The sequence below is a fragment of the Eschrichtius robustus genome, chromosome 1, assembly GCF_028021215.1.
Source record: "Eschrichtius robustus isolate mEscRob2 chromosome 1, mEscRob2.pri, whole genome shotgun sequence".
NCBI classification, from domain to species: Eukaryota; Metazoa; Chordata; class Mammalia; order Artiodactyla; family Eschrichtiidae; genus Eschrichtius; species Eschrichtius robustus.
The window spans coordinates 46,207,324-46,262,714 of NC_090824.1; the positions used below are offsets into that span (position 1 = coordinate 46,207,324).

A 55,391-nucleotide genomic window follows, 5' to 3' on the forward strand; every position below is an offset into this window, starting at 1 on the left:
ACCTCACTTGATCATGGTGTATGATCCTTTTAATGTGCTGTTGGATTCTGTTTGCTACTATTTGGTTGAGGATTTTTGCATCTATGTTCATCAGTGATATTGGCCTGTAATTTTCTTTCTTTGTGACATCTTTGTCTCGTTTTGGTATCAGGGTGATTGTGGTCTTGTAGAATGAGTTTGGGAGTGTTCCTCCCTCTGCTATATTTTGGAAGAGTTTGAGAAGGATAGGGGTTAGCTCTTCTCTAAATGTTTGATAGAATTCACCTGTGAAGCCATCTGGTCCTGGGCTTTTGTTTGTTGGAAGATTTTTAATCACAGTCTCAATTTCAGTGCTTGTGATTGGTCTCTTTATATTTTCTATTTCTTCCTGGTTCAGTCTCGGAAGGTTGTGCTTTTCTAAGAATTTGTCCATTCCTTCCAGGTTGTCCATTTTATTGGCATATAGTTGCTTGTAGTAATCTCTCATGATCCTTTGTATTTCTGCAGTGTCAGTTGTTACTTCTCCTTTCTCATTTCTAACTCTATTGATTTGAGTCTTCTCCCTTTTTTTCCTGATGAGCCTGGCTAATGGTTTATCAATTTTGTTTATCTTCTCAAAGAACCAGCTTTTAGTTTTATTGATATTTGCTATCATTTCCTTCATTTCTTTTTCATTTATTTCTGATCTGATCTTTATGATTTCTTTCCTCCTGCTAACTTTGGGGTTTTTTTGTTCTTCTTTCTCTAATTGCTTTAGGTGTAAGGTTAGGTTGTTTATTTGAGATGTTTCTTGTTTCTTGAGGTAGGATTGCATTGCTATAAACTTCCCTCTTAGAACTGCTTTGGCTGCATCCCATAGGTTTTGGGTCGTCGTGTTTTCATTGTCATTTGTTTCTAGGTATTTTTTGATTTCCTCTTTGATTTCTTCAGTGATCTCTTGGTTATTTAATAGTGTATTGTTTAACCTCCATGTGTTTGTATTTTTTACAGTTTTTTTCCTGTAATTGATATCTAGTCTCATAGCATTGTGGTCAGAAAAGATACCTGATATGATTTCAATTTTCTTAAATTTACCAAGGCTTGACTTGTGACCCAAGATATCTTCTATCCTGGAGAATGTTCCATGAGCCCTTGAGAAGAAAGTGTATTCTGTTGCTTTTGGATGGAATGTAGTATAAATATCTATTAAGTCCATCTTGTTTAATGTATCATTTAAAGCGTTTGTCCTTATTTATATTCATTTTGGTTGATCTGCCCATTGGTGAAAGTGGGGTGTTAAAGTCCCCTACTATGATTGTGTTACTGTCGATTTCCCCTTTTATGGCTGTTAGCATTTGCCTTATGTATTGAGGTTCTCCTATGTTGGGTGCATAAATATTTACAATTCTTGTATCTTCTTCTTGGATTGATCCCTTGATCATTATGTAGTGTCTTTCTTTGTCTCTTGTAATAGTCTTTAAGTTAAAGTCTATTTTGTCTGATATGAGAATTGCTACTCCAGCTTTCTTTTGATCTCCATTTGCAGGAAATGTGTTTTTCCATTCCCTCACTTTCAGTCTGTATGTGTCCCTAGGTCTGAAGTGGGTCTCTTGTAGACAGCATATATATGGGTCTTGTTTTTGTATCCATTCAGCCAGTCAATGTCTTTTGGTTGAAGCATTTAATCCATTTACATTTAAGGTAACTATTGATATGTATGTTCCTATTACCATTTACTTAATTGCTCTGGGTTTGTTATTGTAAGTCTTTTCCTTCTCTTGTGTTTCCTGCCTAAAGAAATTCCTTTAGCATTTGTTGTAAAGCTGGTTTGGTGGTGCTGAATTCTCTTAGCTTTTGCTTGTCTGTAAAGCTTTTGATTTCTCCGTGGAATCTGAATGAGATCCTTGCTGGGTAGAGTAATCTTGGTTGTAGGTTTTTCCCTTTCATCACTTTAAATATGTCCTGTCACTCCCTTCTGGCTTGCAGTGTTTCTGCTGAAAGATCAGCTGTTAACCTTATGGGGATTCCCTGGTATGTTATTTGTTGTTTTTCCATTGGTGCTTTTAATATTTTTTCTTTGTATTTAATTTTTGATAGTTTGATATGTGTCTTGGTGTGTTTCTCCTTGGATTTATCCTGTATGGGACTCTCTGTGCTTCCTGGACTAGATTGACTATTTCCTTTCCTATATTAGGGAAGTTTTCAACTATAATCTCTTCAAATATTTTCTCAGTCACTTTCTGTTTCTCTTCTTCTTCTGGGACCCCTATAAGTTGAATGTTGGTGCATTTAATGTTGTCCCAGAGGTCTCTGAGACTGTCCTCAATTCTTTTCATTCTTTTTTCTTTATTGTGCTCTGCGGTAGTTATTTCCACTATTTTATCCTCCAGGTCACTTATCCATTCTTCTACCTCAGTTATTCTGCTATTGATTCCTTCTAGAGAATTTTTAATTTTCATATATTGTGTTGTTCATCATTGTTTGTTTGCTCTTTAGTTCTTCTAGGTCCAAGATTTTGGATCATCTTTATGATCATTACTCTGAATTCCTTTTCAGGTAGACTGCCTATTTCCTCTTCATTTGTTTGGTCTGCTGGGTTTTTACTTTGCTCCTTCATCTGCTGTGTGTTTCTCTGTCTTCTCATTTTGATTTACTTACTGTGTTTGGGGTCTCCTTTTCACAGGCTGCAGGTTCGTAGTTCCCGTTGTTTTTGTTGCCTGCCCCCAGTGGCTAAGGTTGGTTCATTGGGTTGTGTAGGCTTCCTGGTGGAGGGGACTGGTGCCTGTGTTCTGGTGGGCAGGACCGTGTCTGGTGGTGTGTTTTGGAGTGTCTGTGACCTTATTATGATTTCAGGCAGCCTCTCTGCTAATGGGTGGGGTTGTGTTCCTGTCTTGCTAGTTGTTTGGCATAGGGTGTCCAGCACTGTAGCTTGCTGGTCGTTGAGTGGAGCTGGGTCTTAGTGTTGAGATGGAGATCTCTGGGAGAGCTTTTGCCATTTGATATTACATGGAGCCAGGAGGTCTCTGGTTGACCAATGTCCTGAACTCGGCTGTCCCACCTCAGAGGCACAGGCTGACACCTGGCTGAGCAGCAAGACCCTGTCAGCCACACGGCTTAGAAGAAAAGGGAGAAAAAATAATAATAATAAATAAATAAATAAATAAATAAATAAATAAATAAATAAAGTAAAATAACATAAAAGTTACTATAATAAAAAATAATTACTAAAAATTTAAAAAATTAAAAAGAAAGAAGGAAAGAAAAAAGCGAGCAACCAAACCAAAAAACAAATCCACCAATGGTAACAGGTGCTAAAAACTATACTAAAACAAACAAACAAACAAAAAAACGAACAGACAGAACCCTACGACAAATTCACACAAAGAAGCATACACATACACACTCACAAAAAGAGAAAAAGGAAAAAAATATATTTATCTATATATATAAAAAAAAAAGGAGGAAGAGAGCAACCAAATACATAAACAAATCTACCAATGATAATAAACTGTAAATAGTAAACTAAGATAAACATAAAGCCCGTAACAAATTAGATGCAGAAAGCAAACCCCAAGTCTACAGTTGCTCCCAAAGTCCATTGCCTCAATTTTGGGAAGATTTGTTGTCTATTCAGGTATTCCACAGTTGCAGCATACATCAAGTTGACTGTGGAGACTTAATCCGCTGCTCCTGAGGCTGCTGGGAGAGATTTCCCTTTCTCTTCTTTGTTCGCACAGCTCCTGGGGTTCAGCTTTGGATTTGGCCCCGCCTCTGTGTGTAGGTCGCCTGAGGGCGTCTGTTCCCCGCCCAGACAGGACTGGGTTAAAGGAGCAGCTGATTCTGGGGCTCTGGCTCACTCAGGCCAGGGGGAGGGAGGGGTATGGAATGCGGGGCGAGCCTGCGGCGGCAGAGGCCGGCGTGACATTGCAGCAGCCTGAGGCGCACTGTGTGTTCTCCTGGGGAAGTTGTCCCTGGATCACAGGACCCTGGCAGTGGCGGGCTGCACAGGCTCCCGGGAGGGGAGGTGTGGAAAGTGACCTATGCTTGCACACAGGCTTCTTGGTGGCTGCAGCAGCAGCCTTAGCATTTCATGCCTGTCTCTGGTGTCCGTGCTGATAGCCATGGCTTGCGTCGGTCTCTGGAGCTCGTTTAGGCAGTGCTCTGAATCCCCTCTCCTCGCGCACCCCGAAAGAATGGTCTCTGGCCTCCTAGGCAGGTCCAGACCTTTTCCCGGACTCCCTCCCGGCTAGCTGTGGCGCACTAGCCCCCTTCGGGCTGTGTTCACGCAACCAACCCCAGTCCTCTCCCTGGAATCTGACCTCTGAAGCCGGAGCCTCGGCTCCCAGCCCCCTCCCATCCCGGCGGGTGAGCAGACAAGCCTCTCTGGCTGGTGAGTGCTGCTCGGCGCCGAGCCTCTGTGCGGGAATCTCTCCGCTTTGCCCTCCACACCCCTGTGGCTGCGCTCTCCTCCGTGGCTCTGAAGCTTCCCCCCTCTGCCACCCGCAGTCTCTGCCCACGAAGGGGCTTCCTAGTGTGTGGAAACCTTTCCTCCTTCACAGCTCTCTCCCCGAGGTGCAGGTCCTGTCCCTATTCTTTTGTCTCCGTTTCTTCTTTTTTCTTTCATCCTACCCAAGTACGTGGGGAGTTTCTTGCCTTTTGGGAAGTCTGAGGTCTTCTGCCAGAGTTCAGTGTGTTCTGTAGGAGTTGTTCCACATGTAGATGTATTTCTGATGTATTTGTGGGGAGGAAGGTGATCTCCACGTCTTACTCCTCTGCCATCTTGAAGGTCTCCCTGTGCCCAGGCTTTTGACAAGGCTTGTTTCCTCAACCCTCAGGACTCAGCTCAATTGTAGGCTCTTCAGAGAGACCTCCACAGACACTGTCCTATCTAGTTACCTGCTAACTTGCTTTTCTTCTTCAGAGTATGCAGCATAAACAGTATCATCTTATTTTTTTAATTTACTGTTTATTGTTAGTCTTCTCCACTCATCCAAGTGAGTTCCACGAGCGCAAAGATCTCACATGCCTTGTTCATCCTCTACCTCTAGCACCAAGCACAGCAGCTGATCCACATAAGACCTTCTAAGTATTTGTTGAATGAATGGATGGTGTTCTGGGGGTACAAACATGAATAAGACAGAGTCTTACCAGTTTTCCTGACTCACTTTACCCAAGCCAGACGCCTAACAGCTATCCTGGACTCCTCCCCTCCATGATCCAATTTGATGAAGTCCTTTGGTCCTTATTGTTTCTCAGTTGGATTACTGTAATAGTATCTTGATCCTGATTTTTCCACATTTAGTCTTCCCCACATTTCAAACTCCAGACCATCTTCCAAACTTATATATTTATTTATAAGTGATTGGCATTTTCTCCAGCTAATCCAAGATTAGTAAAATGTGATTTCTCATGCAGATAAAAATAAACATGAGTTCCAATATTTCCCCCACATTCCACTTTGTAGACTGCTACATTCAAAGCACCTCCAATACTGACATTTCCAAAATGCATATCTGATTATATTGCTCTGTTTTAAATTACTGCAGCAATTCTTCAGTACATTTAAGATTTGATCATATGAATTTTATCCTTTGTTTTGTTAATATGGTGTAGCACATTGATAGATGTACATCTGTTGAACCATCCTTGCATCCCTGGAAAAATTCCACTTGATCGTGGTGTATGATTCTTTTAATGTATTGTTGAATTTGGTTTGCTAATATTTTGTTGAGGATTTCCACATGTAAAAGAATGAAGTTGAACCCCCTTCCTCACACCATATACAACATTTAACTCAAAATTGACTATAGACCTAAATGATAAAACTCTTAGAAAAAACATAAGAGTAAATCTTTGTGACCTTGAGTTAGGCAAAGCCTTCTTACGCGTGACAACAAAAGTGCAGTAACCAAAGAAAAAATAGGTAAGTTGGACTTCATCAATATTAAAAACTTTTATGCTTCAAAGGGCACCACCAAGAAAGTGAAAAGACAGCCCGCAGCATGGGAGCAAATATTTGTAAATCATATATCTGCTAAAGGCTTTGTATCTAGAATACAAACACTTACAAATCAATAACAAAAAGTCAACTCAATTTTAAAATGGGTCAAAGATCTGAATAAATATACAAATGGCTAATAAGCACATGACAAGATGTTCAACATCATTAGCCATTAGGCAAGTGCAAATTAAAACCACAGTTACACTGTAGAATGGTAGTTGCCAGGGACTGGAGTGAGGGGGAAATAGGGAGTTGTTATTGAATGAGAGTAGAGTTTCAGTTTTGCAAGTTGAAAAATTCTGGAGATCTACTGTGCGACAATGTGATGTACTTAACACTACTAAACTATACATTTTTAAAGGGTTAGGATGGTAAATTTTATGATATGTATTTTTTACCCAGTTAAAAAATTTTGATACCACTTCACACCCACTAGGATGGCAATAATAAAAAAGATAATAACAAGTGTTGGTGAGGATGTGGGAAAACTGGAACACTATACATTGCTGGTAAGAATGTAAAATGGTGCAGCTGCTTTGAAAACAGTTGGGAAGTTCCTCAAAATGTTCATTGTAGAATTTTGATATGAACCAGCACTTCCACTTGTAGGTATATACCCAAGATTAATGAAAACATATGTCCACATAAAAACTTGTAGCCAATGTCCACAGCAGCATTTTTCATAATAGCCAAAAAGTGAAACAAATCTAAATGTCCATAAACTGATGAATGGATAAACACAGTGTGGTATATCTATGCAATGGAATATTATTTGGCAATAAGAAGAAATAAAATACTGATTTATGCTATAACATGGATGAACCTTAAAAACATTATGCTAAGTAATATTCTGTGGCCAGTCACAAAAGGCCACATATTGTGTGTGATTCCGTTTGTGATTCTACATGTGATTCCATTCCATGCAATGTCCAGGACAGGCAAATCTATACTATAAAGAAAGTAAATCGGTGGTTGCATAGGGTTGGGGAAACATGGCAGGGATTGGGAGTGATGGCTAATGCACACAGGGTTTTTTGTGTGGGTAATCAAAATGTTCTAAAATTGACTGTAGGGGTGGTTGGAAAACTTTCTGAGTACATTAAACCCTTGAATGGGGGAATTGTATTGATATGATATTTAAACTATATCTCTATTAAACTGTTAAAAAGAAAAAAAAGGCAAAAACAAAAAAGGTCATGCAGCTTTTGCCTTGTTCACTAAAAACACTTACTCTTGGAATCCTGAGCCCCCATTTAAGAAATGACTATCCTAAGGCCAGCTGGCTGTGACAAAGTCCAGGCCACACGGAGAGGCCACAAGTGTCCTAGCTTGGCCCGGCTTTCAAGTCATCACAGCCCAGGCACCAAATATATAAATGAAGAGCCTTCAGATGATTTTAGTCCTCTGGACTTTGAGTCACTTTAGTCATTTGGATCTTCTCAACTAAGGTCCCAGACAGGCCCATCCCTGCCATATCCTGTCCCAATACCTGACTACACAATCTGTGAGCATAATAAAATGGTGATGGTTTTATACAACTCCATTTTGGGATGGTCTGTAAAGCCCACGCTTCTGGTTTTCCTCCTACCTCACTATCTACTTCTCAGTGTACTTGTTCCTCCCAATCTCCGTGAATGCTGGAGTATCCCCTCAGTCCATGGACCACTTCTATTCCTGTGCTCACGTCGTCAGTGATCTCATGCAGACTCATGGCTTTAAATGCCATGCTGATGACATGGCATCAAGAAAAGAGGAAATCTATCAGCCAGATCCTTCCCCTGAACTTCAGAGTACTATATTCACCTGCTTATTTGAGATCCCTACTTGGATTTCCAATTGGCATCCAAAATGGAACAAAAACAAAATTGCTCTTTTCCTCCAAACCTACCTTTTCCCAATTGTTTCCATCTCAGTAAACTGCACCTCTCAGCCTTGCAGTGGTTAAGATGTCTTTGTCTAGATATACATAGCTCACTTCCTGGTCTTCTACAGGTCTCTATTATCCTGGTGAGGCCTTCCTTGACCATCGTATTTGAAGTAGATTCCTCACTTCCATCCTTCACATTCCCGACTCATTCATCCCAGCTTTGATTTTCTCCATAGCACTTAATCTCCACCTGATATATGATATTGCTAATTTGTCTCTCTCTCTACTAGAATGTAAGGCCTATGAAGGCACGGGTTTTTGCCTATTTTTTTTTTTTTACTGCCGTATTCTCATGCCCACACAACGTGTAATGTCTTTGGCCCTCGGTAATTATTCAATTACTGAATGATTAAATGAGTTTAGGGAGCAAACAGAGATGAGACCAATAACACAAGCAGTGTTGGCCTCAGAAGTATCAATATATATAATATACCTCCTCTTTTGAGGAAGAGAGAAAAGAATGTCTACTGGCTTTGAATATCTAAACAAAATAGTAACAGTAATACCTGTCACACATAGAGCTTACTATATGCTATGCCCAGGTCTAAGCACTTCACATATATTAACTGGTATAAAACTCTCAACAGCCTATAGTTAGGTTCTATTATCACTATTTTTATAGATGAGGAAACTGATCAGAGTGAGTGAGGTTAAATAATTTGTCCAAGGGACAAGTGGCAGAGCTGGGAAAAAGCCCAAGATATATGACTTTGGGGGTCTATCATCTTAACCTACCTTTTGAAGCTTCTTTTCTGAAAGTGAGACAGCAGTGGTGGGGTACAAAACTTGACAAGAGTGGAAGAGAAATAGCTATTGGGAGTTCGGTAGGGGGTCCATTAGGAAAACAATAAAAGGATTGTTGAGCAGCAGTGACGACCTGGAAGCAACTAAGCAGAGAGGCTTCATGGTGGGCTCCATAAATTGGTTAGACCACTTGACCTTCTGTGGTAACAGCAGGAAAGAAACATAGTTGAGGTAAGCCAAGTGTGTGGGTTGCTGGGGCAGGTAGAGTGGAGAGGCCAAGAGAGCAAGCCAACATGGTAACACATTTGAAACAGTTGAGCCAGCAACCCAGGAGCAAGTTCATGAATTATTAGAATAGACTCAGGGACCCAGGAACTAGAGGTCATGATGACAAGAGAGAAACGATTCAGGAGAAATATAATATAGGGAGATATGAAAAGAGAGGGGAATTCAGTGTTCAAAATCTAGGTAATGGAGTTAGGGAATTACCTAGTGGAATAGGGGCCATCTGAGGCAGGATTGAGTAGAAGAGGCTGAAATCACCTCCACCCACCCTTCCTAAACCCCAGATTACCTATATTGATGCTACAAATTCCCACAAGCCAAGACAAAATTTCATTCCACAATTAACGAGAAGGCTTAAAAAATACAATAGACCCAGTGGGAGACAATTCATGATTATCTGTGCTGTGATGAGATGATTTGTGTTGTGTCCTTAAGCAAGTTTTTAAGTTCCTTCCCTAGAGCTGGTTTCGACATTAAGAACCCTCATAGGTACCAAGTTGGGAAGAAAGGGTCACTGAAGGAGGAGGTGGCTACTCACCTATCAGGTCTGCTTAATGTATCCCTGGTTGAGATTTTTGGAAAGTACCAACTACTCTACATAAAGCAAATGTTTTATCTAATGATCCATAAGATAAATTAAATAAAATGCTTTTGTAGATGTTTTCACAAGATGTCCCTTATTCACTGCTATTGGCCAATTCTGCCATAAGCCTCTAAGAGACACTGTACTTGTTTTTACTTGATTACTTACCAAATTCCTCATATTTATTACTACTGAGGTCAGGAAAAACAATTCCTTTAGTTGCAGCAAGGGGAGCTAAGGGCAAATCATCTTTAAGAGTTATGAAAAAGAATGGGTGAATGGATAAACAAAATGTGGTATATACATATAATGGAATATTATTCAGCCTTAAAAAGGCAGGAAATTCTGATACATGCTGCAACACAGAGGAACCTTGAAACCATTATACTCAATGAAATAAGCCAGACACAAAAGGACAAATATTGTATGATTCCATGTATATGAAGTACCTAGAATAGTCAAATTCATAGAGACAGAAAGTAGAATGGTGGTTGCCCAGGGGCTGAAGGGAGGGGTAATGGGGAGTTACTGTTTGATGGGTATAGAGTTTCAGTCTGGGATGATGGAAAAATTCTGAAGACGGATACTGGTGGTGGTCACATAACAATGTGAAAGTACTTAATGCCACCAAATTGTATACTTAAGAATGGTTAAAATGGTAAATTTTATGTTATGTATATTTTACTACAATAAAAAAAGTTATGAAAAATGGAATAAGATTGCAGGTGGAATCTATCTCAGATGAGAAAGCAACCATGTATCTAGGACAGTTTAGGTACAAACAGATCTGTAAAGGGAAGCTGGATGGATAGGATGGGCAAAATGATCCCTGAGTATTCCCCCAACTGACCTACAAAGTGAATTTCCCAGATGAACTGCTATACAGCTAGCCAACTGCAGCAGGGACTGTAGCTTTTGACCGCCCTGCTTCCAGGGATAGAATTAGAACAGGGCCTTAGGAATTACTAAGATAGGGATGTACTTCTAATAAGCCATCAATGCTTCTGTTAGGGACAGATACTTTGAGGTCAGGAGCCTTGTCTGATTCTTTGTAGCCCAGACTCCCAAAAGGTATCTGGCCCCTCGAAGGTATTTATTACATAGCTATTGAACATAGATGAAATTTGATTTGGTTTATAAAATGGAGAATAGGTAATGTCTTTTTGAAAGTGCTATATTTGATGGGAATGAAATAATATTACATAAACACACTGATACAAAGATAAGGCATTATTCTTTTTTTTTTTAATTTTTATGTATTTATTTATTTGTTTATGGCTGTGTGAGGTCTTCGTTTCTGTGCGAGGGCTTTCTCTTAATTGTGGCAAGCGGGGGCCACTCTTCATCGCGGTGCACGGGCCTCTCACTATCGCGGCCTCTCTTGTTGCGGAGCACAGGCTCCAGACGCGCAGGCTCAGTAATTGTGGCTCACGGGCCCAGCTGCTCCGCGGCATGTGGGATCTTCCCAGACCCGGGCTTGAACCCGTGTCCCCTGCATCGGCAGGCAGACTCTCAACCACTGCGCCACCAGGGAAGCCCCAAAGCATTATTCTTAATACAAACAGGACAAATGAGGCTTGGAAATCTCCCTGCATGTCACAGTTTATTTGCCATGATCTAATTTCTTAGTGAGTTAAAGGTAATTTCCACTGAAGAAACAGGAAGCTCTGATTTACTTTTTTCTTCTTAGTCATCTTGGGAAAAGTGGGGAATGGGGCTTTTTTGACTATCAGGTTACTCAACTCTTAAGAGGATGTGACAAGGGATGAACAAAGTGATTTACTATTCAGAAGGACACGGGGTTTACTTAGAATAAAAAACACCCTAGAAAAAAAGTCACTTGTTTCTTTTAGTGATTTTTCTGGCTCTAAACCCCTTCAGTTTTGGATGGGTTCGTGTGCAGGAGGAACTCTAAGGTAAGGCATTGAGAGCCTCGCAGATCTTCCCTCGTAGGTCACATCCAGCTACTCTAATCATATTGGACAATACATTTAATTATCCAATAAATTTTATTATCCATGTTTTGTATATCTGCTTCCTATAAATGAGTATCATTTAAGTCTATGATACACTGAGAACAGTCAAGAATTGTTTCTTGCATTTATGATTTAAGAAGCTATATTTAAAAATTAAGACTTGTGTTTATGTGACTATAATTATAAGGAAAATTAGAAACCGAACAGCTGGATATTTATAAAAACGGATATTTCAGGAAAGGATTTAAAGTTAGAAGCCCTTTCCAACTCTTTTGTAAACCAGGGAACATACAATTATTTTAAGAAGGATTTCATTTTTACCCAACTGCATTCTAGATTTTGTCAAAGGAAAAACATTCAGAAATCTTAAGACTTTTACTTCCTCGAATTTTAGATGGATTGCTTTTCAGAATTTTTCTAATCAACATTACGTGAAATCCTCTAGCTGATAAAAGGCCAAATGTTTACATTCTTCTCAAGAGGTTGAATGAATTTTTATGCATTGACCCAGAATGGGATTCCAGTATTTGCCATACTGAACAGCAAGGAATAATTAATTTTCACCATCCATGTACCATACAAATATGAAGTTAAAATAGAATTTTCACTGACGGTTAACACTGTAGATTCCATGTCATGATTAATTCCAAGAAAACAAGAACACTGCATCTTCAGTGGGAAGTGTACTTCTCAGTTGTAACAATATCCTCAGAGACTTTTCAGTTTGTCTTTACCTTGCTCTTTTTGACTGCAAAGTGCAAAAGATTCCCGAACAAATTGCCTGCACATTGGGCACTGCTGAAAATACTTAACACAGCCATCACACAAGCACGTGTGTCTACATGGCAAGAGCACCCAGTTCACAGTCCCATTCTGGCAAACCACGCAGTCCTTGCTATTCTCTTCTGGAGGCTCCACTTCACTTTCAGATAGTCCAGCCTTTTCCAGCAAACTTTGGTCTGTGTTTTTTTCCTCTGGAGAGGAACTGCTGGAGGGAGTGGAATTATTATTTGCCGACATGAAAAGTTGCTGAAAATCAAAGAAACAAATGTAAAGATATTACAAATGACAATTACGCTTCAAATCCGGGGGTCATAAGACGTGCTAAAAATTTATGAGCTAGCAAATCCAATAACAAATAATAGCTAACTTCTATGATAACTAATTGAAAAATATTATCTCTTTATAGATAGTCATTCTTTGAAACTCTGCAAACAAAAAAGACACAGGATAAAGACTAGAGGGTACAACTTACCTTAAGATCATGAAATTGACCTTGAGCCAGGAGTAAATATTGATATAATATTCTACAGGAGAGTTTATAAGTCTTATCAGGAATATGAATTACTGACACCATGGAAATCTAAGATAAAAATTGAACAACAGTCAGTACATACCTCCTTACATTATTTCACAGATATGTGAAAAATACTTCTCAAATAAAAATAAAAGTTTGATAAATTAGAAAACTTACAATAAGTTCCTTAAATCACAGTCACAAAAGAGGACCCAGTTACATATTTTTGCCAGAATTATTTTATTTATACTCAAATTTACAAATTCAATGTCATCTCAACAAAAATAGCAATTAGTTTTTATACAGCTGTATAAGTTGACTAAAATTTTCATATGGAAAAATAAAACATAAGAACAGCTAGGAAAGGGGCTTCCCTGGTGGTGCAGTGGTTAAGAATCCTCCTGCTAATGTGGGGGACATGGGTTCGAGCCCTGGTCCAGGAAGATCCCACATGCCACAGAGCAGCTAAGTCCGTGCGCCACAATTACTGAGCCCACAAGCCACAACTACTGAGCCTGCGCTCTAGAGCCCACGAGCCACAACTACTGAGCCCGCACACCACAACTACTGCAGCCCACGTGCCTAGAGACTGTGCTATGCAACAAGAGAATCCACTTCAATGAGAAGCCCGCGCACCACAACGAAGAGTAGCCCCCCCTCGTTTCAACTAGAGAAAGCCCACGTGCAGCAACGAAGACCCGATGCAGCCAAAAATGAATAAATAAAATAAATTAATTTAAAAAAACAAGAATAGCTAGGGAAATATTGAAAAGAAAGCTATGAGAGGGACTAAACTCAGTCAGATATTAAAGCATACTACAAAGCCTCTAAAATTAAAACAGTGTGGTACTGGCACATGAATAGACAGATGGATGGAACAGAATAAACAGTCCAGAAACAGACATAACTATATATACAAATATGACAAAGGTAGCATCTCAAATCACTAAACAAAGAGAGCCTTCTTAATAATAAAAAGTATTGGGGCAACTGGATAGCTGTTTGGAAAAATATAAAATTAGATGCATTCCTCATTCCATACATAAGAATAAACTCCAAAAGCATAAGAGATCTAATTGTGAAAAATAAAACTATACAAGTACTAGGAAAAACATGTGAATTTCTTTTTAGTTTTAGTGTAGAAAAAGACTTTCAAACTATGACCCAAACCCAGAGGCAGATAAATTTGACAAACCTAACTACATAAAAATGTAAAATTTGCATGACAAAAAGCACTAAAAGTAAAGCCAAAAGACATATGACAAGCTGAAATATATATTCACAATGTATATCACAGACTAGGGGTTAATATCTCTAATTTATAAAGAACTTTTAAAAATTGAAGAAAAAGTGAATAAAAATCCTATAGAGAAATGGGCAAAAGACATGAACAGATAATATACAAAAAGATAAAAACATGGTCTTTAGCCATATTAAAAGATGTTCAATTTCACTCACAATATGATAAATGCAAATTAAAACTTGACTGAGATATAATTTCTTTCCCATCAGGTTAACAAAAATTGAAAAGCTTGTCAGTACACTCTATGGAGAAATCATCACTCTCATATACTGCTGGTGGAAATGTGTTAAAAAAAAAAAATACAGCTCCAAAGGTACAATTCCAATGGAGGGGAATTTGGCAGTATATAACAGAAAGAAATGTATTTACTTAGCCTTCAACCACATAACCTCAACAACGTTAAAATACGGACACACAGGTTATTCAGTGCAAGATTATCTGTTATTGCAGAATACTGGAAACTACCTGAATGTCCAACCACAGGAGATTGGCTGAATAACTGTCATACATGGATACCCTACATACAATAAAGTGCTAGGCAGCTGTAAGTGAAAAAAGCAAGAACATGTATAGTATATATAGGGTGCTACCTTTTGTGTAAGAAAGAAGGAAAAATAAGAAGAAATAGAAAGATATCTGTATTTTCTTATCATTACAATAACAAACATAGGAAGGATAAACCAGAAAACAATGAACTTGATTATTTGTACAAGAATTGGGGTGTATGAGAATGGGGGTAAGGGATGAAAGAAACATCTGAGTATACCACTTTATATAGTTTTTTGACTTTTGAGAGAACTAATCTGAGTAATTTATGGACACAGTTTTTGACTATAAATCCTCAGTTTGGGGCAGGAAATAAGGAAAGGGCAGTTTGAGGACCAAAATAATCATATTCAGTAATGAATTATAAACCACTGGGGGAAAAAGGAATTCATGAGGCCATGAGGATAACAAATAGATAAACAAAGAGGTAAATCGGAGGACTCTTGCTTGTAATAGAATGCTGAGGGCTGACTGGAGGGCTGGAGTTGGAAAAATAATCATTTTGCAACCATCATGGTAAAGATGAAATCTGGTAAGAATCATTAATGGATATTAAATCCAGGGGGAAATTTTACTAAAGAACAGGATATTTGTATGGTCTTAAAGTGCCTCCCCACACACTGCTTATTACTTGCAAGGGAGGGAAAAAAAGGCAACAGTGGAAAATTGGATAACACCTTGACTGAGAAATCAAAATTTACATCACCAATGAGGGTAAAGAACCTCCCATTCTTCTATAGGCGATGCCCTGAAACGCACACATAATCACCTGCGTTGTACACTGGCTGAGAATGCTCAACTCCAATCTAATCGTGATGAAACATCAGACAAAATGAGAAATGCTCTACTTTACAAAAACAGTGTGTGCATGTGACTCTATTCTTCAAAAATGCTAATGTCATAAAAGACAAGAGAAAGGCTATGGAAATGTCTCAGATTAAAGGAGGTTAAAGATACATGACATATACAACATCTGACTCTAGACTAGAATCTGTACTGGAGGGGAAAACAGGTTGTAAAGAATACTGTTAGACAGACTGACAAATTGGAATATATATTATAATAGATTAGATAAAATATTATACCAATGTTAGATTTATAAAGTAGATAACCATATTGTAGTTACACAAGAGAATATCCCTATTATTAGGAAATACACACTGAAGTGCTTGGGTGTAAAGAATCATCATGTATACAACTTATTCTCAATTCATTAAAAAATATATATACACATACACCCATAAATATATATGTGGGCAAATAGTGAAAATGGTGCAAATGTTAACAATTAACAATAGGAGATCAGGGTAAAGGGTATATGGATGTTCTTCTACTTTTTTATTTTTGCAAATTTTTGAAATTATGTCCATAAAGAAAGTTAAAAAAAAAACAACAACCCTATTATGGCTGTAAACATACAATATCCTTTACAGCCTCATAAGGATTTATTAATTTGGCAGTGACTACAGAGGCTTTTAATACTAAATCAAAACGACAGGATTGGTAAAAGATAGTAATGTTATCACCTACTACTAACAATCCTGCCATTTAATTTAACATTAAAAGCCTCTGAAGCTACTATCATGCTAGTTATGAATATATATATAGTTGTAGATTTACATTTGATATGGAAAAGATGTTTAAAACATACTATTAAATGAAAGCAGATCCCAAAATAGTATGGACAATTTGATCCTATTTTTGTTTCAAAATTACATACATAGAGGTCTAGAAAGATACAAATATTCACAGTGGTTATCTTTGGATGATAGAATACAGGTGATTTTCCTTTTTTCCCTTTTGGCTTATCTAGATTTTCTACTTCTATTTCCTGCCACAAACATGTATCATTTGAGTAGTACAGAAAACAAACTAGTATAATTTAGTAAAAATGAAAAAAAATTTAACTCAAGATCTTGCAGTGACAATCCCTACTTTCCTTATCTACCTAAAATGACAAACTGGTTCCTAACTACACAATCTGAATGTAATTTATTACTGTTACGATAGGAGTGAGAGAGTTAAAAAATTTCTTTTTTAGATTTAGAATTTCTGACCCCAGATAAAATACTGAAAAACCAAATGCCCAATTTGCTTTTAAAATTAAGAACAGAGAACATTCACACAAAATATACTAATATGCTTTAGTGCCAATGTTAGGCCCCACCTGAGAGATAAGAGAGCGAGAAGCAAGGATTAACAGGAAAAAAAGAAGGGAACCTACTGATAAGAACAGAAGATACAGAGAAGGACCCAGGCAGGGAGGTGTATACAAAGGACCTGAGAACCAGGTACTTTGTCCGCCCTGTGGGAATAAGCCTCCCCCAACCACAGCTGGGCCAGTAGACTTCATTCCAGTTGCATCAGGGACCTGAGAGCAAATCTTTCCCTGTTTAGAATGCCACTGAACTGTACACTGAAAAGTGGTTAAAATGGTCAACTTTATGTATTTTACACCCCCCAACACCAAACACACACACACACACACACACACACACACACACACTCACACTCCTCCTCTGTTTAGACTGAGGAGGAAAGTTAGAAAATAAGGAAGAGTCTGAGTACTCAAGTTGACAAAGAGCACCAGCAGCGAGAGGGAAAGGAACCACAGGAGAAGCTGAGAGGAAGGTGACAGATCTGACCCTTTCTGTCTCGAATGAAAGGAAAGAAGTAGGGGAGCTTAGAAGAGATGGGGGACACAGTGGTGAGAGAAGGGCTATCTTGCCCAGGTAGGCAGAGTGAAGGACAGAAAGGCTGGACATATCAAACACCAACTTAATAGGTCTTATTTATCTTCAGCTGAAAAGAGTGGGAGGGCCAAAGGGAGGGAGAAGGGAGACAGCCAGAAGAGCTCTCCTATGGACTATTCAGGAGCTTGGCTGTGAGGCTCAATGTGGCTCACTAACATTGCTTGGTATGACTTTTTTTTTCACCTATCAAATTTACTGAGCACCTATTGTGTTTCAGGCACTCTGTTAGGTTCTGGAAATACACTGCTGTTAGTATGACTTTTATTTGGAAAAAACAAACTGACTTCAGCTCAATGGAACTTCAATTTGATAAAATTAACCCTGCTCCCCAAAAAACTACAGAGGCATAACTTATTGAGCAGGGTCTAGATCTCCCAATCAGGGTGTGCACCTTCCAAAGCTCAGTGTGTGCTGGTTTTGGTGAGATACTCCTGTTAAAAACAAAGCATACTGCCACAGGACTACAAAGGCTCAGAATCGAGCCCTGGTTCCATCTCTTATTTCCTGAATGCCTGGGAGTTTTCTTTAGTCTCTTTCAGTGTTTATAAGACAGATGCCCTAACACACAAAGTTGTTGGAAGGAATAAATATGTTAATGGTAGCGAATGTACTTTGTATATTACAAAGTGTCATAAAAATGTTACCATATCTTTATGCATCAACATATCTATTTCATGCACTTCAGAAAAGTAGTAAATTGTATATAAAGCCATTCTTATCATGATAGGATTTCACCAAAAGTTTATTTCACGTACAAGCTTCTACCATACTTATAGGAATGTCAGGCTCAGGGCCTTGTAGATCTCTAACATGCTTTTATCTTCCTAATTGGGATAAACTACCAGACTAAAGAAATAATTAGCACATAATGAGAAAAGGAGATTACAATAATTACTGAAAATATAGGGACCAAACATATATAAGATGTAGGTGCAGCAGGGGCTATGATAGAAACAAGATGACTGCAAGCATGCAAAGAAAAGAGTGGATACTGTCTTAAAATCAAGCCCTTCAGATCATTACAATGCTTATTTATTCAGTGCTAAAAATGCTAGGAATAAACATGCTTCCTAACAGACCTTTTTCTATGTGGCAAAAATGACAGAATATAGGATGATGAAATTAATGTAATTCAACTCTATCTTTCATTTTCTAAATAAAATCATATTCTTGCAATCCATATGGAAAAAAACAAGTCATGCTCTGAAGGAGCATTACACATATAAAACGCATACAGGTGTACTTCCCATGTATTCATTTTCCAAAAAAAAAAATGTGTCCAGGCCAAATGTATATCCTCAGAAATTAAAATAAACCTTTTTCTATTTCACCAAATAATTAAGACCCATCATCCAAATCACTTAAAAGTAATGTTTCCAGAATTTTAAAATTACTTACAATATCATAAATTTCTCGGTTATCTTCATCAGCTAGGGTCAACAGCGCTACCAATGGATAGTGAGATCTGGGCAGTGTACCAAAGTCTTCAATTTTAGTATCTTTTGGTAACTGGCAATATAATTCTTCTTTGCTGTCCTTTTTAATACTTTTTGAAGATGTAAAGATAAATTGCCACTATAAGCAAAAATACAACAATATACGAAAGGGGATAAATAATAACTTAGCAACACTATTTTATCCATAAAAAGTCTAATGTCTAAAATTTTCATGTGCTAAAGGATATATCAGATAAAAGGATACAAATACTGCTCTTGATAGAGATATTCACTATACAGAGCATCTTCTAATGCTTGAGGAGTGCTTATTCGGAAGCAATAAAAGTGCTTTTGCAGAGCTTCATATAATTTTTGAACACTGCACCCCCAGTAGCAAGTAAGGAGGCTATCTTCAAGGCAATCTGTTGTCAAAGTTATGCCAGCTGTGGAAAACAAACGAGACAAAGAGAAGAAAATTACCTAGTGCTATTTCTACTACCATTATACATAGCCAGTAACAAAAGCTTCCTTTTGGATGCTGGCCAGGCTGACGGCAGTTAAAGGAACTCATTAAAGGATATGTGCCTATAAATGAAGGAAATGGTCTCTAAAGCAAAAGATATAAAAACTTCAATGTCTACACAATTTTGAAGCGCTGTCAGTAAACTCTAATTTACATTATTTTATATTTATTCTTGGAAGTTATAAAGATTTTTTTTTGATGACTTCAAGACTCTTCCCACATAAATTTAAAAAACTGAAATACAGTTCACTATTGATAACCTACCACTCTAACAGTGTATATAATCCTAACTACAAGAAGTAATAGAGCTGTCTCTAAAAGTGGATGCATACAACCCATGCGGTCCAGAAGATGATCAGTGGAGTAGGAAAAATATTAAAAAGAAATTGAGCCTTACTAACATTAACATACTCATTGACAACACTGATATACTCTTGTCACACAGTTAATGTCCCATGTAATATGCAAAATATCCTAAGGAAAGAGTGGAGATTCCAAAACATGGAGGGTTTAATAGTGATGCCCTCATTCATTTGTTTGCTTTCAGCATAATAAAATATATTACAATTTAAGTAAACCTGATTAAGTGGATATATAAGTTATAAGCGGACATTCAAATTATCTTATATAGTTTTGCCTATTTACCTAACACTTACATAAGACTTACTATGTGCCACCTATATGATTTTTTCCCTTGCTCATTGCAGTTGTAGCAATGTTAAGTTCAAGGGCAACAGCATCCAATGTCTCATACCGCTGGCAGTGCAAGCTGCAACATCTAGTGCTCAGTGGCCACGGCATACTTACCAGAGCAAAAGGGCATGATTTTGGTCATTGTTCCTGGCTGAACAGCCTTGGTCTCTGATTCTGGCTCTCCAAACCTACTGGCAATTCTGTAAGCTACTCAATGTCCTTGGAGTGATTTCTGTTGTTTGCAAATAGGAATTTTTATTGATACATTATGTATTTTTTAAAAGTTGATCAAGAGTATGAGTTGGAAGGAGATACACAAACACAAGCAGATGCTCTACAGCAGGGGTCCCCAACCCCGGGCCGCGGACCGCTACCAGTCCGCCGTAGCCTGTTAGGAACCGGGCCGCACAGCCGGAGATGAGCAGCAGGCGAGAGACAGAAGCTTCATCTGCCGCTCCCCATCGCTCGCATTACCGCCTGAACCATCCCCCCCGACCCCCGCTTCCGTGGAAAAACTGTCTTCCATGAAACAGGTCCCTGGTGCCAAAAAGGCTGGGGACCGCTGTTCTATAGGACACCAAAAATTGAGCTTTGCACTTTTCTTCTCACTATTCAGTAGTATGTACACAGAGTCTCAGATTCCGAACATGTACAGTAGCAGCAACATAGAGCAATTTCTAATCATTGTTAAGCAAAAATCTTAATTGGCAGGAATTCCACATAGGTAATGGGAACAGAATTTGATTTCAAATTTTTAAATAATGCCCAACATCAGGTATTAATTCAAGAATGGAAAATTCAGTTAGCTATTTTTCTTGATTAACTATTGAATAGCTGAAGAACACTCTATTAATACAAATTATATATATATATGTATATGTATACATATATATTAAAATCACACAAACTTTCCTCTATGTCACTAAAGAACCACAAAACATGAGGCAAGGAAAAAAAGTTGGAAGTAGATAGGACAGGAAAAAATATAAAAGGCATATAAAAAAAAGGAACCCAGAAAATGATTTAATATTATTGCATTACTGGCAAAAATGCAAAAAAATGTGAAAAGATGTATGTTTAGAGCACTAGTTATATCAAAATGCTGGAACCCACCCAAATATCTATCAATAAGGGATTAAATGAATAAAATATGGAACACTTTATTTTTTTTTAACATCTTTATTGGAGGATAACTGCTTTACAATGGTGTGTTAGTTTCTGCTTTACAACAAAGTGAATCAGCTATACATATACATATATCCCCATATATCCTCCCTCTTGCGTCTCCCTCCCACCCTCCCTCTCCCACCCCTCTAGGTGGTCACAAAGCACTGAGCTGATCTCCCTGTGCTATGCGGCTGCTTCCCACTAGCTATCTATTTTACATCTGGTAGTGTATATCTGTCCATGCCACTCTCTCACTTCGTCCCAGCTTACCCTTCCCCCTCCCCATGTCCTCAAGTCCATTCTCTATGTCTGTGTCTTTATTCCTGTCCTGCTCCTAGGTTCTTCAGAACCATTTTTTTTTTAGATTCCGTATATATGTGTTAGCATACGGTATTTGTTTTTCTCTTTCTGACTTACTTCACTCTGTATGACAGTCTCTAGGTCCATCTACCTCACTACAAATAACTCAATTTCATTTCTTTTTATGGCTGAGCAGTATTCCATTGTATATATGTGCCACATCTTCTTTATCCATTCATCTGTCGATGGACACTTAGGTTGCTTCCATGTCCTGGCTACTGTAAATAGTGCTGCAATGAACATTGTGGTACATGACTCTTTTTGAATTATGGTTTTCTCAGGGTATATGCCCAGTAGTGGGATTGCTGCGTCGTATGATAGTTCTATTTTCAGTTTTTTAAGGAACCTCTGTACTGTTCTCCATAGTGGCTGTATCAATTTACATTCCCACCAACAGTGCAAGAGGGTTCCCTTTTCTCCACACCCTCTCCAGCATTTACTGTTTGTAGATTTTTTGATGATGGCCATTCTGGAATACTTTATAATGAAGTACTGTAACTCTTAAAAAAGAATTGAGCCATATCAAAATATCTGCATGTACTATTGTGGAACAATCTTCAGAATATATTGTTAAATGAAAAAAGCAAGGTGGAGGGAAGTATATATAGTATGTTACTGTTTATCTCAAAGGAGAGAATATCTATATATATGGGTTTACTTACACTAAAAAAAGAACAATGGAAGGATAAACGTTAAAAAAAAAAATAAAAAAACTCAACTTACAGAACATAGAAACCTACCCAGTGTGTTTGCTTTGTAAAAAGACTCAGAGTTCCAGGGATTCAGAGCTGCATACAAGACTTGTGTACAGACTTTGTACATCTGACTACAATAGGGAGTGTCAGAGTCTACTCACCACTGGATATTACTCATACTTTAACATAATATGTCTCTGAAATTAATAAGTTAACAAAAAGAACTACAGAATCTATAAAATTCTACTCCCTACAATCTTTCATAAACTTTTCCATTAATAGACTGACAAGAGAATGTCTCCCTTTAGTTCTTCCCACTTCTTTGCAAATAGAATTCCCATTCTTACATTTTCTTAATCTTCTATAATTCAGTGTGAACACAATGGCATCTTAGATCTATTGATCTAACAGATCAATAACAGATCATTAACAAAACTGGGACACAGCCATAAACCAGAAAATTCAGAAGGCAAATTAAGCGAGGCAGCATGGATGTGATTTCTCTCAACCTGCCCTTACGTGCCTAGCTGTAACAGCCAAGTAAAGCACAGCACAAGAGACAGCCTTGCAAAAAACTGGAAAAAAAAAGGACTACAGTCAAATGAGTTGAGCCATTAAAAAAGGAGAAACCCTAGGGCAGAAAAGCCACAAACCTTGAAGAAGCCCTGAGAAAGAAGAACTATATACAAGGAGATCATGCATGAGGATAATAAAACTGGAGGGAGTACTGGGAGCTGAAAATTTTAGGTTGTAGGGAAGAGAGGTTCACAAATTCCTCCAAAAATGCTATGTGTGTCATCGTGCACAAGGCAGTTGCTTACAAAAGGACAGCAGAATTCCTGAACCACCACGGTTCTGCACATTTTAATCAGGAATGTATTCTAAACAAGTTAGTTTTCTCTGTCCTATCTTGAAATTTGTTCTTCCTAAGTGCAAAATGTCACAATGAACCCCTTATCCACCACTGGGGGAAAAAAAGGTCCTTAGTTCCCTTTAAGTCAATTCAACTTAACTAATATATCCTGAGTACTTACTTTTTATTTTTTATGAATTTATTTATTTTATTTATTTATTTGGCCATGTGGGGGTCTTCGTTGCTGTGCACAGGCTTTCTCTAGTTGCGGTGAGCGGGGGCTAGTCTTTCTTCATTGCGGTGCGCGGGCTTACTGCGGTAGCTTCTCTTGTTGCAGAGCACGGGCTCTAGGCGCGCAGGCTTCAGTAGTTGTGGCACATGGGTTCAGTAGTTGTGGCTCGTGGGCTCTAAAGCACAGGCTCAGTAGTTGTGGCGCACGGGCTTAGCTGTTCCGCACCATCTTCCCAGACCAGGGCTCGAACCCGTGTCCCCTGCATTGGCAGGCAGATTCTTTTTTTTGTTGTTGTTGTTGTTTTGTTTTTTGTTTTTCAGCAGTTTTATTATGATGTGCTTATAATGATTTTCTTTGTATTTATTCTGCTTGGGGTTTGTAGTGTTTCTGGAGTCTGTGGCATCAGATCCTTTATCTGTTTTGGAAAATTCTTGGTTATTGTATTTTAAAGTATTACTGTTACAACATTCTCTCTCAACTTCCCTTCTGGAACTAATGGTGTGTGTGTGTGTGTGTGTGTGTGTGTGTGTGTGTGTGTAATGCTCTTTTTTATCATTATCCCTAAAGTATAGTTCTTCAGAAATCCCTAACAAAAATCATCTGATACTTGTCAAATTCTCTATTCTTTGGAAGAATGGGACTCAGTATTTTGGTTCCACCTGTCCTAAGAAATTTCAAAAGCTCTGTTTAACTTCTCAGCCTCTCAGTCACTGTTTCCTGCTCAGCTTCTCAGTCTCTTAATTACTCAATTATAGACAAAGAAAAATACCAAGTGTCAGGCTAATGGCAGGCGGACTCTTAACCACTGAGCCAACAGGAAAGTCCCTGAGTACTTACTTTTAATGTCATTAAAGCTTCTACCCTGGGGACATGGAAGCATCATAAACCCACATACATTAAATAACAACAAAGCAATCCCAACAACCCACGCCTAGTAAATAGAGCTAAACAACTAAGATTAAAACTGATTCTCTGCTTTATTTTCAAGTAAATCAGGTCTCCAGATGTTCACCCTTCCTCCTCTATGTGCCAGGCATCTTAGGTACGCAGTGAAAATAAAGACTTGCATTTTTAAACTACCTATCTACACATCAAATGAAATAACCTTTTACAATCTCACAATTATTGCTCAGAATATTATTTCAATGTTATGGTTAGACACCTTTAATGACATCCACCATTCCACAGTTTAAACAAATGAATTTTATTCTACTGAGTACAATTCCCAGCAAAACGTTCTTCTTATTTCCCCATAGAAAATAGATAAAGAATGACATGCAGAGAGCCTCCCATCAAGCCTCTTAGATAGCCTCAACCACCAGAGGGCAGACAGCAGAAGCAAGAAAAACTACAATCCTGCAGCCTGTGGACCAAAAACCACAGTTACAGAAAGATAGACAAGATGAAAAGGCAGAGGGCTATGTACCAGATGAAGGAACAAGAAAAAACCCCAGAAAAACAACTAAATGAAGTGGAGATAGGCAACCTTCCAGAGAAAGAATTCCGAATAATGATAGTGAAGATGATCCAGGACCTCGGAATAAGAATGGAGGCAAAGATTGAGAAGATGCAAGAAATGATTAACAAAGACCTAGAAGAATTAAAGAACAAACAAACAGAGATGACCAATACAATAACTGAAATGAAAAACTACACTAGAAGGAATCAATAGCAGAATAACTGAGGCAGAAGAACGGATAAGTGACCTGGAAGACAGAATGGTGGAATTCACTGCTGCGGAACAGACTAAAGAAAAAAGAATGAAAAGAAATGAAGACAGCCTAAGACACCTCTGGGACAACATTAAACGCAACAACATTCGCATTATAGGGGTCCCAGAAGGAGAAGAGAGAGAGAAAGGACCAGAGAAAATATTTGAAGAGATTATAGTCGAAAACTTCCCTAACATGGGAAAGGAAATAGCCACCCAAGTCCAGGAAGCGCAGAGAGTCCCATACAGGATAAACCCAAGGAGAAACACGCCGAGACACATAGTAATCAAAGTGGCAAAAATTAAAGACAAAGAAAAATTATTGAAAGCAGCAAGGGAAAAACGACAAATAACATACAAGGGAACTCCCATAAGGTTAACAGCTGATTTCTCAGCAGAAACTCTGCAAGCCAGAAGGGAGTGGCATGATATACTTAAAGTGATGACAGGGAAGAACCTACAACCAAGATTACTCTACCCGGCAAGGATCTCATTTAGATTTGATGGAGAAATCAAAAGCTTTACAGACAAGCAAAAGCTAAGAGAATTCAGCACCACCAAACCAGCTCTACAACAAATGCTAAAGGAACTTCTCTAAGTGGGAAACACAAGAGAAGAAAAGGACCTACAAAAACAAACCCAAAACAATTAAGAAAATGGTCATAGGAACATACATATTGATAATTACCTTAAACGTGAATGGATTAAATGCCCCAACCAAAAGACATAGACTGGCTGAATGGATACAAAAACAAGACCCATATATATGCTGTCTACAAGAGACCCACGTTAGACCTAGGGACACATACAGACTGAAAGTGAGGGGATGGAAAAAGATATTCCATGCAAATGGAAATCAAAAGAAAGCTGGAGTAGCTATACTCATATCAGATAAAATAGACTTTAAAATAAAGAATGTTACAAGAGACAAGGAAGGACACTACATAATGATCAAGGGATCAATCTAAGAAGAAGATATAACAATTATAAATATATATGCACCCAACATAGGAGCACCTCAATACATAAGGCAACTGCTAACAGCTATAAAAGAGGAAATTGACAGTAACACAATCATAGTGGGGGACTTTAACACCTCACTTACACCAATGGACAGATCATCCAAAATGAAAATAAATAAGGAAACAGAAGCTTTAAATGACACAATAGACCAGATAGATTTAATTGATATATATAGCACATTGCATCCAAATACAGCAGATTACACGTTCTTCTCAAGTGCGCACGGAACATTCTCCAGGATAGATCACATCTTGGGTCACAAATCAAGCCTCAGTAAATTTAAGAAAATTGAAATCATATCAAGCATCTTTTCTGACCACAACGCTATGAGATTAGAAATGAATTACAGGGAAAAAAACGTAAAAAAGACAAACACATGGAGGCTAAACAATACGTTACTAAATAACCAAGAGATCACTGAAGAAATCAAAGAGGAAACAAAAAAATACCTAGAGACAAATGACAATGAAAACACGACGACCCAAAGCCTATGGGATGCAGCGAAAGCGGTTCTAAGAGGGAAGTTTATAGCTATACAAGCCTACCTCAAGAAACAAGAAAAATCTCAAACAACCTTACACCTAAAGAAACTAGAGAAAGAAGAACAAACAAAACCCAAAGTTAGCAGAAGGAAAGAAATCATAAAGATCAGAGCAGAAATAAATGAAATAGATACAAAGAAAACAATAGCAAAGATCAATAAAACTAAAAGTTGGTTCTTTGAGAAGATAAACAAAATTGATAAGCCATTAGCCAGACTCATCAAGAAAAATAGGGAGAGGACTCAAATCAATAAAATCAGAAATGAAAAAGGAGAAGTTACAACAGACACCGCAGAAATACAAAGCATCCTAAGAGACTACTACAAGCAACTTTATGCCAATAAAATGGACAACCTGGAAGAAATGGACAAATTTTTAGAAAGGTATAACCTTCCAAGACTGAACCAGGAAGAAACAGAAAATATGAACAGACCAATCACAAGCAATGAAATTGAAACTGTGATTAAAAATCTTCCAACAAACAAAAGTCCAGGACCAGACGGCTTCACAGGTGAATTCTATCAAACATTTAGAGAAGAGCTAACACCTATCCTTCTCAAACTCTTCCAAAAAATTGCAGAGGAAGGAACACTCCCAAACTCGTTCTATGAGGCCACCATCACCCTGATACCAAAACCAGACAAAGACACTAAAAAAAAAGAAAATTACAGACCAATATCACTGATGAATATAGATGCAAAAATCCTCAACAAAATACTAGCAAACAGAATCCAACAACACATTAAAAGGATCATACACCACGATCAAGTGGGATTTATCCCAGGGATGCAAGGATTCTTCAATATACACAAATCAATCAATGTGATACACCATATTAACAAATTGAAGAATAAAAACCATATGATCATCTCAATAGATGCAGAAAAAGCTTTTGACAAAATTCAACACCCATTTATGATAAAAACTCTCCAGAAAGTGGGCATAGAGGGAACCTACCTCAACATAATAAAGGCCATATACGACAAACCCACAGCAAACATCATTCTCAATGGTGAAAAACTGAAAGCATTTCCTCTAAGATCAGGAACGAGACAAGGATGTCCACTCTCACCACTATTATTCAACATAGTTCTGGAAGTCCTAGCCACGGCAATCAGAGAAGAAAAAGAAATAAAAGGAATACAAATTGGAAAAGAAGAAGTAAAACTGTCACTGTTTGCGGATGACATGATACTATACATAGAGAATCCTAAAACTGCCACCAGAAAACTGCTAGAGCTAATTAATGAATATGGTAAAGTTGCAGGATACAAAATGAATGCACAGAAATCTCTTGCATTCCTATACACTAATGATGAAAAATCTGAAAGAGAAATTATGGAAACACTCCCATTTACCATTGCAACAAAAAGAATAAAATATCTAGGAATAAACCTACCTAGGGAGACAAAAGACCTGTATGCAGAAAACTATAAGACACTGATGAAAGAAATTAAAGATGATACCAACAGATGAAGAGATATACCATGTTCTTGGATTGGAAGAATCAACATTGTGAAAATGAGTATACTACCCAAAGCAATCTACAGATTCAATGCAATCCCTATCAAATTACCAATGGCATTTTTTACAGAGCTAGAACAAATCATCTTAAAATCTGTATGGAGACACAAAAGACCCCGAATAGCCAAAGCAGTCTTGAGGCAAAAAAATGGAGCTGGAGGAATCAGACTCCCTGACTTCAGACTATAAAACAAAGCTACAGTAATCAAGACAATATGGTACTGGCACAAAAACAGAAACACAGATCAATGGAACAAGATAGAAAGCCCAGAGATTAACCCACGCACCTATGGTCAACTAATCTATGACAAAGGAGGCAAAGATATATAATGGAGAAAAGACAGTCTCTTCAATAAGTGGTGCTGGGAAAACTGGACAGCTACATGTAAAAGAATGAAATTAGAATACTCCCTAACACCATACACAAAAATAAACTCAAAATGGATTAGAGACCTAAATATAAGACTGGACACTATCAAACTCTTAGAGGAAAACATAGGAAGAACACTCTTTGACATAAATCACAGCAAGATCTTTTTTGATCCACCTCCTAGAGTAATGGAAATAAAAACAAAAATAAACAAATGGGACCTAATGAAACTTCAAAGCTTTTGCACAGCAAAGGAAACCATAAACAAGACGAAAAGACAACCCTCAGAATGGGAGAAAATATTTGCAAACGAATCAATGGACAAAGGATTAATCTCCAAAATATATAAACAGCTCATTCAGCTCAATATTAAAGAAACAAACAGCCCAATCCAAAAATGGGCAGAAGACCTAAATAGACATTTCTCCAAAGAAGACATACAGACGGCCACGAAGCACATGAAAAGATGCTCAACATCACTAATTATTAGGGAAATGCAAATCAAAACTACAATGAGGTATCACCTCACTCCTGTTAGAATGGGCATCATCAGAAAATCTACAAACAACAAATGCTGGAGAGGGCGTGGAGAAAAGGGAACCCTCTTGCACTGTTGGTGGGAATGTAAATTGATACAGCCACTATGGAGAACAATATGGAGGTTCCTTAGAAAACTAAAAATAGAATTACCATATGACCCAGCAATCCCACTACTGGGCATATACCCAGAGAAAACCGTAATTCAAAAAGACACATGCACCCGAATGTTCATTGCAGCACTATTTACAATAGCCAGGTCATGGAAGCAACCTAAATGCCCATCAACAGACAAATGGATAAAGAAGTTGTGGTACATATATACAATGGAATATTACTCAGCCATAAAAAGGAACGAAATTGCGTCATTTGTTGAGAAGTGGATGGATCTAGAGACTGTCATACAGAGTGAAGTAAGTCAGAAAGAGAAAAACAAATATCGTATATTAATGCATGTATGTGGAACCTAGAAAAATGGTACAGAAGAGCCGGTCTGCAGGGCAGAAGTTGAGACACAGATGTAGAGAATGGACATATGGACACCAAGGGGGGAAAACTGCGGTGGGGTGGGGAAAAAAAAAAAAAAAAGAATGACATGCATTGCAAAACTACGATGAGGTACCACCTCACACCAGTCAGAACAGCCATCATTAAAAAGTCTACAAATAACAAAAGCTAGAGAGGGTGTGGAGAAAAGGGAATCCTCTTACACTGCTGATGGGAATGTAAGTTGCTGCAAGCACGGTGGAAAACAGTATGGAGGTTCCTCAGAAAACTAAAAACAGAATTACCATATGATGTAGCAATCCCACTTCTGGGCAGATATCCAGACAATCTTGTAATTCAAAAAGATACATGCAAAAAAAAAAAAAAGATACATGCACCCTTATGTTCACAGCAGCACTATTCACAATAGCTGAGACATGGAAACAACCTAAATGTCCATCAACAGATGAATGGATAAAGAAGATGTACATATATATGACGGAATACTACTCAGCCATAAAAAAGAACGAAATAATGCCATTTGCAGCAACATGGATGGACCTAGAGATTATGATACTAAGTGAAGTAAGTCAGAAGGAGAAAGACAAATACCATATGATATCACTTATATGTGGAATCTAAAATACGACACAAATGAACCTATCTATGAAACAGAAACAGAATCACGGACATAGAGAACAGACTGGTGATTGCCAAGGGGGAGGGGGTTGGGGGAGGGATGGAGTGAGAGGTTGCGGTTAGCAGATGTAAGCTTTTATACATAGAATGGATAAACCTACTGTGTAGTACAGAGAACTATATTCAATATCCTATGATAAACCATAATGGAAAAAAATATTTTTAAAAATGTATATATATGTATAACTGAATCACCTTGCTGTACAGCAGTAATTAATACAACATGGTAAATCAACTATACTTCAATTAAAAAAAGAGGGACTTCCATGGTGGCGTAGTGGTTAAGAATCCACCTGCCAATGCAGGGGACACGGGTTCAATCCCTGGTCTGGGAAGATCCCACATGCCATGGAGCAACTAAGCCACAAGCCACAACTACTGAGCCCACGTGCTGCAACTACTGAAGCCCTCACGCTTAGAGCCCATGCTCCACAACAAGAGAAGCCACCACAATGAGAAGCCTGTGCACCACAACAAAGAGTAGCCCCCGCTTGCCGCAGCGAGAGAAAGCCCACGCGTAGCAACGAAGACCCAACGCAGCCAAAAGTAAATAAATAAAACAAACAAATTTTTTAAAAAAGAATGATATGCATTAGTATTTGAAAAATTAAAATACTTCAGTAAGCATGCTACAAGTCTGCACACTTAAAATTTTTTTCACGTACTTCAGTAATGCTACTGTTAGCATCTAGTGTGTTGGACATAGCAGAGAGGTCTTCTACTTACTGGGTATCTTTTCATTTGCTTCTAACATTTACAGGGCGGTCTCTATTTGAGACTTTTTCTGCATGAAAGACAGACTGATGGATTTCCTCACACATTCTAGCTCACAAGTGTCCTGTATTTGTTTGCTCATGATGTAACAGTTCTTCTTTTTCAGTGTTTCCAGGCTTGTGGAACTGTGCTGCAGGAAGGACAGCTTTGTGCTGGTGGATTTTTTTTATTGGCAGTCCTGCTCAAGAGCCAGATGTGACATTATAGCAGGTCTAAGTACGTGTCCATAGAGGTTAGCGATCAGGAAACCACCACAGTTCTGCACATCTTAATCAGGCATGTTTTCTCAACAAGTTAGTTTTCTCTGTCCTATCTTGAAATTTGTTATTCCTAAGTGCAAAATGTCAGAGTGAACCCCTTATCCATCATGAGGGGGAAAAGAGGTCCTTAGTTCCCTTTAAGTCATAGGGTAATCATACAATATTTATAGGTAAGGAATAAGAAAAAGAAATTTTGCACTTTTTCAATGTAAATCAAGATTTACCTAAGGTTGGACTTCCCTGGTGGCACAGTGGTTAAGAATCCGCCTGCTAATGCAGGGGACACAGGTTCAAGCCCCGGTCTGGGAAGATCCCGTATGCCGCGGAGCAACTAAGCTCGTGTGCCACAACTACTGAGCCTGCGCTCTAGAGCCTGTGAGCCACAACTACTGAGCCCGCGTGCCACAACTCTGAAGCCTGCACGCCTAGAGCCTGTGCTCCGCAGCAAGAGAAGCCACAGCAATGAGAAGCCCGCGCTTCTCAATGAAGAGTAGCCCCTGCTCACTGCAACTAGAGAAAGCCCCCTCACAACAATGAAGACCTAACGCAGCCAAAAATAAAAAACAAATAAATAAATTAATTAATTTTAAAAAAAGATTTACTTAAGGTTGATAATCCCTATAGACTATGTACACTGATGACAACTGATTCCAGAAGTTAGAGGCTGGAAGATGACTAGACAAGAAGGTCACAGGGGCCAAGGGAGAGGATGTCAAGAAGGAAGGCCTGGCCAACTCTGCTAAACACTGCAGAGAGAGCACTGACTCAGGCCGGAAATGCGTCCCCTGGATTTTAGGACTTGGGGGGATCAGAGGTGGGGGCCGAAGCGGTAATTAGTGACCTTGGAGAAGGCCATCTCAGTACAGGGATACAGGCAAAAATCAGACTGCAATCATCTGAGGCATAAAAGGGAACGAGCTAAGAGGAGAAGGCAAACGCAAACCACTTTTAAGAAGCCTGGCTGGGAAGGGAGGAAGAGAAAGAGGACAGTGGCTAGAAAAAGATGACAAGTTGAAGAAGTTTGGGGTTGTTTGTTTAGAAGGTACCAGAAATGTGAGCAAGTGTGAAAAATGATAGGGTCTTAGACCAGAAATCGTTGTTGAGCTACAGAACTGTGTGGAGAACTGCCTACTCTATATCTCTACTTAACTGTCACAGAAGCATTTCAAAGTCCACAATTTCAAAACTGAATTCATTACCTTTCTTCCAAAACCTGTTGTTCCTCCTGCACTCCTTACCTTGGCAATAGGATCTGTCTATGGAGGACCCATGCAAAGAACTTGAATTTTCCTTGATTCTTCTCTCTTACCTGTCCCACCCTATGTTTTATACATAACAAACTACTTATTGTTTCTCTAATGTATTATTCTGTTTATATCTCATTGCTGTGCTCGTGCTTCTCTCTCTACCTAGAATTTCTCCCAATCCCAAAAGATAAACACCGACTTATCTCAAAACTCTACTCACCACAAAAAAAGTGGGGTGGGGGGGGGCAGGGGGGAGAAAAATAAGACAGAGAGAGACACACACACAGCACGTTCCTCTTTATGAAGCTTTTCCTGTATATGCTTCCCCAAACTTAACCCTTTTCCTTCTTTCTTTTACTCCAGTGGTTCCTAGATAATCTTGCAGACAATTTATTTCCCCAAGTACAGAAATAACCACCATTTATTATTACCATTTAATATCAAAATACCATAATTTCAGATGAAAAGATGGCTGTTCTTCAGAAGGGTAGCAACCTTACATTAGCTATACTTATACTACACTGCCTTACTTTTCTCACTGCACTGAAGAACCATGAAAATGGCACAGTGTCCTAACAGACTTCTTATTAACACCTGTGATACTTTATTTTTTCTCATACAAATGCCTCTATTTACTAGTTGATAAGCTCCTTAGGAGCAAGGTTTCTGAATTATTAGTCTTTCTATCTCTGGTATGTAGCATAGCTCCTGGAACAGAATAGGGGCTCAATAAATGTTTGTTAAGTCTGAGAAAGAGAAAGCAGTAGAGAAAGAAAATTAAAGGGCTAAGAAAGGGGCATAGAAAGAGAGAAAAATCTTTGGAAAATAGCCACCAACTTGTAATTGAAGCTGAAGATGGATTGGTGATCTCTAAGCCAAAAGGATTCTTGACTTGTCTCATTTGCTTTTTGAAAACTCTTGTGTTGAACTGGGTCTCTTCCGAATTTCTCAGAATTACTGGAACATCCCAACCAAACCTAAGAAAGGTAAAAGTAAAATAAGATATAATTTTAATAAATATTGAAACTTTATGTGTAAAGAATGTTGTGTTTTATTAGTTATTCCTTTTAACATAAGTATCAGAAAAATAGATTCAGTTACTCAAAATTTTACATTATATTGCAGAATTAATCCAAAATTAAGAGATATTAGAGGTCCCATAGAATTGCAATATATTGTTTGGCTGGCTGAATCAACATACTCTTGAAAACAGAGAGTTCTACTGTTAATTATTGTTGATTACAAAGGAGTGCCATGATTATAGATAAAATGTACCTAATAAATACAGTAGCAAAAAGACAGAATTACTGAATTTTTTAAATGAAATGAAAAGCAAATACATATTTAATGTGCAGACTATTTGATATTATTTATGGGACAAGAGAACTTTTAAACACCAAATATAGCCCTTCATTAATATAACATATTCTCTACTTTTAAATTTCATGTAAAAATGTGATAATGAACAGACTTAGAGGGAAAATGGAAGGGATAAACTCAATTCCTTATAAAAGTAGAAAGCAGCTGAGTTTACTCAGTTTAAACAAAACAACTTAAAATGAAAACACATTCGTTAAACCAGGGGACTTTAGGTTAAGATAGCACTGTTAGATTCATACTTTAATGCACTCTTTTCTCTCCACACACTTAGCAGTGATAGACAAAAAAAAATAAAAAGAGAAATCAGAAGGACCGCACTGAAATGAGTAAACAAACAGCAGGTGTGTTTAAACAAAGCAATAGTACTGCTCAGCAATGAGAAGGAGTAAATTATTACCACAACCACATGGCTAAATCTCAAAAACAACATACTGTGCAAAAGAAGCCTTACATAAAAGAGTACATGCTCTATGACTCCACAATAGGAAATTCTAGAGCAAGCAAAAGTAATTTATGGTAGAAATAAAATACAGAACAATGGTTCTTCTAGGGGTGCAGGAGTATGGACTGACTGGGAAAGGGCACAAAGAAACTTTCTCTGGTGATGGTAATGTTCTTACCTTGACTGAGGTTTGAGTTGTATAGATGATGTGTTGGTAACACTTAAGATTTGTACATTTCACTGTATATAAATCTTACTTCAAAAGAAAAAAAATAACTACAAAGAAAAACAAATATTCAACTCTAGCTAAAAATATGCAATGCTTTAGTACTTATGGATGAAGAGTATAACTTACTTTGAAGTAATCAAGAAATTAACATGGATTGATGGGTAGAGGAATGGATGGATGGACAGATATGTAATAAAGACATTATAGTGAAATGTTGATTGTAGAACTTAAGTGATGGGCATATGTGTGTTCACTATGTAATTCTTTTAAGTTTTCTGTATGTTTGAAAATTTTAATAATAAATTGTAATAAAAAAGAGACAGCTGGGTTAAAAGACAAATCTTTATGGATCTGAAAAGGAAAAGAAATACAAAGTAATGAGTAAGGTTGATGCCATGGTTTGATGGGTTCTGAGTCTGGCAGCAGGCAGTGGCAACTAAGCCTTCACACGGTTAAGAGGCCTTACAGGTTGTCCACTCAAGACAAGGGCCAGAGCCAGGTTCACAACTTGAATCCAGGGGCTGGGTTAGGCTTATATCAATATGGGACAGAACTTTCATTATAAGACCTACTCACTGATGAGGGGGTCTAGAAATCTGGTTAAACAGCAAGGATGAGGACAAAGGAGGGGGGCAGGGGACTTCCACTAAAATTTAGGTTGCAAACTAAAATTTCAAAACACATGAATAAATCTAATGCCAAGAGAAAGCCAATAAATTAACAAATGAAATAAAATTTCACTCTAAATGATTTTAGTTTTATAGAACAGTTGGATAAGGCTGTTCTGTTCCTGCTTTAAAAAGCTGAAAAGCAAGCCTCTAACAGATCAAAGCATTCCAGGTAAGTTAACTGAATCCCAAAACAAAGTTCAGGAATATTTGTATGAATACAAAAACGTCCAGCACCCAATAAGGTAAAATTCACAATGTTTAGCATCCAATAAAAAATTAACAGGCATGCAAAGAAGCAGGAAAATATAACCCATAATGAGCAGAGAAATGGTACAGATACTAGAATTAGTAGATAAGGATACCAAAATAATTTTTATAACTATATTCTATATGTCAAGAAAATAAGTAAAGATCAAGCATATAATATAGAGACATGGATGATATAAGAAAGACCCCAATCCATTTCTGAAGATGAAAAATACAATGTTTGGGGTGAAAAATACACTAGATGGGATTAGCAGCAGGTTAGATATTACAGAACAAAAGATTAGTAAATTTGAAGACACAGCAGCAGAAAGTATCCAATATAAAACACAAAGGAAAAAAAGACTGAACAAAAAAACAAAACATCAGTGAGCTGAGGGACAAGTTCAAGCAGTCTAACATACATGTGACTGAAGTCTGCAGCGGAGGGGAAGAGACAATACAAGAAAATTACAATACCACTCAGGAACATAAATGTAAAAATTCTTAACAAAATTTTGGCAAATTAAATCCAACAGTATATAAAAATATGTTGAGACCCAGCGAAGTTTATCTCGGGAATGCAAGGCTGGCTTAGCATTACATTAAAAATGTAATGTAATTCACCATATTAACAAACTAAAAAAGAAAAACCATACAATCTTCTCAATACATGCAGAAAAAGTGCTTGCTAAAATCCAACGTCTAGTCCTGATAAAAACTGTTGGCAAACTAGGAATGTAAAAAAAGAACTTACTCAACCTGATAAAGGGAGGCAATAAAAAAAAATAAAAAAGTATAGCTAACATCATACTTAATTAAAAACTGCTTTCTTCCTAAAGTCAGAAACAAGATACTTAACAGCCATGTATCCTTGAGCAATCACTCAACCTCTATGTAACTGTTTCCCCACCTGTAAATGTCTATAACAGGGCTTGGCACTATGTAAGTGCCTACAATGATAACGTTGATGATGGAGTGGACTTAGGGGTTGGCAGAGAGAAAACACAAATCCAGTAACTTCTCCTCTTTGATTCTCAGAATCAATTACCCCACAGCTTTTGTCTTCACTGCTCACCATTGCCCCAGTGCCCTTTAGAGGTCAAGTCAGGCATACGGAGTGGCAGGACACAAGATATAACCTTCCTGTTAGAGCCATTAAACCTTCCCTTTCTTTCCTTCGTCCCTTGGAGTGAAAAAAAGCAAAGAAAAAAACACCACTCTATGCATACTCCTCATTATATTCCCTGGCCCTTTCCTCATTATTTAATTCTCCCTACCTCACCCCACTCTTTTCTTTCTTTACCCATACTGCCTTACTCTTTATACCCACAGTACCAGCAGTAAAAGCTAGAAGTTAGATCTCATGGTGTTCATTTCTACTGTAGGTTCAAGTACTGTATTTCAGGTACATTATAATGTACCTAAAAATTTCAATTAAAGAATCCTTTAAGGCAGGGGTCCCCAACCCCTGGTACCCGTCAGAGGCCTGTTAGGAACTGGGCCACACAGCAGGAGGTGAGCCGCGGGTGAGCGAAAGAAGCTTCATCTGCCGCTCCCCATCGCTCGCATTACCGCCTGAGCCATCACCCCACACCTCCCCGTCCGTGGAAAAATTGTCTTCCACAAAACCCGTCCCTGGTGCCAAAAAGGTTGGGGACTGCTGCTTTAAGGTATAGAAGCCAGAAACCACAAAAGGCAAGGCTTTGGGGAGATATCTGGAAGCAGCCCATTGTGAGCATAAAATTCCTTGGTAAAATGCTTTTTATACTCCATAATGTATTTGGTTTTAATATAAAAATATTATTTCTCCAAATCCTTACATAAAATCAATATTGTAGGAGGATATACCATATCTGCTCTGTGGCTTTGGATACACCTCAGAGTGAAACAAATAATTGGCCCAGCATTACATCAACAGCTGGCAAAGCACATCTGTTATTAAAAGAAATTCCTCTCTCTCGATTTTTAATTTCTCTGCCTCATGCTTAATCTTGGGTCTACATTTTCTAATATCCTAAGGTCCTCGATTTAACATCTTTTAAAATTGTTGTTATGAATCTTGCTCAATCTTTGGCCTTTTTGTATTATATAACCTTTTTACTGTGAAGGATAACATACATATAAAAAAGTACACAAAGTACTTTTCTGAATAACAAAATAATTGTTATTCAGGTTAAGAACCAAAATAACACCCTCAGAAAGTCTCCTTGTGTCACCTCCCATGTACTACCCCTTCCTTCTCTATCTTGATGTCAATTACTATAATTTAGTTTACCTGCTTTTGAACTTTCATATAAGTGGAAGCATGCGGTGTATGCTTTTATTTCCTATTTTATCACATTATGTTGAAGATTCATTCTTGCATCTATACTTAAAGCATTTTTGTGGCTGTATAGTATTCTGTTGTACAAACATGCCATAATCTGCTTACTCATTCTATTCTTAATGGACATTTAAGTTGTCCTCACATCTTGGCCATTATGAATAATGTTTATATGAACATTTTCATAAGAGGCTTTCAACGCACATACATGTACATGCATTTCTGTTAGGAATGGAATTTCTTGGCCATAAGGTCTGTGCTTCTTCAACTTTGGTGGATAATCTTAACAACTGCTCTATGTGGTACTATCAATTTACACTCCACCAGCAATGAATGAGGGTTCCCCTTGCTCCATATCCTTGTCAAAACATTATTAGCCATCCTGGTAGGTGTGTGGTGGCACTGCATTATGGTTCTAATTTCTATTTTCCTGAATACTAATGAGGTTGAGCACTTTTTATGTTTATTGCTACTTGGATATCCTCTTTTGTGAAAGCCCTTTGAAATCCCTTCCCTGTTTTTCTACTGGTCTGTCTTTATTTTTCTTATTTACAGAAAATTCTTTATCTGTTCTGAATACAAGCCCTTTATTGGATACATGTTCAGCTCTTCTACACCTTGCCTTTTCACGTACGTAATAGTATGGTTTTTTGTTTGTTTGTTTGTTTGTTTACATAAATAGAGAATGCTTTTTTTGTGTGTGATTTATTTTTGGCTGTGTTGGGTCTTCGTTGCGGTGCGTGGGCTTCTCATTGCGGTGGCTTCTCTTTATTTCGGAGCACGGGCTCTAGGCACACGGGCTTCAGTAGTTGTGGCACGAGGGCTCAGTAGTTGTGGCTCGCAGGCTCTACAGCACAGGCTCAGTAGTTGTGGCGCATGGGCTTAGTTGCTCCGAGGCATGTGGGATCTTCCCAGACCAGGGCTCGAACCCATGTCCCCTGCACTGGCAGGCAGATTCTTAACCACTGCGCCACCAGGGAAGTCCCATAATGGTATCTTTTGATGAACAGGGTTCTTAATTTTAACACAAAAGTTATTAACCTTTTCCTTTAAGGTTAATGTTTTTGCTCTTTGGCTTTTCATTACTGCCTTATGTGAATTATGGCCTAACACTGCTACACTTCTGAATTACCATCTCAGACATTTTTGTATTCTTGTCCTCTTAGAGTAGTCAGCCGAGCATGGCTAGTGCAGCCAGCACTCAGTCACGGCTCTGGGTCCTTATTTGACTTTGCCAGCCTTGTTCCCTTGATATCCTCATGCTTTGAAGGGAAAACAGGGTGTGAGGGGGATAGAGTTCACTGTGTAGCAGAGTGACATCATAGCCTGACCACACCTCTTGTCCTAAACATCATGCTTAATGTAGTCTAAGATCATGTCAGCTGACATACTGATGACTCACATTGAGCTTTCAGCCTAGAATAACCCTAAACCTTCTCACATACCTGACCCATTGTGAACTTGCTCTTTTGCACAAAATCCTTTTTTGCACAAAAAAACTTTCACAGTTTAAATGTATTTGATGTGGACCAATATTTCTATCTTTAATGTATTACTCAAAAGCCAATATGCAGAAATGATTTGGAATAAGGTTAAATGCTAGAGACTGTCTAAAGAGCAATCCATAATTGGTGCTGCCAAATGGTTCTATAAAATGTTAGTAAGTAGACTCTGTGATGTGCTTCTGGCCACCATCCTACATCTGGCCTTTTTCACATTTTTAGTCAAAAGCATGAATAAAGACACTGATGCCCTGTGTATCAGATCATGGCTGATATGACATTAGAAGAAACAGTAAAATAGAAAATTGAGCAGTTTTCTTTTCAATCAAATTCCATTTTTATCTTTTTCTACTCAAAGTCATTTTGGCAACTGTTAGCAATAGAATACCAACTAAATAAACGTTTCTTAACATTATTACTTTCTCTTTTATATAAACTCAGCCTCCCACCCCTTTCTTTTCCATTAAGAGAATTTTCCATTCTCTTTACTGTTAAAATTTCATACTTAATCCTCCTGGAATTTTCTATAATTCTGTTTTTTTCCCATTTCTAAAGTGTTTGTTGCACTTGTTCATACTGCTTAAACTTCCAGCACAGCAGTAACCTGGGGACTTTCAATTCTGTCCACACTTTTTCATATTGTCTGTACACTGTCTTACCCTGCACACACTTCCTAAGCTTCCACCCAGCAGCTGAATCAGAAGAACTGACCTCCTTTCCTTGTTGGAGTCTCACCGAGTCCCTCCTGAAAAAAATTTACTTTGAGGCTAAAGTGTCAAGCTCAGCAGTAAATAACTTATATCACCCCTTCAGCCTTGAGTTCTAAAGCCAATTAGAAAACACACAGGCAGCTGTTAATCTGGGCAGGGGCGGGGATGGGGGGGAAGCTTCTCTCCCGTGCAATCTCCCCAAGTTGGCCTCACTTGGCTAGTTGGATACTGAGACTGGATCAGGATATAAAAAACATTCTTGGGGGAATCCTTGGTAGAGGAGGAGGGTTGTTTCTGCGCAAACTGATGTGCTAACAGACTTCGAGTAAATTACTCAATCTCTAAAATTCTGTGCCTTTAATTGTAAAAAGAAGGGTTAGAATAAGTTATCTCAAGGCCCTATTAAGGTTTGAAATGCCATTTCTAAGAGCTTTGTGTTTTCTTCTAGATTGTTCCAAGAAACTTCTTGCCAATAAAAGGGTCATATATTTTGTACCCTAAGCAAATACAAAATAACGTTATATTCTTTCCCGAAGAAGGAATCTGTACCTCATCACACACACACAACCTACTGCATTCGACAAGTAAGATGAGAAATAGTCAAGGTCAGTGTATCAGGAAGGGTTGGCAGGAGACAGCTATTTCGACACAAAGATTTTAATATAAAGAACTATTAAAGTACTGGAGGACTGAAAAGGCAAGAAGGAGACACTGAAGTACCCTAGCAAGAAGCAGTTATCCCTCCGAAGGCTAAGGAAACAAAAGGCAGAGTGGGGATTATTACAGCTTAGAAGCTGGGAGAAGGAATCCCCCAGAGCTGGACCCAGACTTTTCCAGTAGGAGTGCTGGCCAGCTGGTGCTCATATTTCTGAAGGAGTGCAAAAAGGCTGTTTCTAGGTATGAGGAAAAACTGTAAACTAAAATAAACTGCTGCTACTCAGGCCAACGGTCACTGCCAGGGTGATGCCAGTGCTGCAGGAATGTAGACCAGCAAAAGGAAGCAAACGGTTAACAGGAAGTCCAACCTTATTAAATATAGAGCACCTCTGAGTCCAAGTTTCAGTCAATCAAGTATGAGTTAACACTTTAGAGTCAGAAGTTTTTTGAGAATACACCCAGATAAATAAATGTAATCTGCTCTATTGTTACATTCTATCCCCCTTGGCCTAACCTACTCGCACTCCATTCTCACACATACTACCCAAACTCGCAATGATATAAATTAGCAAACTTTTGTAATTCTTTTAGAGGCTAGGCTATTTCCGACTAGGTCAGAGTTTTGTCCCTGTCCTGAGGAACATGAAGAGATCTGGGCCTCATGGCAAAAGGTAATAGAGGTAGGTCTTGAGTATAAACACCCTTTGCAAAGCAACTGCCCTGGGGGAGGTCATTACAGGATCTTCAAGCAAGAGAAGGCTAGTTTTCTCAGACATGGAAAGCGGGCTGCTTCCACCAAGAAGGAAAGCTCAGAATGACTGGGGTTTCAGGATTCTCAGCTCTGTCCATTTAGATGTTGCCATTCCTAGTTTCAGGGGCTACTCTTTTCTAGTCAGTGTCCTAAATGAGACATTGACAAGGCTATGTAATTCTAACACCAGCACACATAAAACTGTGTTCAATTTTTAGCTTTGTGGCTATATGAAGTAAAGTGCTATAAAACCATAAAAACTCTTGATTCTCTAAGACTTGATCTGAGAGTTGAAAGACATGAGCTTGTCATTTCCTCTCTGTAAGGGTTAAGGCGCTTGGTCCCCCAAGGCACGCACTTCAGAAATCGTTTAACCACAATCACACAAAGGTAGTAAATTGATTGATTATGAGGCCAACACATGCCATGGATTACTAGAATCTTATTTCCCATTGGCAAGTAGCTGAAGAAATGACCAAACGCAAATCCCATCTTTGAAGGTCCCCCCCACCAACCCAGGATCCCATTCTGAGTAACGATTTCTTATATATCAGTCCAGTCAAGAGACCAAAACCACACCAGTATTTTAACAGATAATTTAATGTAAAAATATTGCTAACCAGATGTTGAAGAACTGCAAAGGCAAAAAGGGGACACTGAGCATCAAAGAAGTAGTAACAGTGGGAAGCAACTATCACATCTAGGACAAGGAACAGAGCAAAGAGGATTGCTACAGCTTAGAAATTTGGAGGAAAGACCCCCATGCACGTGGGACTCAGATCTGAGGAAGGGATACTGAAATCTTTGAGGGGGTACAATGAGGCTGGTTCTAAGAGAGTGGAAAACTATAAACTGCGACCAACTGTTCATGCCAGGGTGAGGCACCATCACTATGGTGAGGCAGAAGAGGACAAGAATCAAACAGGAAGCAGCGAGTCCTTTTGCCCTCCTCTAGCCTTCCACTCCCCTTCCCCTATAGGCAAAGCCTCATTGAGGCAGCAAGCCAGTAAAGAAGAAACGTGGTTTAGAGGTTCTGCCCCAGATTCACAAAGCAGAGTATATAAGGGTGGTATGAAGCCTAGAGATGATAGCTTAATAATCTGCAGTCCAGAGGAAGCAGAGAGTAGCTGCAGAGTCAGGTTCCCTGATTATTTGAAACTATTAAAGGATGTATATGGCATTTTGGTCTCCTTTCTGCACAGTGCCTGGTAAATAGCAAGAGCTTAATAAACGTGAGCTATTAGAGCTCACAGAAACCATCCCATAGTTAAATAGAGATACCATACTTCCAGCTGCATGATTCTCTGCTATTGCCACTGGGATTCCAACACCAGGTGCTCCTGTTCTTTCACCATTCCCACACAGTGCAAGTGGACAGGGGAAAAGTGGAAAGAAACGCACAGCAGTACCGAGGTAAGAACCATGACAGAGAAAACAGATGACCAACTGAAATTATATTTGGGGAGGTTAAAAAAAATGACAAGCATAGTGAAAAAGCATAGTGGATGAATGGGTTTACCTTCTGCCTAGAGAACTATTAGATAGTTGATTTGATGAGATCTAGATGGTTTTCATTGTTTCTACTCAATGAATCTGTAGCCGTGGCTTAGGGCAGCAAATAAACACTAGTAAAAAGGTTATCTAGATGGGCAAAGCTAACCCAGATGGAGAGAATGGGTGGGTTAGGCTCAAGATAACTGGTTAGGCCCAAATCAGGATGGAAATGAGTGGCGCTTACATGGTCTTGTGTCCTCAGCAGTGCTTAGTTCAGACTTTTGAAAGTTCTACAATTACCTGGGTTTCCACCCTTGTAAAAGTCATACTTAAATGGAGTGTTTAGATAATCATTAAGTTTTCAAACCAAGCCAAATTTGGCAGAGCCAGGATTTGAGCCTAAGTCTGTCTGACCCCAAAGTCTGTCTCTTAACCACCACAAACATGAGGTTCCTAACTACCCTTCACCCACAGATGCAACCATCATTATCAATATGGTCTTCACTCATTTTCCTCTTACCAGTACTAAAGACGGACATCTGAGATACCTAATTAGTTGAATTAGGCCAACTGAAAATTAATTTTAAAATAATTAGGCCTATTGAAAATTAAAATTTAAGGATATAATGTAATTATCAACTAGTTACTTATTTTCCTTAATGGAGGAAAATTAACACTCTTGAAGACAATAACACTAACATTATAGTCAATAAAAATCCTGTGTTAAGACAGCTTTTCTCACTTAGGCAACATCTTCCTAACTCCAATTACAAACTTTCTTGAAATGAACAATAGCAAGAAAGTCTGATGGGTCAAGAATAACAAATTGTGTAAAACTGGTCTTATTCTTCCCCCACCAACCAACAAGGAATTTATGATCTACTGCTGATAGGGTGGAAAGCAGTGTGAAAACATTAAAACTTTACTTAGTTCCTAAAGATGGCATATTTTCAGAAATTGACCAGGGCTGTGTCCTTTCTTTAACCTAATCACATATATGTGCTCACAGGGTATTTTTAAACTCATTTTACACAGCCTGCTCTATTCGCTAGCATGTCTTCTCTGACCCTCTGCTCATGTATTCTCTGAAATGCTTTCTATTCTCTACTATACACCTTTAACTCCATTTATTTTTCAAAATACTCATTCTTCAAAATCCAGCTCATGTCTCTCTTCTCAATGGATGGGGCCTGTAAGATGGTTTCAAATAGCTGTATTTTTAAGGCTTCCCTAAACATGATACAATGGCATCTCCTCAAGAGAGAAATTTTAGAATTTCTGAGCTAGAATTGCTCAGGGATGAGCTAACAGTCTACTCTCCTTGTCTCCAATAGGTAAAGTACCCTTACCCCTTAGTGTAACTAATCTCTAAGGTCTCTTCCAGCTCTAAAATTATGTCTTTGTGGTTCTATCAATCTAAATATTCCTTCAAAAGGTGTGAAATATGTGTAGAAACCATTAAATTCTCAAACGGTAACAGAGTTCAGTCAGTTATAACTTACACCGGAAGATCTGAGACCAAGTGCACAGTTCAGGTCAGAACAACAACGATCAACTCGGTTTACTGTCCACGTCTGCGGACTGTACCGCGGATGACGGGTTCACTCCGGGCACACAGTAGGCCCCAATTCCGGACAGAAGCCTGTTGTACAACCTCTCTATCCTAACACCAAGACCTGGCCCTTACTGGTTGCTTTATCGTCTAGAAACAAAGCTGGGTAAAATATCTCAATCCGGCACCACCCCCAGATGCGCGCAGCGACGGGGACCGGACGATGATGCGCAGCAGTGATGCAGGTGCGGTGTCCACCTTGTTTTCCTCCCGGAGCCAGTCGGAGTCCTCGGCACCGGCTCTCCGACAGTCCCAGGTGCCCCAATCCAGCAGCCACCCAGCTCCTCTGCCCCCTGTTGCCCGCCGCGACCCCACTCCCTGGCTGTCCGCCCCGTCGTCCCTTGCCCCTGGTCCTGGGGCACTTACCATCCCAACACCAGGCCAGTGGTCACGATGAAGCAGGTAAAGACCACCGCGATGTAGAAAAGCGGCGAGTACTCGTAGAGCGTTACTAGAAACACCGCAGCCATCAGGGTCTCCTAAGCTGAGCCGGGCTCCAGCCGCCGAGCCCAGTCTAGCCCGGCCGGGCCCTCTCGGCCAGGGTAAAATCCACTACGGCGCCCCGGAGCGGACAAACTTTGTAGATCCGCAGTAGCCTGGAGCTCCGGCGGACTAGATAAGGGTAGCCTCGCGGGCTGCGGGAGCCTGCGTGCCAATCACGAGGCGGCCTGCAGGGCTCGCCCCGCCCCTCCCGCTCCCGTCCAGAGTTATTGGCTTCGCAGAGGGGCAGGGCCCCGACTCGCACCGCCCCCGGCTCACGGGCTTGGTGTCCAGCGAGCGTCTTATTTCGTGGTTTGTCCCGGCGGTCCGCGCTTGTCTGCGGCAGAGTCTGAATAGATGTTGGTGCCAACCCCGCCCAAAACTCAGGTAGTGTTTTCTGATGCCAGAGAGAGGAGGCACAGTCCGAAATCCACGTCACAGAGTCAAAATCCTGAGATCCTGCCTATTAGATCTGAGGTGGTTGTGGGAGGAAGAGGGCGGCCGGCATCTTAAGTTCTACAAAGTAAAATAACCCCACACCTACTCTTGTTTTATCTACAAAACTTACAAATAGGCACTGTACGAAACACCAAAAAGAGTCTCACAAGCAGTTTATAGGAGCCTTGTCAGCCTTTTCAAGTTGGATTTAATGCTAGAGGAAAATTAGCATTGGGTGTCAAGATTCTCAGAAATAAATCAACTGTCCCCCCATATCCCTTTCTCTTTTTCCTCCCCTATACCCCTCAAATTAGAATTAGATATTTGAATGTTTTTTGTATTAATTTTCACTTTAATAATAATTTTAAATATGTATTATGTGTATGTGTATATATGTGCATATATATACATATACATATATACAGTTGACCCTTGAACAACGCAGGTTTGAACTGCACAAGGTCCACTTATAGGTGGATATTTTTCAATAGTAAATACTATAATACTACACGGTCTGTGGTTGGTTGAATCCGTGGTTGAGGTATCACAGATACCAACTAAAGTTATACCCGTCTCTGTCAACACTTCCACTGAGATCTCATGGGTGTGCGTTTGGTCCCAAGGCCACACCTAGCTGCCACGGAGTCAGGGAAACGCAGCATCCGCGCTACAGATCAGGGATTTGTTACCACGGAAGAAAGGGACAAAGGACCTAGAGATAGATAACTAGTAGTCCCTCCACACTCCTAAATCACCAGTAAAATTACTGCTGGAGGAAGATGAGCTAAATTTGTCCTGTGGCTTCACCTATCCTTTGGTGAATGACAATGTATTGGGTATTCTCTGGAGTAGTGCTGTGTGAGAAGCTTGGTTCAACAACATAATTTTTTAAATTAATTAATTTGTTTATTTTTGGCAGCATTGGGTCTTCGTTGCTGCGCACGGGCTTTCTCTAGTTGCGGCGAGTGGGGGCTACTCTTCGTTGCGGTGCGCGGGCTTCTCATTGCGGAGGCTTCTCTTGTCCAACGTAATTTTTAATGGCTACATATAGGATTTGTGAACGTATATAGTTTATTTAATCGGCCCTCAATTGTTGGACATTTTTTTTATTATTACAAACAACACTGCAGTGACATTCTTAAAGCTAAATCATTTCCTTGGGATGAATTTCTAGAGGTGGAACTTTTGGTTCAAAAGGTATGTATGTCTTAAGCCTTTGAAGAAACACCGTTCTCCAGAAATGTTGTACCAATTTATGTTCCCTCCCTTTTATCCTCGGTTTTGTCATCATTTTATATTGTCACTTGACAAAATCTTGGCTAATGTGAAAGGCAATTTTTTTAAAAAATAAATTTATTTATTTATTTATTTTTGGCTGTGTTGGGTCTTTGTTTCTGTGTGAGGGCTTTCTCCAGTTGCGGCGAGCAGGGGCCACTCTTCATCGCGGTGCGCGGGCTTATCACTGTCGCGGCCTCTTTTGTTGCGGAGCACAGGCTCCAGACGCGCAAGCTCAGTAGTTGTGGCTCACGGGCTTAGTTGCTCCGCGGCATGTGGGATCTTCCCAGACCAGGGCTCGAACCTGTGTCCCCTGCATTGGCAGGCGGATTCTTAACCACTGCGCCACCAGGGAAGCCCAGAAAGGCAATTTTATTTCAATAAACAGTAAAGAATTTTCATAATGAAAACAAAAATGTAAGGAGTTCCAAGTGAAAGTGGTATATTAAACATATGCCTATAAGTTTGCTCTCTCCCAAACTCCACTAAAACTACATCAAAGGGATTTTAAAAATAAATCAACAAAAACAAGAAGAACAGGAAATAAAATAACAGCAGCAACATATTGGAAGATGGAAAACAGCTGAACAAGGATATTTCACTAGCCAGGCTATTAAAGCCAAATCCCAAACCAGCAGTGGAGAAATAGACCCAACCCGACTCACACCAAAGAATTCTCAGAAAAAAGAACAGGAACTGACACAAATTTAACACAAGCCCTTATCTTCCACTTGGATAACTGCTACAACCATTGAAACTTGTAACTTTATTTCCAACATAGATTCTTTCTAGTACATTCTACACAGTGCTGGCAAACATTTTTTTTTTAACACACATATATATTTTTAAACACATGTCTTATTTCACTTCACTGCCAAAAATTCTTGGTTGTCATGCTATATGTCCTTGAGAATGAAGTTCCAAGTTCCTTATTTAGCATACCCATCTCTCCATGACCCAGCTCCCACTTACCTCTTACTTATTCATTCAGAAAATGTTTATTGAGGGTGAGATATGTGCCAGACACTGTAGAAAGCAATAGGGATACAATAATAAGCAAAAAGTGACACATCTCTGTTCTCATGAAGTTTATCATCTAATGGAAAAGACAAACATTAACCAAAGAATCTTGAACAAAATATAAAGGCAAAATTATAAGTGCTATTAAAAATAAGTACATGGGGAAATGGGGAATATAAGGAAGATCAAGGAAGGCTTCCCTAAAGAACAGATGGTTGACCTGAGAGCTGATGGAGAGAGGTTTACCAGGCAAAGGGACAGGATGGGACAAAAAGCATTTAGGACAGAAGCTACAGCATGTGCAAAGGCCCTGTGGTGGGAAAATCATAGCATACCTAAGAAAATGAAAGGCCAGCATGGAGAGGGAGGAGGAACATGCTATGAGATGAAAATGGAGACGTAGGTAGGGCCCAGATCATACATGAGTCTTGCCATTTTAACTACTCAAACAACCTAAGAGCAATGAGAAGCCACTGATATGACTGAAGAAGAGAGTTTTATGGACTGAATTGTGTCCCCCCCTGTCAAAATTCGTACGTTGAGGCCTTAACCCCGCAATGTGACTGTATTTGAAGATAGGGCCTTTAAGTAAATAATGAAGGTTAAGTGTAGTCATAAGGGTGGAATCCTAATCTAATAGGACTGGTGTACTTATTTAAAAAAAAAAAATAGACAAGACACCAGAGATTGCTCTCTGTGTGCACGTGTGTACAGAGAAAAGGCCATATGAGGACACAGCAAGAAAGCAGCTGTCTAAAAACCACGGAAGAGAATTCTCTCCAGAAAGACTGCTGGCACCTTGATGTTGGGCTTCTGGCCTCCAGAACTATGAGAAAATTTCTATTGTTTTAGCCACCCAGTCTGTGGTATTCTATTATGGCAGCCCAGGCAGACTAATATAGGGAGCGACATTCTATTTGCATTTTAAATCAATCACTTTAGCTATTGTGTAGAAAACTTGGAAGGAGGCTGGGATGGATATAAGTGAATATGGAGATACCAATTAATAGATTCTTTCAAAAGTCCAGAGAAGAAATATTGGTAACTCTGATTAGGAAAGTGATGAGGACTTGCAGCGAAGTGGATTATTAGTTAGAAGTGATTTCAACTGTGAGTGACTAAATAAATAAATAACAGTATCTTACTTGAGATAGAAGTTTATTTCTCTTTCAGGTGAAAGCCCAGAAGTAGGTAATGCAGGACTGATATAGTGCTTCACAGTGCAAGGGACCCAGGCTTCTATTTTGCTCTACTATATGTAGCCCCCATTCCTAAGGTCACCTCATGGTCCAAGATACCTGCTGCAGCTCCAGCCACCATGTCCAGATTCCTGCTAGCAAGAGGGAGGAAAAAGAGGAAGAATGAGACATCATTTCAATTTAAGGAAACTCTAAGGATATACGACACATTCTGTTGGCCAAAATTTAACTGGAAGGGAGGCTGGAAAATACAGTCTTTGTTCAGGGTGGCTGTGTGTCCAGCTAAAACTAGAAGGCTCTATTACTTACAGAAGGAGGAAACAGAGTTTGAAGGAGAGAACTCTTGTCACAGAAGAAGTATACAGGACCTAATGATGCATTGGACATGGGGCATGAGAGTAGCAGGAGTTGAAGTTTCTGGCTTCTTCTACCAGATGAGTGGATGTAGCTGTCATTCACTGAAATTAGACCCTAAATCTCCAATCTCTCACCACTCAGCCCTGTTCCCCTTCCCTCATCCCTTCCAAATATAAATCTTAGACCTATTGAATTACCAGTCTTCTAAAATACATTAGAGATGCAGGTATGTGAGGCCTGAAGCACATACCATTTTGGGGGCCCATTCTAGGAGGGTGAATACAAAATCACAAATACAAAATTAACTGTAAGGCCTTGGAAGGGTCCTATGCAAGCAAGTGGCCCCCAAACTTAAACTTCATTCACTTTAGGGTGCTTTAAGCCTCACCTTTACTTTATGTATCACCAAGAACAAAATTGTAAGATGCCACGATTACTAGGTGCATCCTGATTTCAGAGAAGTTAAAGTGTTGGGGGGAAATGAATTTTGAAATCAGTGAAAGAAACTATTTGCAGATTTCAGAATTGGCCATTGTATTAGTCAGGGTTCTCCAGAGAGGGAGGAAGAGAGGGAGAGGGAGAGAGGGATTCCCACAGTCAGCTCAGCCGTCTATAAGCTGGAGGGCCAGCGAAGCTGGTGGAGTAATTCCTGTCCAAGTCTGAAGCCCTGAGAACCAGGGGAGTCAATGGTATAAATCCCAGTGCAAGGGCAGAAGACCGCTGTGCCAGCTCAAGCAGGCAATCAGGAAGAAAAAGGGGGCGGGATGGGGGGGCGATATCCTTCCTCTGCCTTTTGTTCTCTTCAGGCCCTCAACGGATTGGATGATGCCCACCCACATTGGGGAGGGATATCTACTTTGCCAAGTGCACTGATTCAGTGCTCTTCTCATCCAGAGACACCCTCACAGACACACCCAGAAGTAATGTTTAATCTGAGCAATTCGTGGAGAAGTCAACACATCAAATTAGTCATCACAGCTCTGTACATGTGCTCCTCCCTTTGCCTGAAAAGCCCTTCTTCTTTCCTCTTCCTTCTCCTGGCGAACTTTTAGCCATTCTTAAGACTCAGCTCTGAAGTTCCCTTCTCTGGGAAGCCTTCCTGGACACTTCCCAACTCTTGGGGAGATGCCTCTCCCATAGCACCCAGTGTGGATCTATATGGGGTCCCCCTGACCCTGGTGAAAGCATCTGCTCACTAGTCCATCTGGCCTACAGGTCCCCAGCTCCCTGCGGGCAAGAATGACACCTAATTGATGTGTGTGACACCAGCACCTAGCTTATGTCTTGTAGCCACTCAACATCTGTTTACAGAAGAGGGAGAGGGATAGTGGGAGGGGGTTTTTCTCCAGAAGGTAAACTGGAAGCACAAAATACTTATATTAGGCTAAAAAAAGGGTAACTCTCACATAAAAGGAAAGAATGGCTCTTCTTTATTATCTATAACTGATGTAATTTTGCTCTAGAATAACCACCCCACTGAACAGTGGAAGGGTGAAAGGGACAGGACAATGGGAGCTTTAACTTATCAGTTAAAGTTATCTTAGTCTCTTCAAGTTTAACTGCCCCTTTTGAGTAGCTGGTCTCTTTCAGGAAAATTCTTAGTCTCTCGTCCCTCTTCTCTTGCTTCTCCCTAAGATGGTATTCAATTGTACAGGGTATTCGTGGGATCTCACGGTAGGGTTGGGAAAACAAGGCCTCACTCTGCCCACCTTTGAGTCCTCAGTAAGGTGATGCAGGTTTCCTCTGGCCTTTTGTGGCCACGGGCGAGCAACCACTCCTGAGATCCAGGGTTCTAGCCATTTATCTCTGGTTGTAAAGCCCTCAAGCACTAGCTTAGCTGGTTCACCAGACCGTTCACCATTTCCAGTGGTACTTCCTTAGGGAACTATGAATGTGCACCTCCTCCAACTTGTACCCTGCAGGCCACTGAGAACCTCAAGATACCACTAGGCCCCCTCTGCCATTGAACACCGTTGCTCCTGAGTCATATTCAAGGAGGCGCAAAGCTAAATGCAAGGCCTCTCCTCCTTTCTCATAGGAAAAGTGGACTGCCCATTGCAATCTCCTCCTGCTTTCCTACACCCCCTCCCCGCCCCCCAATCTGAAACTTCAGCCGGGGAGCCCTGCCAGAACAGGCTGGCTATGGCTGCCTGTCATACTTCCCCAAGCCCCTTCTTCTTGCCATGCTGCTCCAGATCAGAAGGGAGACTTTCTCTCCTTCCTACCCTCAGCAGGTACTTTCCTTAGGTCATAGCCTCAGTGTTCTCTACCATATGGCGTATATCAAATGCCACTTTTAATTTTGCCAGGGTCTGGAGTTTCAAATGTTAATGGAGCTTTACAATTTTATAAAACCTTTCTCCCTTGGTAGTGTCTGGCTTTTTCAAGACTACTGTGTTTCTTCGGGTTCAAAAATCCTATTTTAGTAGTCAAAAGCTGCTTGCTTTCTTTTGCATTCCTGACATCACGGTTCTGTTTATCCTTTTGAGGCTAATAGATACTTCTGGGTGACCAAGGAGAAGGTCTCATTAGAAATGCTAAAAATATCAACATGTTTTTAAAAATTATTTCTTTTATACATTTTTCTTGGAGCTTCCAATCCCTTCATTCATTTTTTTTTAAATTAATTTATTTTTTATTTATTTACTTTTGGCTGTGTTGGGTCTTCGTTTCTGGGCGAGGGCTTTCTCTAGTTGCGGCGAGCGGGGGCCACTCTTCATCGCGGTGCGCGGGCCTCTCACTGTCGCGGTCTCTCTTGTTGCGGAGCACAGGCTCCAGACGCGCAGGCTCAGTAGTTGTGGCTCACGGGCCCAGTTGCCCCGCAGCATGTGGGATCTTCCCAGACCAGGGCTCGAACCCGTGTCCCCTGCATTGGCAGGCAGATTCTCAACCACTGCGCCACCAGGGAAGCCCCTTCATTCATTTTATATGGACTTTCTATCTCCCACATTATTTCCTGGAAGGTCAAATTTATCTCTGTTTTGGAGACACCAAGAGGAATATGATAAGCATCATGACTTTGAGTTTCAAACTTTGAGACAATCACTGCACAACAGAATTGAATGAATGTGCAATTTGGGTATGATCTCATAGATGACAGGAATTGTGAAAAATCTTATAGTCCTTTGGCAGAACCTAACCTTTTGTAGCCCATCGAACCTCCAAGTCCCTCTAGTAAAAAAAAACTTTCACGGTCTTCGATGTTGGGCTTCTGTCATCTGTATGTACTAAGTGTTAGGAGCCCACCTGAAGCCTGCTCCAACTGAGCCGACACTGATGACTAATGTGGTGCTTAGTCTGTGGCCCAAAGCTTAAGGCATTCACCTAGAACAGCCATTCTCACCTGGGGGTGAATCCTCACCTTTGGGCCCTGACACCATTTGACAATGTCTGGCCACATTTTGGTTGAGGGGCTACTAGTGTCTAGTGGGTAGAGGACAGGGTTGCTGCCAAACACTCCCCAATGCCCAGCGCAGCCTACCCACCACCGGGAATTATCCAACTCCATATGTCAATATTTCTGAAGTTGAGAAACCCTTATACAGAAAATTCTTATTAGTTCTGAGTACTTCTCACCAAATCACTGTTTCCACCTTGGTCCAGGCCATGTACTCCCTGGATTACTACAATAGTCTCCTGGCTGGTTTCCTTGCTTCTCTATTTCCCACACTTGGTTCTTCTTCTTTTTTTTTTTACTTTTTAAAAATTTAAGTTTTAATTTAAATACAGAAAAATTCATTATGTCCAGTGTACAGTTCCTATCACCACAACCAGGATACAGAATGGCAGCTCAATCTTCAACGTCTTTACTATGCTGTTTGGGTCTGTCCCTCACATGAGCCACTCTGGGCTTAATCTGAGTCTTGGCAGTGGTTTATATTGTAGTTAAGCTCTCAAAGTCTTTGCCATGCTCCTGTGGGTGTGTTCTGCACATGTGGAACTTGGGTATGTGCCCAGTGTCAATCCCAGTCTCTCCTCTTCAGGATTTCCTCTACACCCTCTGACTCCCAGAGGCCCCTTTCCCCGTTCTTCTGGCCTGAAAGATGGGGAGCTTCCAGAATATTTGCCCTCTACACCGCTGTGTCAGTCTGCGTGACTGAGCCTGTCCTTCAGGTAAAGTGACAAGAGAAAAGGGAGAAAAAAAATAACTGGGATATCGCCATCAATTTTTGTATAACAGGGACCTTTTTTCAAATTCTTCTATGCAGAAAAATGGATTTTCTCTCAGGGTTTTAGGTGCTTGAGCCCCTGCCCTGCTGTAACAGTGCCAAGTTGATTGGTGTTGCCCTCAGGGCAGGGCTAGGAGAAAAAAAGGGGAGTTTCCTTCCACACTCTCCTTTCCCAGGGGCCCCTTTTCACCATCCCCAGGCTAGAAGGAAGGGTTCCTTTTGGAGGTTTTGCTGTCGCTGCTTCGCTGATTCAGACCACTCTCAAGTCAGGCAGTAAACGAGGAAAAAGAACTAGAAAACTTACCAGCACAATACCAGTCATTTGTCAAGTTCTGAGTTCCTGCTGTGTAAGGCCTAAAATTAAGGTGTAATATTATGTGTTGTCTTGATATCTGGTGAAATCGGGAATGACCCAACTGCGAGTTTCTATCCCCACTCCTCTCCCACGGACAAGGTCCCCTAGCCAAACAGCCCTCCTTATCAAGGGGACCAGGCACAGTGCCTGCTTATCCCTGAGTACCAGGTTTCAGTTTCCTTCCAGCTTGTGGAATTATTCAAATAAGCCAGTCACATCCTCCCGCAGGACCAGGGGGCACCTCACCCTCTTGATGCTACAAAGCCTGCCTCCCACAGCCTCTAGTTGTTCACTCTGTTCCCCAGGGCATGGCATTTGGTGTTCCCCTCCCCCAGACTGTGAGTGTATGTGACTAAAAAACTGTCAGTTTCAACTGTCCAGTACTGGGTGTTGTGTGTTCAGCCATCTCCATAATCCTAGGGCGAGAATCCCTCCCTCACAAACAGGATGAAGAAGAGGTGATCAAAACACTTCCTTTCTCAATCCACTAGCTATTTTGCTATTATTTACTCTTCAGAGTCCTCTGGTAGTTGTTTTTCATATTCTCTCCAGAGCTTTTAGTTGTAATCAATGGGAGAGAAAGACTGCAACTTACTTACTCCATCTTGGCTGGCTCTGGAAGTCACTTTATCCCTACAAACACAACAGAAGGATCATTTTAGAAGGACACTGAAGTCAGAATGATTCTGCTAGGGGCTTCCCTGGTGGTGCAGTGCTTAAGAATCCGCCTGCCAACGCAGGGGACACGGGTTCGAGCTCTGGTCCGGGAAGATCCCACATGCCACGGAGCAACTAAGCCCGTGCGCCACAACTACTGAGCCTGCGCTCTAGAGCCCGCGAGCCACAACTACTGAGCCCGCGTGCCACACCTACTGAAGCCCGTGTGCTTAGAGCCCATGCTCTGCAACAAGAGAAGCCACCGCAACGAAGAGTAGCCCCAGCTCACCACAACTAGAGAAAGCCCACGCACAGCAACGAAGACCCAACGCAGCCAAAAATAGATTAAAAATATAAATTAACTTTTAAAAATTGTTAAAAAGAATGATTCTGCTAAAATGCATAACAGGTCACGTCACTCCCCTGCTCAGTCTCTCCAATGGCACGTCCTTGTGATTATTTACAAGGCTGTACAGAATCCAGCCCTCTAATCCCTCTGACGACACCTACAACTCACTTCAGTCATTTGACTGCTGTTTTGTCCCCTGTAACAACATGCATGCTTCTGCCTCAAGGCCTTTGCAGTGCTATTCCCTCTGTGTGGGATGTTCCTCCAGATATCAACATGCTTAATCCCCACAGCTTCAAATCTTTGTTCAGACATGACCTTCCTAGTGAAGACTAGGACGACTTCCCTACTTAAAATAAAAATCCCTCATACCCTGCACTCCTAATCTCCCTTTTCCAATTCTTTCCCCCAGCACTGATCACCTTCTAACTTATAATATTTACTAATTTACTGTGCTATTGTCTGTTACCTCCTCCCCCCCATTAGAATGTTAGTTCTAGGATGGTAGGGATTTTAGTCTGTTTTGGATCTTGGCACCAGGACAGAGCCAATGGGTCCTCAACAACTATT

The 55,391-nt window shown here is 39.8% G+C and overlaps 1 protein-coding gene across 1 annotated transcript; it reads right to left on the reverse strand.

The window, feature by feature from the left end:
* Positions 1-10,721: 10,721 nt before the first annotated feature.
* On the reverse strand, positions 10,722-45,115 carry CGRRF1 (cell growth regulator with ring finger domain 1). Its single transcript, XM_068545327.1, has 6 exons — positions 44,889-45,115; positions 33,343-33,482; positions 19,075-19,252; positions 18,772-18,919; positions 12,730-12,837; positions 10,722-12,503 (listed from the first exon to the last, which is right to left on the reverse strand). The coding sequence occupies exons 1-6, from the start codon at positions 44,990-44,992 to the stop codon at positions 12,183-12,185; spliced, it is 999 nt and encodes a 332-aa protein (XP_068401428.1). The 5' UTR covers positions 44,993-45,115; the 3' UTR covers positions 10,722-12,182.
* Positions 45,116-55,391: the final 10,276 nt, after the last annotated feature.

Excerpts from the sequence above, each read along its gene's own strand:
- CGRRF1 (XM_068545327.1), bottom strand. The coding sequence starts at position 44,992 with ATGGCTGCGGTGTTTCTAGTAACGCTCTACGAGTACTCGCCGCTTTTC. Across the intron at positions 33,483-44,888 it reads ACTGGCCTGGTGTTGGGATG|GTTTGGTTGGGATGTTCCAG; the intron begins GTAAGTGCCCCA and ends TACCTTTCTTAG. Across the intron at positions 12,504-12,729 it reads GTCAATTTCATGATCTTAAG|CAACTTTTCATGTCGGCAAA; the intron begins GTAAGTTGTACC and ends TTTGATTTTCAG.